General features: G+C 36.9%; 2 protein-coding genes and 3 non-coding genes across 5 annotated transcripts in view; 2 read left to right on the top strand and 3 right to left on the bottom strand.

The window, feature by feature from the left end:
• Positions 1 to 4,003, top strand: part of LOC140148117 (heme A synthase COX15-like) — a 12,378-nt gene extending 8,375 nt beyond the window's left edge. The window contains 2 exon segments of the mRNA XM_072169971.1: positions 286 to 399; positions 1,738 to 4,003. Of these exon segments, the coding sequence (XP_072026072.1) occupies positions 286 to 399; positions 1,738 to 1,869 (246 nt within the window). The 3' untranslated portion in view covers positions 1,870 to 4,003.
• Positions 4,004 to 13,999: 9,996 nt separating this feature from the next.
• Trnas-gcu (transfer RNA serine (anticodon GCU)) lies at positions 14,000 to 14,081 on the bottom strand. The gene has a single exon. It is a non-coding gene; the product is annotated as a tRNA-Ser (tRNA).
• A 2,297-nt stretch (positions 14,082 to 16,378) lies between these two features.
• On the bottom strand, positions 16,379 to 16,460 carry Trnas-gcu (transfer RNA serine (anticodon GCU)). Its single transcript has one exon. It is a non-coding gene; the product is annotated as a tRNA-Ser (tRNA).
• A 17,908-nt stretch (positions 16,461 to 34,368) lies between these two features.
• Trnas-gcu (transfer RNA serine (anticodon GCU)) lies at positions 34,369 to 34,450 on the bottom strand. Its single transcript has one exon. It is a non-coding gene; the product is annotated as a tRNA-Ser (tRNA).
• Positions 34,451 to 35,143: 693 nt separating this feature from the next.
• LOC140147091 (alpha-2,8-sialyltransferase 8F-like) lies at positions 35,144 to 68,362 on the top strand. The gene is made up of 8 exons (XM_072168863.1): positions 35,144 to 35,603; positions 52,305 to 52,470; positions 55,683 to 56,042; positions 56,940 to 57,081; positions 59,431 to 59,543; positions 61,422 to 61,511; positions 66,740 to 66,984; positions 68,352 to 68,362. The coding sequence occupies exons 1-8, from the start codon at positions 35,582 to 35,584 to the stop codon at positions 68,360 to 68,362; spliced, it is 1,149 nt and encodes a 382-aa protein (XP_072024964.1). The 5' UTR covers positions 35,144 to 35,581.
• Positions 68,363 to 72,089: the final 3,727 nt, after the last annotated feature.

The raw sequence follows: 72,089 nt of genomic DNA, 5'->3' as shown, positions 1-72,089 counted from the left end.
AAAAGAATATAAATCTTATGTAATTACTAGTACCGGTAATTACCCTTTTTGGCCAATTTTACTCCCAGCTGGCCAAACCCACCCTAATGATTAGCTACAGTTGATCAACCAACTGATAGAAAAATGTTTTCTTATAATTAATAGTAATAATAGTTATTATGGAGCCTATGTGCACACTTTTCACACCGTGTTGCCAGCTCTACCACCTTAACTCTGACAATGTTATGGTGTAATTTGTAGAAGTTTTGACTCTTAATTTCTGTATTCTGTGCATTCTGTCATCAGGGTATCAGCACAGCTTGTGCCGTGACAGCTCTGTATGTATTGGCACGTCGTGTACCACTCCCTGCAAGGGCTACATTAGCAGCCAATTGTATGCTTGCTATGGTTGGAGTACAGGTAAGAAAGAATTTCTTTATTAATAAACACAGCCAAATTAAAAAGTCACCACTAGTTCCATCCCCATTTAATCAGAGTCTGATGAGTTTATCGCAAAATAATTTATATAATAATTTTCTATACACTTTCCTTTCGAAGGTTGATACCAAATTTGATATCAAAAGTTTAATCATCATGAGCATAGGAATCGTTGTTTGGAAATTCTTGCAATTTTAAAAATGACAAATTACGAATTGACCATGCAAAAGCTAATGCATGGTATCAGCTTATTATGTGGCTGGATGCAACCCGTACAGGAATCATTGTACACTTGCCTGCGCACAATTAAAAGAGCTGGGTATTTGATTTGCATTTTGACATGCATGGGTAAACCTTTAATGTCAATGAAATTAGACCTCTCAGATGCGTGTAGATGTTGAGAAGAGGTGGTTTATAATCGATTAACCTGCTGGCCTATTCAGGTGACATAATTCTTGGCAATCACGCTAGCTCTGCCGCGTGATACAACTCCCTATGTCATTTTTGAAATTGCATAAATTTCCAAACAACGGTTCCTATGTTCACGATGATTAAACTTTTGATATCAAATTTGGTACCAACCTTCGAAGGAAAGTGTATAGAACATTATTATATAAATTATTTTGCCATAAACTCATCAGACTCTTGATTAAATGGAGATGGAACTAGTGACAACTTTTTAATTTGGCTGTGTTTACTTGATCAATCAATCAATCAGTCAATCAAAAACTCAGTCATTCAATCAAAGGATTGACAATCTCTCTCTCTCTCTGTGTCAGGTGGCGCTGTGTAGCGCTGCTGTGGTCTTCACAAGAGTACGCCATCTCACTCGATCTGATGCCAAGTGCGTTGCACCTTGCATTCCCTGGTTACAAACCAGCTTCACGTCATTAGTCCAAGATGTTGGTGGACGTTCTCTTCCTCGTTTGCCTTCCATAGCCCCTTGCAAAATCTGTTTTTCTACACCTCCATGTTTCCTGACAATATGGCCAAAGTACTTCAGCTTTCTCTCCATTATGCCGCTTCTGATGGTTAGACTTGTACCAATCTTGTCGAGGATCCAGGAATTTGTTCTCCTGTCTTTCCATGTCACTCGTAGAAGCCTCCTGTAACACCACATCTCAAAAGCATCTACTCTTTTCCTATCATTCTTGACAATAAGGCCCTAAAAATAGAAAATGGGCGTAACAAGACTCACCTTTAGGTAACAAAGAAGCTTTGTCGGTTTCTCAGCATAATATTTTTTGGATTCAATAAAATTTTACAATTCAAGCATATCAGTAATAAAATTCCTCTCATTTTATTTTGTTTTCACTCTAGGTTACACTCGGCATTTGTACTCTTCTGTACTATGTCCCTACCAAGCTGGCAGCATCTCACCAATCTGGATCCTTAGCGCTGCTTACACTGGCAATGTGGTTTATGCATGAAATACGCAAAATGCCAAAGTGAACACTGAGAACATTTAGAGGACGGCTTCGTTATGATATAAACTTAAAAGCAGCTTTTCCACTTTAAGCAACAAGGTTTCCATAGAGGTTGTGCATATGACGTATCATACCGTAAATATGGCGGAGTAATCAAATGCATTCAACAAAAGCATGCTTGCAATCTACCGTGACAGTTCGTCTGACACACATAACAAATGCACTACGATCAAATAGGTTGATGACAACGTTTGATTGAATGCACTGCACTGCGCCATGATTACGGTGATGGACACCGGTTCAAATCCTTTGTTTGGAGCCAATCAATAATTTCACGCATAACTCCTATTCATGGCCTCCAAAAAACTGATAGTGTGTGTTCACAAGACACAGTGGGTTTCACTCCAGGAGGGGGGTTTGGTAATGATCTGCTGTTGAGAATTTGGAAGTAGATCTATACATATACCAATTTTTCAAGACATTTGGACCATCGGTACACCAAAAGTCAAAATTTTTAGCCAAAATTAATGCAAATTGAAAAACAAAATTAGCATATTTTTAAAATGTTGGTTGTAGTGAGGCAAAGTCTGGCTTTTATTTGCAGAAACATCAGATTTTCTTTTTGAAAAACTGATCCATCCATGTACCAAAATTGGCCTAGAAATTGGGCTCATTAATATACCAAATGACAAAAAATGCGGCCCATGTTTGCAGCACATTTTTATGGTCACATTAATATTATATATAACATTTTAAAATGTTGCTATACTTTTTTTTTGATACAAAATGTTTTTAAAATGTTTTTTGCTGGAAAGTTTGTGATACTTGGCTTTCCTATAATTATATTATATATGAAAGGATGAGAATAAACATGTATCAGCCACTTTATACCTAAAGTGGTTTTATTTTACTTACAAAATAATATCAGCATCCAAGGTCAACCTAGATCCTCCAGTCCTCGAATACTTTTGCACAGCCATTCCACTGTGCTGTATTGAGAAAAGCAACATGAAGGATTGTGTGTAAAAACAAGGTACCATTAGAGGCCAGAAGGATTCAGGCTAAAACCTAGATTCATCATAGATATTTCCTTTTAGATACTGAATATTGACCGCTCAGTGCCAGAAGTGGGTTAGTGCAATAGTTGCCATGGGTGCAATATAATGTGCGTAAATTGCCATTCACAGGGCAGCTATTGCACTTACCCACTTCTGGCACAGAGCAGTCGATACACAGATGATGACGGATCCGCGAATGATCCTTGATTCCAAACTTATGCAATAGACTAAAAACACCTTAAGTTGCATTCAACGGAAAACCCCTATTGGTTGGGTTTAGAGGCACCCACAGTTGCAATTATTTGTGTTTACAAAAATTAAGCAAATAAAATGGTGTAAAATGCTTCATGAGTGCGGCGATCAAAAATCCAGGCACACAGTCCGCACTTGCATGCATGGTCCTCATTTGACTGCAAACATGTGGGTGTGTGTGTGTGAGGTAGGGGTGTGTGTTGGTTGTGTACAGTGTCCGAAATAAGGAAAAATTTGAGGTTGTCCTGAGGACAACCTAGGCATAGATTCTGCTTGTCCTTAAAACATTTCAGTTGTCCCCAAAATGTGTCATATATATTTTGGGTGCAAACATTTTTTTGGTGTTTTTTGCTCTTACAAATCCTGTGCTACCTTCAAAATTTACCATTCTGATCATGCAGATCTCAATCACTGGCACCATTAGTTAACTCAGTGAAATGGTTAATCACAAAAATGAAGAACTGAACATGCTGAACATACGTACGGTGTGATAGCGGTGGTCAGTAGAGCTTCATGATACAAATTAAAATTAAACATGACAAGTCATATCTTTTATGTCAAGTTATATTTATTTATAAATCATGATATTGGACATAAAATACAAGTGGTTATCCGTTGGACAAGTGCATAGCTCATCAAAGTTTTGATTTTTGGACAAGTGGACCAGAGGATAAGTACTTATTTCAAACATGTTTGTCTGTCTGTCCAAAGACAATCTGGTTCCTAGAACAACTAGTCAGTCTGCCAAGAGTTTTGGTAGTACATAGCTTTTGCAAAATAAGGAGCAATATTGAACAAAATATAAATTCTATTGATATTTGCTATAATAAAATAAAATAAAAAAGTGTATATGTTGTGTTGAATTACTGATACTCAAGGTAAAAATTGATAGAAGTTATTTGAAAGTTGACTCATCCATAATACCAGTATATTGGGGATGGGGGATAAATCCCCAATATTTTGCCAGGGTGGGATGGTCCATTCAATCATCCCCCCAATGTTGACGCCTGTATGTGGTTTTTTTACCAAATTAATCTCATAATTGGCCATTTTATCCCCCAAAGCCCAAATTTTTCACTTTTGCACACTATTTCATCAGTTTAGCTTCAAAATGGCAACATTTTTCGCACGCTTCGCGCACATTTGTACCATAGACTTACAGAGGTGCCAGACTTCAGGAAATTTCCTGATATCAGGAAATTTTGTTCAGGTGTTTTTGTGCAAAAGTATACACAAAAGTAAATTTTCAACCATTTCAGGACATTTTGTCATCAACCACTGGCATCTCTGGACTTATTCAGTCACCCAAAAGGTGCTAGATTCACTATATTTCAAGAAACTTTTTCCAACCCCATCCGCCCCAATGTCAAAAAGAAATCTACGCCACTGCCAGTCAGATATTTGGTAGACTATTTTATATGGGAAATATCCACCACTCGGATCAACCGGTAACAAAATGTAACTAGACTTAGCTGTGGTCTAAGACCACGAACACAGCCGTGTTGTGACCCCTTAATAACCTTTGACCCCAAAATATATGAAAACCCCATAGACATTGGCTAATGTCAATGCACATTTGCACGTGGCATCACTAGGCCATGTTATTTGTGGCAGAAGGGGCATTTTGAAGGTTTTTCGTCTCAGACCGAAGTGACCCCTTAATAACCTTTGACCCAAAATAAAAATACCACATATACACTGGGTTACCACAATTCATATATGAACATACCGTTACTGTCCTTTGTTTTTCTTAGCTAACAAAAATTTTTGAAGGTATTTCGTTTTATACCGGAAGTGACCCCTTAATAACCTTTGACACCAAATCTGTGTACACCCCATATACACTGGGTAACACCAATGCATGTGTGCAAGTGGCGTCACTGTCCTACGTAATTTGTGGAAGATGCATTTTATAAGTATATCTATTTATACCGGAAGTGACCCCTTAATGACCTTTGACCCCAAATTAAAAAAATACCACATATACACTGGGTAACGACAATTTATGTGTGCATATACCGTTACTGTTCTACGTTTTTCTTAGCTAATAAAAAATTTTGAAGATATTTTGTTTTATACCGGAAGTGACCCCTAATGACCTTTGACCCCAAATCTGTGTACACCCCATAGACACTAGGTAATTATAATACATGTGTGCAAGTGGCGTCACTGTCCTACGTAATTTGTGGGAGAAGATGCATTTTAAAGGTATTTCGTTTTTATACCGGAAGTGACCCCTTAATGACCTTTGACTCCATATAAAAAAATATCACATATACACTGGGTTACTACAACTCATATGTCAACATACCGTTACTGGCCTATGTTTTGTTTAGCTAATACAATTTTTGAAGGTATTTCATTTTATACCGGAAGTGACCCCTTAATGACCTTTGACCCCAAATCTGTGTACACCACATAGATACTGGGTGATATCAATGCATGTGTGCTAGTGGCGTCGCTGTCCTACGTAAGTTGTGGGAGAAGATGCATTTTTAGTTGAAATCACGTTTTTGACCCCTATGACCTCTGCGTGACCTTTGACCCCATGAGTTTCACGTAACTTGTAGGTGCACGGTGAATGATCATTGTGACTAAGTTAGGTCAAAATCGATGTAAGCATGTGAGTGCTAGAGCAATGTAAAGATTGACAGAAGAAGAAGAAAGAACCTGTAAGAAAAAAGACACAGCCGTGACTAACGTCACGGCTGTGTAATGAAACATTTTTCTGACACTATCATGTCTATCAATACGAAATCTATTTTACTATTTCAAGAGTGAAATTTGCTCATCATGTGAGGGGAATTTGTGATAAAAGGGGGTGAAATTCACCAAAAACATAAAAAGGAGTAAAATGGACAAATTTAGTTATTTATTGATAAAAAAACCCAGCTCTCTGGGAAACAAGAAGAGACCAGATGTAATCATACATATTATGTAATATTTATTTTGTCTATATCATTAATTAGGAGGAAATGAAGCAAAGAGTATTTGAAATTAATGTTTTACCCCTCTTTCCTTCGAAATAGCAACGTTTGAATATGGCATTAAAACTTTTATTCGCAGTATTAGTCGAAGTAAAGGATTTAGGATGGAGCTGTCTCATCTCAGCTCAAACGGGAAAATTTTGTTACAAAATGTAGTTCTGTATTTTTTAAGCAGTTATATAGATAAGTATTCAGTTCTGCTACCAAGCAAAAAAAAATTAAAGCAGTTATATAGTTATAGTATTCAGTTCTGCTAAAAAGCAAAGGCACGGAGGAGTGGGTCTGGTCTTGTCCAAGCATGTTCACAGATGTCTTAAGAGTGTTGAAGCTGTTTCCGAGAGGATACTATTTGTAACATTCCATGGCAACCCTCAGCTTAGCATCACTGTATATGCACCCACTGTGTGCTCAACATCTTCTGACAAGGAGGAATTCTATTCATCTCTATCTGATCACTTGGATGGTATGAAAAGGCACAACATCCATCTCATCCTCAGTGATTTTAATGCCAGAATAGGAACAGATAGTCATCTTTCCCATCCTTGGGTGATTGGTCCATACTGCTACCATGATTCAACCAATGACAATGGTGAGCGTCTGGTCAACATTTGCCAGGAGTACAACCTCAGACCGGCCCAAATGAGATTCCCCAACCCAGGAATCGTCTCTGGACTTGGACCCATCCAGCTGGATCAACCCATGCACAGTTAGACCACATTCTAATAAACAGCAAGTGGGTAAAATCTCTCCGCAACTGTCGAGCATACAATTCAGTAGAAGTGGTCTCCGATCATCGTATTGTGAGCGTCCGTCTAGCTGCCAGTTTGCGAACAAGCAAAGGAAAACATTGCAAGAGACCAAAATCCAATTGGAAGAAGTTGCAAGATCCTGATACAAAGGAGGAATTTCAGCTGGAACTATTAAACAGATTCCAGGTCTTGAGCATGGATGATGCTACACCCATCTCTGATAGGTATGAGAGCAGTTCGTGAAGTTGCTGAGGAAGTTATTGGAAAGCAAGAGCAATGCGGACTGCCAAGTTAATTGGGTATCAGACTTAAACTTGAAAGGGATGAGGCCAAAAAGTGGTACTCCATTTCAAAGTCTCGTCAATCTAGAGAAAGATGGGGGAACTTGAACACCAGCCTTAACAACTCCTATAAATCTGATGAGCTTGCTACCCTCAGTAAGCAGCTGGAAGACCTGAAGCTGGCCGATAAATGGGAAATTACACCACCACCTGGAAAATCATACACTCGCTTTCTGGGAAGAACTAGAAGGAAAGGGGTAAAAGTCAAAAAGAGAAATGGATCAGCCCCAACCAGTGACCATGAACTGCTTGAGGAATGGAAGGAATATTTTAGTTCACTCCTTAACAACGACAGTGGCACAGCAGCTTCAGAACTTCCTGCACCAGCTGTTGAAGATCTTCCTATTATCACTGAGCCCCCAACTCGTGAAGAAGTAGTCGAAGCAATAGCAGCCATGAAGACCAACAAGGCAGCAGCATTGGACTGTGCTATAACTGCTGAAGCACTTCAGAGAGGAGGGGATAGCATGATTGATATGATTCTCAAATTCTGTATGGAAGTATTCTCAACGCTGATACCGCCACGTCAATGGGTCACAAATGTCATCATATATACCTCTACCAAAGAAAGGCGACCTCTTTCTCATGATAAACTACCGTGGTATTTCGCTTATGTCCATTGCCGCAAAAGTGTACAACAAGATCCTTCTGAACAGGATTCGACCTCGCATTGATCCTTTACTGAGAAGCAACCAGGCTGGCTTTAGATCAGGTCGAAGCTGTGCTCAGCAAAGACACATTTTGAGGAGGATCATGGAAGGCTTTAAGGAGTACCAACTTCCATTGACAGTCACTTTTGTGGACTTCAAAAAGGCCTTCGACTCTATCAACAGGTCCGTCATGTTCTCAGTGCTGCAGCATTATGAAATACCAAAGGTTGTAGTCAATACCATCCAGGTGCTCTACAAGGAATCCAATAGTGCCGTTATGGTAGGTGGAAGTATCTCAGAGCCTCTCCTAGTAACAACTGGAGTGCTTCAGGGTGATGTGTTGGCACCATTCCTGTTCATTATCCTGGTAGACTACCTCCTGAAGAAATCAATTCTGTTGAATTTGTCTGATAAATTCTCTCGGTTCTTTATTCATAACATTGCAACAATCCGTGAAGAATTAGAAAGTGACTCCAACAAACCATTTACCACCAAGCTCCAGGAAACCTGTGCTCCACATTGTATGCCTCTCAATGAATTTAACAAAATGTCTGAAGATGAGGTGAAAAAGGTAATCACCAGATCTTCCAACGCATCGTGCTCTCTTGACGCGCACCCGACATAGTTTTTGAAAAATCATCTTGACAGTCACATACCAGCAATCACCAACATTGTGAACAAATCTCTCAGCTCTGGTGTCTTCCCGAATGCTGATCACCACACTATTGTCACGTCACCCCGTTGCTCAAGAAACCTTCCGCAAATAAAGATGAGTTGAAGAATATTATTATAGACCTGTAAGTAATCTGAGCTTTGTCGCCAAAGTCATCGAAAAGTGCGCTTCTGAGCAATTTGTTGAACATCTGAATAAGAATGACATGTGCGATCCTCTGCAATCTGCCTACCGTGCTCACCATTCTACTGAATCAGCTCTAATGAAAGTTCAGGATGACATAATGTGTGATATTGATTTCAAAAAAGCTGTTTTTGTCGTACTTCTTGATATGAGTGTGGCGTTTGATACTGTGGATCACGCCATACTGTTGAACCGTCTCGAGCAGAAATATGCTGTAACTGGGACAGCCCTAGAGTGGTTTGGCCCATATCTTAAAGGATAGTCATCACGTGTGAACATAAACGGCACCATGTCAGACCCAGTTACCACTGATTTTGGACTGCCACAAGGATCAGTCCTCGGACCTCTTTTGTTCACCACATATTCCAAGCCCATCGGTGAAATTGCGAGGAAACACGGCATCGATTACCATCAGTATGCTAATGACTCGCAATTGTATGTTGCTTTTAACCCGCGTAATCCTGACGACATCTTCAAGGCATTAAACAAGATATCATGCTGCATTGCTGACATAAAATCTTGCCTCACCGCCAACTATCTGAAACTCAACGACTCCAAGACTGAGTTTTTCATTGCAGCATCAAATCATAATCTCAAGCTCCTGGACATACAGAACATTCAACTCACCATCGCATCGGCGACTCCACTATCAATCTATCTTCTGTCATTCGCAACCTGGGTTGTCACTTTGATTCCAACATGTCTCTTACTGCTCATGTTAACATTCTCCGCAGAAATACGCTCTTCCAGATTAAGAACTTGTGGCGTATCCGGTGTTATATCAATCAAGAGACCTGCCATCATGCAGTAAGAGCACTGATGGTGTTCCCTCGCGAATCTTAAAAGATCTGAACGAAGAACTTGCACCCGTTATAACGCACATCTTCACACAGTCAATCCAAACAGGAACACTGCGTCGTGACTGGCTCACTGCGAATATCACTGCCATATTCAAGAAAGGCAACAAATGTGATCCCGCCAACTATAGACCGGTTTCGCTAACATCTGTTACAAGTAAATTAATTGAACACATATTATTCCGTCACATAATGGACCATCTTGAAAAACACAGCATTTTATCAAATTTTCAGCACAGTTTTCGCTCCCAACACTCCTGCGAATCTCAGCTCATAGTAACAGTAGAAGATCTGACTAGAAACCTGGACAGTGGGCTACAAACAGACACACTCATACTCGACTTTCAAAAAACGTTCGATACTGTCCCTCATCAACGACTGATCCGGAAATTGGAATGTTATGGTATAAAAGGACCCATCTTGGATTGGATAGAATGCTGGTTAACATCTAGAACCCAGCGGGTCGTCGTTGAGGGAAAACATCTGAACCAGTTCATGTAAAATCTGGAGTTCCCCAGGGAACAGTATTGGGGCCACTCATGTTTTTAATATAATATTAACGACATTGCCGACAGTATTCACAGTGAAACACAAATAAGACTATTTGCTGATGATTGCCTACTTTACCGAGTTATTAAGTCACCAATGGATACCGAGACTCTTCAGTCTGACCTAAATACCTTGGTGGAGTGGGCAAACATGTGCCAAATGTCTTTCAACACAAAGAAATGTAAAACTTTAAGAGTCACTACCAAGAAAAATCCGATTATGCATACCTACAAGATGGCATCTGATCAACTGGAATCCGTTTCACACCATCCGTATCTTGGAGTCGAATTGTCATACAATATGAAATGGTCTCATCACATAAATAATAACACAGCAAAAGCAAACCGAGCATTGTGGTTCCTCCGCAGAAATCTATGGAGATGTCCAGTAGCGGTAAAACAACAGATGTATTTTGCTCTGGTCAGACCCTTGCTTGAATACGCGTGCTCCGTTTGGGACCCCCATACAGCATCGGATAATCATAAAATCGAGACGGTCCAACGTAGAGCCGCAAGGTTTGTTACCAGAATTTACAAAAAATCACCAGGTACAATGACAAACATACTGCACCAACTTGAATGGCCCACACTTGAACAAAGAAGACTGGAATCACGATTAACCGTTATGTTTAAAATCAAACAAGGTCTCATTGCCATTCCCATACCGGATTATGTTCAGAATCAGACAGCATCCCAAACCCGCCAATATCATCCGGCCAAGTTCAGAGTCATGGGACCCAAAAGCAATGCTTACAAATTCAGTTTTTACCCACGCACCATTCTAGACTGGAATTCATTGCCAACTTCAATACTCAATATTCAAAATATCAATGGTTTCAAAAATGCACTTGTAGATCTAAGGGTGTAGAGTAAGGTAATTTAAGATTGTAGTTTTGTAGTGCAGTATTTGTTTTTCATCCAGTGCCATGTTATTTCTCAGCGTGATATTGCTTCGGCAACTTTACTGAGTATTTGTATAGAAATAGATACTCTCCAGGCTCGTCTATTGTAACGCACTCTTCCTCATGATGCAGTCATGTCTACAGTAGAATTCATCTCGACCTTTGCAGGACTTAACCCCATTAAAAGCTATTAAACCAAGATAACACTCATTGAAACAGCTCAACTGATTAAATCGGATCTTCTCTGGTTGTGCACAAGTGTCTGTTTTCATGTGCGATATCGCAATAAAGCTGGTATTATAGCTTCAGTTGGGTAACCGATTATAAAGGAAACGAAAGGAAACAATGGTATGTATGCCTTTGTTCACGAAATGAGACAATGGCGTGCTTTTTGTAAACCAGCATTCTTGAAAATGAGCAACATAATGATTGTTGACTTAACACGGTTTGGAAATAATTTCTTCATATTTTTGGTGTTATCTGTCGTTTACATGTCCTTCCTAAAACACAAAAGTACGACCCTCTCCAAACACCTAAATTAGCTAAAAACTATATTTTCTAGAACTTTAGAAGAGTACTTTTAATATTGGCCGGTTATTTTTCACACAGCGACGTTAACTAGTCATATCCCCATACTTTTAACGTAGGGCTATTTGTAGTGGTCACGCGTCAATGGGAAAGAGCACTGTGTATTGTGTATAGGAAAACGGACAGTAACTGCAGTATGTTCAGCTCTCTGCAAAAGACATAAGCCGTCTCCAAAGACTTCAGAACTCCGCCGCGCGTGTCATCTTTGCTGATGGTCGTCGAGTCGAAGCTCACCCATTAGTCTCATCTCTTCACTGGCTCAGCATTGATAAACGCATCAGTTTCAAAATTCTTCTGTATATCAACAAGTCTCTCAACAACCTTGCTCCGAAGTACATCTCCAACAAACGGACTCCACAAAGGACTCTCAGATCAAGTAATGACACCACGCGTCTCCTGGCTGATAGATCCATCAGTGTCGCCGGTGATCGTCGTTTCCCTGTAGCTGGTGTTAAGCGCTGGAACCCATTACCAAAAGAAATCAGACTTTCGCCATCGGTCACTCTTTTCAAACAGAGACTCAAAACTTATTTATTCTGAACTGTTTTTCTTTTTTCATCACTGGTTTTCTTCTGTATCTGTTTTTTATTGTAAGCGCAACGATGCTTTCTATGCGAATTGTGCCCTAAGAACTTTGTAGTAGTAGTAGTAGTAGTAGTAATTGATGCTGGAATTGTTATCTACCCACGTCGGTCAAGCAGGTATCCTGCTCGGATGCTGAATGACCTGGATTTTGCTGATGATATTGCCCTGTTGGAATCTTCTATAGCCAGGGCCCAGTCACAGCTTACTAGGACTGCAACAGCAGCAGCAGATCTAGGCCTTGTCATCAGCGCACCTAAGACAGAATATATGACTGCAAACGGTAACGCCCAGCCTGCACGTGAAGTCTATGGTAGTACCATCAACCATGTCACAGACTTCAAGTACTTGGGTTCCTAGATGGGCTCTAGTGTTGGAGACCTAAAAAGAAGAAAAGCACTAGCCTGGGCCGCTTTCTGGAAACTGGAACGCCTTTGGAGAAGCCCATCCCTGCCAATCGAAACACAAATCAAGCTGTTTGAGACAACTTGTGTCACTATGCTTCTTTACGGGTGCGAGTCATGGTTAATCACCAAGGACATGGAAAACAGCAACATCTTGCTACAGAGTCATGTTAAACATCAAGCGTGTGGATCGGACCCCAAATGAAACCATCTACAATCTGACCAACACCACTCCACTGGTTGCCCGAGCCTGTGAAAGAATATGCCCTTTATATTCCACCACATGGGAAGAGGAAACCGGGACGGCCGCGCACACTGTACACCTCCTGGGAGATACTGAAGGGATGCTGCAGCCAAACAAACATACTGCAGTTACTGTCCGTTTTCCTATACATAATACACAGTGCTCTTTCCCATTGACGCGTGACCTCTACAAATAGCCTACGTTAAAGGTATGGGGATATGCCTAGTTAACGTCGCTGTGTGAAAAATAACCGGCCAATATTAAAAGTACTCTTCTAAAGTTCTAGAAAATATAGTTTTGTAACATGTCCTAAATTTTTAGCTAATTTAGATGTTTGGAAATATTCGCACTTTGGTGTTTTAGTCAATGTTATAGGTAATAGTACATTGCCTAGTTAACGTCGCTGTGTGAAAAATAACCGGCCAATATTAAAAGTACTCTTCTAAAATTCTAGACAATATAGTTTTGTAACATGTCCTAAATTTTTAGCTAATTTAGATGTTTGGAAATATTCGCACTTTGGTGTTTTAGGAAGGATATGTAAACGACAGATAACACCAAAAATATGAAGAAACTATTTCCAAACCGTGTTAAGTCTGCAAACCACTATGTTTCTCATTTTCAAGAACGCTGGTTAACAATAAGCACGTATTGTCTCATTTCGTAAACAAAGACCACACACAATTGTTCTCTAGCGCTCGCTTTATAATCGTTCACCCAACTGAAAGTATAATCCCAGCGCATTGCTCCATTGTACGTGTAAAAGCAGAAACATATGATGTGTGTATTTAACCAGAGAAGATATGATTTAATCAGTTGAGCTGTTTTCAATGAGTGTTATCTTGGTTTAATAGCTTTTAATGGGGTTTAAGTCCTGCAAAGGTCGAATTGAATTCTACTGTAGACATGACTGCATCATGAATGGTTTCGCTTGCCCAAGATCGCAACGGGGAAAGCTTGTAGTCTCCGCAGATGATGATGATAGATAGGCCTAATTGAAAAAGCAAGTAAAAATAAAGTTCATGATTAAAAGAAACACTCAGAAATTAATGAATAAAATATCGTATAAATAAAATGAATAAAAATAGTGAAGGAATACATTACACATTTTCATAAAAAATAGTAAAAGTATATAAGCGACGAGGATGGGATTCGAACCCACGCGTGCAGAGCACAATGGATTAGCAGTCCATCGCCTTAACCACTCGGCCACCTCGTCCTGATTAGTACTTCTGGTAACGCTTGCGCAATAGAAAGAATCCAAACCTGTTTTGCAGTCATAATGCATATTGCATAACATTAACAGTATGATGGGTGAATGCCGCGCCGCGTGAATGATGGTGTAGGCCTACAACTTCTAGAAGGAAGTTACTAGGGTTACCGGTTGCGGGTCAGGTTAGGTTAGGATTTATAGGAAGTGCGGCCTTTCATAAATTTCCTTTGGGTTGAAATATTGTAAAATTGGGGAAAATTGTTTTTCTTCAAAAATTTGACGACAAAGAAATATAACAATAAATAATAATATTTTTTTTTTTTTGGGGGGCTGCCGGGGTTGGAGCTTCATTTGAGGGAGTTAGACAATTTTTTTGACCGTAGGGGCATGTGGGGGAATTTCCCCCAGTCAGAACTCTGTCCCCCAGATAACACCCCAAAATTACGAACATTTCCACATTTTGCAGCAATTTTGCGTAAAATTGCTTGATTTTGCCCCTAAAATTCACTTTCACCATGGCCACCCTGCCGCCACTGCTATTTCCCCCATAAATAATTAAAGACCACACCAGGGTTCGGGTAAAGATTGGAATTGAGACACTTCCATAAACGAATGTGGAAGGGGCGGTGAGGTGGCATCGGCATGGTGTGTGCGTGTTTTGTGAGTGCATTATTTTTGTGGGGACATCCAAAGACAGGAAAGAGCATGTTGCTGTGTGAATTGCTTATTGTCCCACGTGTATTTCTGTAACACGGGCTAGATCATTAAAAGAAGGTCATGGTTGATATAGGTAATCGTAGCATTATTAATGAGTACCCACATCCGTATTTATGCTGCTGCTGTTGTTGCATGCTTTTGGAACAAAATCATATCAATTTGTAAGCGCTCTTTAGCAAAGTCATAGTTCATTGAATTTACAATCGTATGACAAAACAGGTGAAAATAGTAACGTTTTGCACAAGATTTGCAATTTAATGGCTATTGCTCTTTCTAGTGACGCTAGTATAATGGACAATATAAGTGTGCTTTTTCATGACATAAAATTGGAAAAATATTGTAAGCGGTTTGAGGTTTTGACTTTTAAAATGTTGGTCAAAAATGTGCTTGGATAGGTATATAGTTTTTAACAGATTTTCCACATTCGCCTTGCTATAACATTGAATTGCGTTATCTGTTGACCTAGTGATGAAGTGTGTTTAGGGGGAAGTGTTAGCTTTCGTTTGATACAAAAAACAATTCTGATGAAGGGGACACTTAAGGTTTCGACAAAAAACAATCAAAGAGGCCCATTTGCAGCTAGAAGCTCCACAGCTCTTACATTGCTATGCACTCAACCGTGTAGTGTAATCAAAGACTGCGGAGACAGTTCACTGTTTGCTTGAGAGCTCTTGGACGAAAATGTGTGCTCAGGTGTATCGAGGTGGAAACTGTGCGCATGATAAGAGAATCGTTTTTGTATAGAAACCTTTCCATATGTCACATACTTGGCTAAGTCTAAGCATTTTAAGTAGAAGACTAGGCAAACGAGTTATTAAATTACCCCTCACAGTCTTTATTTAAAAGTAAAATATAGGTACATCTAATGGGGAAAAACACAAAATGTATAAACAAAGTTTATAATTAAACTTCGTTTATAATTAATGTAATATTGCTTAAAAACACAGAGGTTTCGAAAGATTAAAAAGTTTTTTGGGATAAAAAGACCAGTACGAGTTAGAGACCAGAATGTAATTATACAAATATGTTGTTCTTATTTCATTAATTAGAAGGAAATGAAGTAAAGAGTATTTGAAAAACATGTTTTTGCCCCCTTTTCCATTCGAAATATTATCGATTGAATATGGAATTCAACTTTTATTCCCAGTTAGGTCAAAGTAAAGGATTTAAGATTGAGCTCTCTCATCTCTTCTGAAAACTGAAAAATATTGTTTTAATTTAAAAAAAAAAAATCCAAATATTCCTGAAAAAAATTGGTGTCAGTTCAATCGGACACGGTTATTATTATTATTCAATTGCGTGAGATAACAAGCAGACTTTTAATGGAAATACATGTATTGCAGAATTTGTATTGAAGGGCTGGTTTTCATTCATTTCTTTTTATTTAATTTCTTATTAATTTTTTTTAACCTTACGGGTTTTCAACTGAAATGTTTATACTTTATCTGGAAATACTAGTAATTACAACATTAAATGAGTAACCCCTCAAAAAATTAAAATAATGAATAAAATATTGTATAAATAAAATGATTGAAAATAGTTAATGACAGATTTACATTTATTTATGTAAAGTAGTAAAAATAATGCGACGAGGATGGGATTCGAACCCACGCGTGCAGAGCACAATGGATTAGCAGTCCATCGCCTTAACCACTCGGCCACCTCGTCCTGATTAGCACTGCTGATAACGCTTGCGCAATAAAATAAACCAAACTTGTTTTGCAATAACAATGCATAACGGTATGATGGGGTACGTGTAATGCCCGTGAATGATGGTACATTACGGTTAGGAAGTGTGGCCTTTAATAAATTTCCTTAGGGTTGAAATATTGTCAAATTGGGGGAATATTTTTTGTTTTTCAAAAATTTGGAGACAAAGATAAAGATATTTTTGATGGGGAAGGGGGCATAGGGCCTGCACTTTGGCTCGTTTTATGCAGGTTTACATGGTCCAATAATCACAAGATGACTGACATGTGGTAACAAAGGAAGCAGTCACTGCAATTGGATTATGTCCCATATGATTGGCCATTCAAGACACCCATGTGAATATACTATAGCGGCCATTTCAAAATATAATACCTGTTTGCTTGATTGCATTGACAATACCCGGGAACAATAGGCCTACACACAGTATATGCATTGGACAAACTTTTTACAATAAGCATGATAAGTGATGATGTGACCTCCAGATTTATACATCGTTCGTCTCGCACACTGACAACATTTGATTGAATGGACTGTAGGCTACTGCGCCGTGATTACGGTGAAGGACACTTTTCAAATCCTTTGTTTGGAGCCAATCAATAAAAGCATGCAGGGCCTCTATACCCATGTACAGTTTATCCCTTACATAACCTATGTCTTGAATACGCTGGCAAAGTTATGTAATAATCGGATTAATACTATATATAGGCCTATAGCAGTAGGTAAAAACAAGTTTTGAATAATCCGCGCTACAAAGTCCCATTCAGTGATCCCAGCGAAAGTGAAAACAAAAATCAAATTGTTACGTTTATAAATTTTTTAATGAAAAACAAATGGCAAAAAAACAACAACAGGAAAACGACAGTATTGACGAAGTTGAAGCCCCATTCAAATACATGTAGCTAATTTATATACTGTCAGTACCGGTATATAAATTACAGACTCACGTAAATGCATTATTTTTGCCTTAGACACACGGCTTTCGGCTGAACCACTGCACTAGCAAGCTTTGTTAGCACATCTATGACAATGACGAAAGGTACAAAATCAGCCATATAAGGCCTTTAGATAGCAGAAGACCAGTGGCGTAACTTTGGTTCAGGGTGCCCGGGGGCGAATGTAGATCGGGTGCCCCTAACCAATGGTGTGCATGGTGCAAAGCCCCCCCCCACCCGGACAAAAAAATGAAAGAGAAAAGTGCTCTTCCGACAAAAATTGAAAGAGAAAATCAGGGAACGCAAAGGAAAAGAAAAGGGACAAGAAGCCCGTTTTCCACCAAAATTCATCCCGATCATGGGCCACAATAGTGCAAAATACAAAAGATTTGCGCGCTGCTCGCGCGCACAATGTCCCTATTATACTTTGATCAGCTCGTAATAGGCGGGACTTGTTAGGCTTTTACCACTACGCCAAAAGTAGACCCACGTTAAGGGATCTAAAATGAGCGTTTATTGCGTTTCGACAGTATTTTTGTGGGACATGAGAGCACCTCAGACCTATCGAATTGCATTCTGAATACGAAGCATGTCTTTCTGATATCAAATAATTTTCATTTTTGAAAAGCACAATATAATACAAATTTTATGACAAATTATAAAAATTTGATATTTTTCAAATTTTTGATATATAACAGTCCTCAAAGTAAATTATATAAATCTAATGACATATTCTTAAAGTGTATGTAGCAGGGAGGAAAAGCCGACGGTCAATTGAAAATTTTGACCTTTCATATTGAAGATATGGATTTTTTTTCCCAAAAAGACCTAATTTTTTTTTTTTGGTGTTTTGGGGAAAAATCCATATCTTCAATACGAAAGGTCAAAATTTTCAATTGATCATCGGCTTTCATCCCACCTACATACACTTTAAATATCAATCATCAGATTTATAAAGTTTACTTCAAGTACTGTTAAATATCAAAAATATCAATTTTAATGATTTGCCATAAAATGTGTATTAAATTGCGAATTTCAAAAATCAAAATTATTTGATATCAGAATGACATTCTTCGTATTCAGAATGCAATTCGATATGTCTGATGTGCTCTAATGTCCCACAATAAATACTGTCCAAACGTTCATACCCCAGCCCTTAAGAGAGCCATTATTTGACCTGTCCGGCCTATATTTTGTGTGTTAAAGAAAGTAGACAAAGTATAGGACTTGCATTAGTAATTTGTGATGCTTCTGGAGAGGTGTGACAAAACAATTCTCAAAGTAAAATATTTTGATATTAATCCGCGATGTTATAAGGCCCGCCGATTAGGAGCTGATCAAAGTATAAGCCCTTTCCACCCAGATCATGGGCCCAAATAGCGTAAAATACAAACATTTTGCTCGCTACGCCCGCACATTGTCTCAATAAAGCCTTTTTTGGAAGATCAAAGACTTAAATGTACATACTCTCTCTAAGAAAACCGGTATATGTATAATTCCCTCTGAAAATACCGGGTCAAAATTATGCAAGCGCAAAATTGCTTTCGTTTTGCCCTCAAATATTACCCCCCCCGACCAAGAAAGCTTGCTATGCCCTTGATTGAAAGCCATATATACCTACCGAATAAAAATAGTGTTTCCGATCAAATTAATTTCATCTTTCAATGAACTTCATGTTAACAAAAAATGTTTTCATCTTCTCCAATGGCTTTACTTTTCAAGATTTATCACTAGCTGCAGTGACGTAGCTAGAGGTGGTGGCGCCCGGGAGCAAGAGTACAAAATACCCCTTCTTCCTAAAACAATGTCAGGCTTAAATACCACTAATTTGGTATAATCAAGTTGAATTTCGGTCTTTCAAATGACAAGTTAAGGTGCACTGCGGGCGAAGCGCGCGAAAATTTTGTGTTGAGGGGGGCACCCAAATGAAGATTAATTCTCTCCATGGTAGGTAAAGGTGTCCACTTCGTTCCTATAACAAAGTATTATCGTGTCGAAATGCATGTGTATCCAGGCCTGGCCAGGGTGCCCCTTAGCCCGGGTGCCCGGGGGCGCGGCCCCCCAGAGCCCATAGGAGTTACGCCACTGCAGAAGACACCAAATGACCAAATTGGTGTTTTATGACCTTTGACATTCTTTTGTGGCGAGTGACATGGTCTTTCAATTCACGCCGAGTGTCCTTGACAGGTTTGACTATATGCTTCAGTGGTCATGAAAGATTTCAAAAGATAACCTCTGCCCCAATAATCCATACTGCAGTTACTGTCCGTTTTCCTATACACAATACACAGTGCTCTTTCCCATTGACGCGTGACCTTTACAAATAGCCCTACGTTAACAGTATGGGGATATGACTAGTTAACGTCGCTGTGTGAAAAATAACCGGCCAATATTAAAAGTACTCTTCTAAAGTTCTAGAAAATATAGTTTTTAACATGTCCTAAATTTTTAGCTAATTTAGATGTTTGGAAATATTCGTACTTTGGTGTTTTAGTTAATGTTATAGGTAATAGTACATTGCCTAGTTAACGTCGCTGTGTGAAAAATAACCGGCCAATATTAAAAGTACTCTTCTAAAATTCTAGACAATATAGTTTTGTAACATGTCCTAAATTTTTAGCTAATTTAGGTGTTTGGAGAGGGTCGTACTTTTGTGTTTTAGGAAGGACATGTAAACGACAGATAACACCAAAAATATGAAGAAATTATTTCCAAACCGTGTTAAGTCAAAAATCATTATGTTGCTCATTTTCAAGAATGCTGGTTTACAAAAGCACGCCATTGTCTGATTTCGTGAACAAAGCCACACATAACATTGTTTCCTTTCGTTTCCTTTATAATCGGTTACCCAACTGAAGCTATGAATACCAGCTTTATTGCGATATCGCACCTGAAAACAGTCACTTGTGCACAACCAGAGAAGATCCGATTTAATCAGTTGAGCTGTTTCAATGAGTGTTATCTTGGTTTAATAGCCTTTAATGGGGTTAAGTCCTGCAAAGGTCGAGATGAATTCTACTGTAGACATGACTGCATCATGCCCAAGCAATTGTCTGAAACTGCTCCTCGGATCATAAGAACTCAGTCCTCAAATGATAGTCATAGTAGGCCTAATGTCCAAAATATAAAAATTACTGACTATCATTGAAGACCGAGTTCCGCAGTCTAGTATCCAAAATCTGAATTTTGATGATTTTTACGATCGTCGGATAGAAAAAATCAAAAAATCACTGAATATTCCTTTAGTTCCCTCCTCTCCTTACCCTGGCAATATAAATCAAAGAAAAATAAATAAAACAAGAAAAGAAAAAAAAAGAAAAAGAAAATTAACCAAATTAAAGACTTAATGTACGATCATTATATACTCAAAATGCTGAAATAATACTAGTAATAATTATCGGGAATGGTTTCTGTTAATTTTGAGCTGAAATAATAAGGTAAAGTGAAAGAAACACTGCTTGTTATTTTGGCCGTTTAACACGCAGTTCTATGGGAGGACATTATGACTTTATGTCGAACTTTGCTCTATTTACCTACAAACACAAGCAATTTGGCTGATTCCATTTAGGTGCAAGTTGTAAACATTACAAATATGCTAAAAAATCAGGTTTGAAAAAATTAACCAAATTCATATTATAAGATCGTACATTATGACTTTAAGGGATCTGGAATGAGCGTTTTGAGCGTTTCGATAGTATTTTTTGTGGGACATGAGAGCACATCAGACATATCGAATTGCATTTTGAATACGAAGAATGTCTTTCTAATATCAAATAAATTTCATTGAAATTTATGATATAATACAAATGTTATGACAAATTATTAAAATTTGATATTTTTCACATTTTTGATATATAACAGTCCTCGAAGTAAATATCATAAATCTAATGATATATTCTTAAACAGTCCCTGGTATACCATACATGTATAGTCCTATGTATAGTAATTTTGCTTTATCTGTTTTGTGCTGTTTAAACAAATAGTTAAACATAATTTCCATAAAATGTAAGCTTTTACTGTCAGATATGTCCCTTTTAATTTTGAGCAGAACAAGTGAGGTAAAGCAAAGAAAATTGGAATTTACTACTACTACTACTAGCGCCAAAGAATGTTATACGATTGTAAAACGGTACGATCCTTTGGGTGTGTGTGTGTGTAGGTGTGCGTATGTGTGTCCTGCACGCGTATTTTTTCTGTAACTATAATGGGACGCAATACGATACCGGTATGTTATAAGAATCAAACTTACAAGAAAAATGGCTCTTGTCAAATCCTACAATTCTGTCAGAGAAAATATGCATAATTGATTAATTAATAAATATTTTATTTAATGATTTACCATAATTCCAAACATGTCAAACAATGTGTCAAATTAAAGCTAATGAAATGCTTTATAAATTGGTCAGATAGAGCACATTTTGCAGAATGCATTTAGTATTTTAGTTACATGACTCCAAACATTCTATTCCAATTTTAAAATCCGCGCCTAATCAATAATAATAGTCTTTCACTCCATTGTCAAACCTAGAGTGTGATGGTTTTGTAGCTGTAACGGTCATAATATTTCATGTTTTTGTCTTGTGTTGCCTTCTATACCCCATGTGTCTTTGTTTCCCATTTTGACCCTAACTGCTTCCCATACCTAACATTACATCACCATCCTTGACCACTAACCTTGACCATTTCCTGCCTATCCCCAAATTGTGCCACCCTTGCAAGTTTGACCTGGTAACCATGGTAATCCCATCCCATAATATGTTCTTTACCATGTGGACTAGACATGTGCTCCTCACTCCATCTATGACTTCCAACCAGTCAGCACCTCCACCTTTGCCTGTGTCATCATTGTACTAGGCCCTACATGTGATTATATTATCTCGTTTGTGAATAAAACCATTTAAAAAGGAACACTGTGATTCTGCTAGTGATACTTAATTCGTCTTTTCAGTTATTTGTTTTGCATCATCGTCATCAGTAGACACGTTTATAATATTATAGAACCCTTGCCCCTACGATTGATCGTCGACCCCATCTAAAATCATCCCTGTTACATTGGCGCACCAACGTGGGGCTTTTCTTCGACGATTGATCAGGGCAACTACCTGCAACCTGACGAGTGGACTTTAACGCTTTTATTTTTGTTCTTCGTGTTTGAAATATCTGTTGAGTATATATCTCCATTCATCATGCCTGACACTGATCTGTATACACGTTTGGAACATTTGGAATCTGAAATCATGTATCTTCGCAAGCAACAACTTCTATGTCGCCGTCTGCATAATTTACGTCATCGAACATTTACCAGAACACCCCAGCACTCACAAGTAATTGCGAACAAAGTTTGCGGCCATGTGAAGTGGTTCAATGTTGTACAAGGTTATGGTTTCATAACCCGGGATGATACTTTGGAAGATGTATTTGTGCACAAGAATGGTATCCTTAAGAACGATCCCTCAAAACTGAAACCCAGTGTGGGAGATGGATCACCTGTGGAATTTGATATTGTCTTTGTACCTGGACGGACCCCAGAAGCGGTCAATGTCACTGGCCCTTTTGGCAGCCATGTTCAGGGTAGTACTTTTGCCCCTGATAAACAGAACAGTACTGTACATGTACACCAACATCATGTTTTAAATATTGAACTTCAGCAAATGGAGGAAATACCATCATCACAGCATATTATTTCCACATGTGAATCTGATATCGATCATTCATCACACAATTCCACCATTGAGCATGTTAATGATTCAGTTTCTTCTGCTACCAAGTGCCACAATGATAATGAAGATTTATATTTCTACAACTCTGACGATTTCCCTGCCATATCTTGTAGTGATATGGATGAATCAATCATCAACTCTGAATCTGATAAACAGCCATTGGCATCGGCAGCTGAACCTCAAGCTGTTCCAGACAAAGATATAAATGTACATGTGAATACCCCAGAGGACATTGAAACTCATGAAACTGCAAACTCTGAACCTCCTATGGTCTCCTCTCCTCCCCCTTATTTTTCTGTGAAAGAAATTCCTAAATTGCACCATGCCTGGCAGGAACTAAATTTGTTTCATGCAAATTGTTGTCAGGAATTAAACAACAAGGTCCACACGTTTCTGTTACTAACTTCTATGGAACGCATTGGGAGCAGGTTGCCATCACTAGTTATTCTGGAGGTACTCCTATCTTTGAGTAGCAGTATTATTGAACTCGATCATCACCGTCATATTAGTCATAACATTGCCCCTTTCCAAGACTTAATTTTCAAATACAAAACGGTTCGTGTATCTAAGTGGTCGCAGTGTATTCCGGACGAAGTATTAGACGATGGGTTCACACCATTTTGTGACATTGAGCCACCACCGCATCTTATTACTGATGACATTGACACTGCTGATGCCAACGATACAACTGCAAGCAGCATGCTGCGCAATTTCGAATCATCATCAAATAATACCTCGGACTTATATCAATACGGACATTTACTAGATCAGATAGTCAAACTGTTTTATTGTTGTCGCGACAAGCGAAGCATGATTTGTACACTGTACAATTGTTATCGGCAATGGAACTGTTATTACAAACACATTCATGATGGACGATAGATATGTTAAACAATATTAAAAGAACAATATTTATTGCTTCTTACATTTTATACATGTTGCAAGATGACTTTGAAAACGTGTAGTGAACGTAATGTATGACATTCTTTTGGATTTTTACCTTCATGTAAATTTCAATATTAATTACGAGTGGATTTTGTGATCACATCGGAATTGTAACATTTGGCCGGCGAATTTTGCTTTTTCTTGTGCTGACACGCGTCGCTTGTTTCTCAATTCATGTCAAGTTGGTATTTGGCTCTACCGACACCTTTTGTTTCAAATTTTCTTACGTTCATATTTTATGATACAATGTAGGGCCTACTTTTGGACATAAACCAAAGGAAAGTTTGGTTCTAATTCAATTTGTTGTTTTTTTGTTTTGCTAAATCCCACCCATGAGATTTCACCAAGTTTGCATTTTGAGTAAATGATTGTTTTCTAAATTTTGTTTAACAAATTGTTTGGATGTCTTTTCAGGACATAATTCTTTCAGATCTGCTAAACTTGATCTGTCTTCTGCTCAGTTGTTCTTTAAATTGAAATGTCGTGGACAACATTTATTTTCAAACGGGAAGTGTGTATTAAACTGGTATAAGAACCCCGCCCATCATTATAAAAATGTATAGTCTCGAAAAAGTTCTGGGTGTTTGAAAAAGACAGTAACATTTTTGGCTCACCCACTTTTATTTGTAGTTATAGCTTATTTTTGTTTATGATGCATCAAATCAAACTATCCTAAGTCAGAGTAGATATTAAAGAGTGTCTTCATTTTGTGTTTATGATGTGATATGGTACGTACATTCAAAGTATATTTTACCTGTTTTAAGGTATTTGGTATCATAGAAAAATGGATACTTTATGTTTTATGTTTATTGTATTTGCCATGGATGTCGTAGGAAAAACGGGCATCCTGGTATTTGTATTTATGTATATGCATTGATATCGTAGGAAAAACGGATATCTTGCGCTTTTTGTATGTTTCAGCAGCATAGTAAACCTTAAGGCTTTGTTGTAGACATGGATCTGGTAGGAAAAACGCAGATCATGGTCGCGAAACATGTTCAGGCTTTTGTTATTGTTGAATAATTTGGAGATTGCACAAAACTGCAATCTCGTATCATGACAAATTTAGTTCTCAAAACATTCCTGAGCGAGATTGGTATTGTTTACCGAACTCATTGTATGTCATTGTTGTTTTGTTTTTGCATCGCATTTAGAAAGAAATTCTTTTACCAAGATTTTCAAAAAGTACTTTAATGAATGCTTGCAATTTGTGTTTTGTTTTATGCTCTAAAATTTGTGTGTACCATGTCACAAAATTGTTATATCATAGTAAATTCCGAGGACGTAATTTCTCAAAGCGGAGGTGAATGTAACGGTCATAATATTTCATGTTTTTGTCTTGTGTTGCCTTCTATACCCCATGTGTCTTTGTTTCCCATTTTGACCCTAACTGCTTCCCATACCTAACATTACATCACCATCCTTGACCACTAACCTTGACCATTTCCTGCCTATCCCCAAATTGTGCCACCCTTGCAAGTTTGACCTGGTAACCATGGTAATCCCATCCCATAATATGTTCTTTACCATGTGGACTAGATATGTGCTCCTCACTCCATCTATGACTTCCAACCAGTCAGCACCTCCACCTTTGCCTGTGTCATCATTGTACTAGGCCCTACATGTGATTATATTATCTCGTTTGTGAATAAAACCATTTAAAAAGGAACACTGTGATTCTGCTAGTGATACTTAATTCGTCTTTTCAGTTATTTGTTTTGCATCATCGTCATCAGTAGACACGTTTATAATATTATAGAACCCTTGCCCCTACGATTGATCGTCGACCCCATCTAAAATCATCCCTGTTACATAGCAGATGACAGTGCTCATTCAAGCCTGTCAAGGTCAGTTAGTAGTCACTTGCTGAATGGATGGCCATTATCAGCTATCAAAGAGATGCCTTGTGCAGCTGCCAATCACAGTAGAGGTTTGATAACATTTTGTTAAAAACCCAAATGTGATATAAGGACAAAGCTGTGCATGTTGGTACTTAATTGTTTGGATTCTTATGTTGAAATGCCCTTGTATTAGTATTTTTATGTGTAGTGTATATTGTTCATAAATTATATAGCTTTTAAACTTTTCATATTTGTTTTTCTTTTATTGTTTCTTCTCTTTGTCTTTTTTTTTTCTTGTTCTATTTATTTTTTCTTTATTTTTCTTTGATTCATATTGCCAAGGTAAGGAGAGGAGGGAACTAACGGCCCATTCAGTGATTTTTTCATCCGGACGATCGTAAAAATCATCAAAATTCAGATTTTGTACTGCGGAACTCAGTCTTCAATGATATGATATAGGCCTAGTAGTCAGTAATAATCTTTTGGTCATTATATGACTATCATCATTTGACGACTGAGTTCTTATGATACATCATCCGAAAAGCAGTTTCAGACAATTGCTTGGGATTGTTGGGGCAAAGGTTATCTTTTGAATTCTTTCATGACCACTGAAGCAGAGTCAAACCTGTCAAGGACACTCGGCGTGAATTGAACTGACCATGTCACTCGCCACAAAAGAATGTCAAAGGTCATACAACATCAATTTGGTGTCTTCTGCTAGTGGTTCAGCCAAAAGCCGTGTAGGCCTATTTAAGACAAAAATAATGCATTTACGTGAATCTGTAATTACAGACAGTATATAAATTAGCTACATGTAGGCCTATTTGAATGGGGCTTCAACTTCGTCGATACTGCCGTTTTCTTGGGTTTTTTGCCAATTTTTTTCATTAAAATTTTTTATAAAAGTAACGATTTGATTTTTTTTTTTTCACTTTCGCTGGGATCACTGAATTGGGCTTTGCAACGCGATAGGCCTATATTCAATACTTGTATTCACCTAATGTTATAGCATTAGTCCGATTATTACACAACTTCGCCAGCGTATATTCAAGACATCCAATGCAAATAATCACCTAGATTATGACGTAGCATACCGTAAATATGGCGGAGTACTCAAATTCATTCAACAAAAGCATGATTACAAGCTATTGCAATCTACCGCGACAGCTCGTCTCACACACATAACAAATGCACTATACGATCAAATAGGTTGACGACAACGTTTGATTGAATGCACTGCATTGCGCCATGATTACGGTGAAGGACACCGGTTCAAATCCTTTGTATGGAGCCAATCAATAATTTCACGCACATCCTCTATTATTGCCAAATTATTGCCCGGGATGATTGCACACTGTAAAAGAGCTATTGTTATAATGTTTGATGAAATCGTGTTTAACTATTTGCTTAAGAACGGCACAATACAGATAAAGCAGACAGAATTACTACATGTGGTACATGTATATACATAATAGGGAATGTGTGTGAGTCGAGTATTACCTAATTATAATAGGGGCGTATCCAAAAATGAATTCACGCCCCTTTCAAATGTCGAGCCAAAGTGCAGGCCCTATGGCCGGGGTTGCAGCTTCATTTGAGGGAGTTAGACAATTTTCTTTTGTCTAGTGGCGGCGCTAAGGGGGCATGGGGGACATTCCCCACAGTCAAAACTCTTCCCCCAGCTTCACTTCAGTAAGCACCCAAAATTACGATAATGTCCACTTTTTGCAGCAATTTTGGATATAATTGGTTGATTCCCCCTAAAATTCACTTTTCCCCATAACCCCATGCTCCGCCACTGCTGTTACCTGAGTCAAGAATTCTTGTCTCGGGCTGTGGCAACCCCTAAAATAATATACACTTTCATAAACGATCGTGGAAGGGGCTGTGAGGTGGCATCGACATGTACTAGTAGGCCTACATTTATGTATATGGATAAACTGACCTAAACTTCTTTTTCAAAAAATAAACTAGCATAAATTGAATTAGCTCATATTGTTCGCGTTATAAGAATGGTTGAACTAGCATTTTCCTGACACCCTGTGGTCTACAATACACGAAAAAAGCATTAATGGAAATATACCATTTGTTTTAGATTGATTCGTATTGCTATAGTGAAACTATCCTACTAAAAATAGTAGTGGTATTCGTTGGTAACACTGAGTTATGAACTTATGATGTCTCATTAACTATCATACGTCCTGGATTTATTTTTCAAGATTAGTAATGGCACTTTTGGTTCCTATAAGGCCAACATGCCTTCCATCAATGGGCAAAGGAAAAAATTGTGGAGGCATACCTATTTTGGACTTTGAAAAGGGCCTGTGTACACTTTTGGTTGGATTCGACCATATCTGTAACACCCCACGGGTACATGGGAGAAAATTTCCCCCAGTCAGAACTCTTCCCCCAGTAAACACCCAAAATTAAGAAAATTTCCACTTTTTGCAGCAAGTGTTACGCAAAATTGATTTTGCCCCCTGAAATTCACTTTCCCCATGTCCTCCCACGCGCCGCTACTGCTATTGCCCTCCCCCCATAAATAATTTAAGACCATACTAAGGTTCGGCTAAAGATTGGAATTGGGACACTTCCATAAACGAATGTGGAAGGGGCGGTGAGGTGGCATCGGCATATACATGGATATGTGCGCGTGTTTTGTAAGTGCATTATTTTTGTGGGGACATCCAAAGACAGGAAAGAGCACGTTGCTATGTGACTTGCCTATTGTCAGCCCCTACGCGTATTTCTGTAACACGAGCTAGATCATTAAAAGAAGGCCATGGTTGATATAATTAAATTGGTAATAGTACTACTAGAGTACCCACACAGCAGTAGCTTGCAATGTTAGATTATTTAGCTGTTGTAGCATGTTTTTAAAACAAAATTCACAGACTTGGCATAAGTCTAAGCAGTTTAAGTAGAAGACTAGGCAAATGAGTTATTAAAATATAGCCCTACTATTGATTGATTGATTGATTGATTTTATTTGGTACTATAAGAATAACATACAAATTACACTACATATACAGTATTATTATAACAAAATAAAATATATTGCACATCAAAATTGTATAACGAAATATATTACAAATCAACACAAGTACCAAGGATAGCCCAAAAAGCCTTGGGAAAAGCTTATTTCCATTGGGGTCCTTTACAAGCAAGAGAAATATAGGAACAAACTGCCATACAAAAACAAGAACATAGACAACGTGCACAAAGGACGCAAAAAGCAGAAATGTGAGACCAGCTCAAACTCTAAAAATCAAATGGACCCTTGATCAGCTAAAAACTGTTTGACAGATTGTTTGTACAATTTAAAATCATTGATGTTCTTGATTTCATTTGGCAGTGAGTTCCAATGATGAATTGCACTATTAAAGAAAGTGAGGCTATTTTGGCCCTTGGAGTGAGGAACCTGAAAGTTGAATGGACTACCCCTGGTACTGTAATTATGAAGAGATGATACTCTAGTAAAATGCATTTTCATATATTCAGGACAACAGTTATGGAAAATTTTAAAAACATGACTAAGTTTTAATTGAACTACTCTGTCTTGACTTGATAGCATACCCACCAAATCCAATTCTTTCTGCCCAATATGAGTACGTGGCCCCACATCCAAAATAAAACGAACGATCTTGTTTTGCATAATTTGTAATTTGTTTTTGTAGTTTTTAGATAACCTTGTATACCATGAAGAACATGCATAATCGAAATGACAAAGAATTAAAGCTGAACACAGTGTCTTGCGTGTTTTCATGCATAAAAAGTCTGCATGTCTGTACAAGAATTTGAGTCTCCAGTTTGCTTTTTTGATAATATGTGTACATCCATATCAAAACGATGCACTTGTCGGCTGCTACATGTGTCTCATTTCATATAATAGCTAGGAATAAATACCAGACTCATATCAAGTGTAGGTCACTTCAAATCATCCCAAGTCAAATTGTATAAGAAATATGTGACCGTACAGCACGAATGAGCCGTAAATGTCCTCAATTAAATTCTGAGTTACAGTGTAAAATGGGCATGAAGGTCGTATTCATAGGTACCTCAATTTGGTGCTACGTGTACCTCATTTAATGAGATACACGTAGCACCAAATTGAAATACCTATGAATATGACCTTCATGCCCATTTTACACTGTAACTCAGAATACAATTGAGGACATTTACGGCTCGTTCGTGCTGTACGGTCACATATTATCTGTATTCCTAAACAATGTGACTTGGGATAATTTGAAGTAACCTCCACTTCAGAGATGAGTTTGGCATTTATTCCTAGTTATTATGTGAAATGAGACACATGTAGCAGCCGACAAGTGCATCCTTTTGATATGGATGTACACATATTAGAAGCAATTGATTCACCGGAAAGAGTGTTATCGAGGGTGACCCCTAAATATTTCACAGACAGAGAGGTATTAATTAGCTCTCCATTGCAAGCAACAGTAAAACTATCAACTGAATTTAGCTTCCTTTTGGTACCAAATAAGATGGCCTCAGTTTTACCAAGATGAAGGAGAGCTTATTATCTATCATCCATTGCCTGCAAGAGTCTAATTCGAGACTCAGTTTATCAGCGATCTTTTGGGGATCTTTATCAGAAACAAGCAAGACACTGTCATCAGCGTATAAAAGTGATTTGCAGTCGACACTGGTGGGCATGTCATTCACATAGCAGAGAAAGAGGAGTGGACCAAGGATACTGCCTTGCGGAACTCCACAGGAAATATCAAGTGGGGCAGAATCAACCTGGTTGACATTGACGATTTGCCTCCTACCAGTTAAATAAGATTTAAACCACTCAACCGAGGACACTCCCAAGGCCTCTAATTTTTTTCAAAAGAATGATATGGTCAACAGTGTCGAAAGCCTTTTGCAGATCAATCAAAACCATACCAGTAAAATTGCCAGAAGCGGTCTGACTATGAATATAGTCAGTAAGGTGAGTCAAACATGTGTCCGTTGAGAAAAGCCCCCTAAATCCAGACTGGAAGCTGTAAAGGATGTTATTCTTTGTTAAGTAGTTCTCAAGCTGGACATAGACGGCCCTCTCAAGGATCTTGGAAGTGACACTAAGAATGCTCACAGGACGATAGTTACCTTCTGTTCTTACATTTTTCTTAAAAAGTGGTTTAACACGAGCCATTTTAAATTCGGTTGGAACTGAACTTGAACTGATAGATAAATTGATAATGTGCGTTAAATGATCTTTGATGACCAAGGCTCCATCCCTAAGAAATCTTGCTGGGATACCATCGAGCCCAGTACTTTTAGATGTGTTTAATGAACAGAGTTCTTTTAAAACAAAATCAGAAGTGATGGATGAGAGTCTAAAACTGTTTGGTTTCACATCCTTTTCTTTATAAATTTTTTTTTTTTTTTCAGACTCAGTCGAAAAAAGACCTTTCGATGGTGGGAGATCTTTCACTAGGTTGCCAGCAACAGTAGTGTAAAAATCATTAAAACAATTGGCGACTTTTTTAGAATTAAAACACTTCTCACCATTCACAGTTAAAACAATTTGCGAATGATCTTTACCTTTGGAGCTGTAGCCAAGAGATTTAAATTGTTTCCAAAGACCTTTAGGATTGTTTTTGTTTTCTTCAATTTTGTTAGAAAAATATGAAGCTTTTGCCTTCTTAATATCCCGTTGAATTTGATTTCTGATTTTACAGAACTTTGTGTAAACCTCAGGATTGTTATCATGTTTAAAATTGTGCAAAAGCTTATCTCTTGTACGGATGTTATCCAAGATGTCATTATTCATCCATGGTTCGGTTTTATTTTTTATTCGAACCTCTTTGACAGGAGCTATTTTGTCAATGACACTCAATAAGTTCATTTTAAATACATTCCAAGCAGAATCCACATCACTGCAATAAACATGTGACCAGTCAGTATCAGCCAGTGCAACCAGCAGATCATCTTTGCTGTAACATTCTTGATTAAGTTCATCAGGACTGTAGTATTCCATTAATTAGAGATTTCTTCTATGCAAGTCCAATTGAAACACTTACTGTATGGGACGTTTCAAGAGCTAAGGTCTGCTCTTTTCATCAGCCAGATGATGCACTGATCTGCTTGGGTTGCCAGTTGACTTCTTGTTGGTATTGATTGAAGTAACACTGTCATCACCAGATAGGATAGCGCCAGGGAGGATAGCGCAATTCTTACAACTGAAAATGACAAGTATACAAGATGGGTCAAGGAATCCATTTGGATTCGGAGGCGGGGCACCCAATCTATGAACAGAGTTGATGGCACATTCAAATTAAGCCACCTTTATGATGTATTGATTTCTGGTGATGACAGTGTTACTTCAATCAATACCAACAAGAAGTCAACTGGCAACCCAAGCAGATCAGCGCATCATCTGGCTGATGAAAAGAGCAGACCTTAGCTCTTGAAACGTCCCATACATACATACATACATAAACAACATTTAATAGGGCGCCTTTCCAACTTGATCAAAGCGCCGTAAAAACAAAGCAATAACAAAAACAGAGTCAATATGATGGATAAAATGAGACTTCAACACCTTCTTGAAACTAGGCAGTGTGCATGCCTCCCTGATGGTTCTTGGGAGGCTGTTCCAGAGTGTGGGTGCCGAAACATAAAATGATTTATCTCCAATGCGATTTTTCCCGACATGAGCGGTGAGAAGAGTAGTATCGGAAGAAGAACGTGTCATGGGTCCTGTAGCAGGTTTGAGTTTATGAGTGAGAAAGTTTGTGAGATAAACTGGTGCATTACCCTGAAGACATTTAAAAACATACATGCATATCTTGAATTTGATGCGCTCCCGTATGGGCAGCCAGTGTAGAGTGTCCAGGAGTAAATACAGTAAGTGTTTCAATTGGACTTGCATAGAAGAAATCTCTAATTAACATCTTTGCTGTAATTCTTAAGAGAACGCACGTTGACCACGTTGTGTTTATTGAACTTCACCTTCTTTGTCTTTCTAGTGCAATAAATAAGAAACTGGTGATCGCTAATGCCTACACCGACTGTACCTGATTGGGTGATATTGTCAAGGTTATTGCAGATGACATGGTCCAAAATAGAAAATCTTGTTTTACACACTCTAGTTGGGGAATCAATAACTTGTTTACAATCAAACATTTGCAACACATGTTTCATTTTTGACAAAAGATAGTCTTGTTTTAAGGCATAATCGACATTAAAATCACCAAGTATAATGAGTTCCAAATCAGATTGAATTCTAGACAAAGTGTCTTCAAATATGTCAAAAAAGTGAGAGTTAGTTTGAGGGCGGTAGCAAGCCCCAACAACAATTGGTTTTGTTTTGGGGAATTCAGCCCAAATCGATTCGATCTGATCATTGCAAAGGTCTAATCTTGCATTAAAGGCAATGCTATCTTTAATGTACAAACACACTCCCCCTCCATGTCTATTTCTGTCATTACGAAGAACATTAAAGCCTTCTATTTCAATTTCAGAGTCTGAATCATCAATCCATGTTTCGGATATTGCAATTATTGAAGCTCTAGTTTTGTTTACAATAATTTTCAATTCAGAAAGTTTAGGTAGCAGTGATTGAGTATTTATATGAATAAAATGTAGACCCCTTGATTTAAAACAGTATAGGGCCTTTTGACTGTGGTGATCCAAAACCATGCTATATATCATAAAACCTGGCTATGTCCAGAGAGCTGCTGCCAGTGACTGCTAATAGCGGTAAATAGTGGGTTGTGGTTTTTAGCAGTTCTCAGTATAAAAAAAGGCCCTGTGGTAAGGCTATTAAAATACCCCCTCTCTGCATTTATTTAAAAGTAAAATCAAGGTACATCTAATGGGGAATAACACAAAATGTATAAACAAAGTTTTAACTTCGTTTATAATAATTTAGGATAAAAAGACCAGCTCTCAGGAAGCAACAAGTACGAGTTTATAGAGACAAGAATGTAATCATACAAATATGTTGTCTTTATTTCATTAATTAGGAGGAAATGAAGCAACGAGTATTTGAAATACACGTTTTTACCTCCTTTTCCATTCGAAATATTATCGATCAATGGAATGTGAAATTAAAACTTTTATTCCCAATAAAATTCCATGATAAGGTCGAAGTAAAGGATTTAGGATTGAGCTGTCTCATATTCGCTCAAAACGGAAAAATATTATTTTAATATTGTTTTAATTAAAAAAAATATATAGTTCTATATTTTTGACATAAACGAAAGAAGTTGTATAGATAAGTGTGAAAAAAGTAAGTTAATAATAAAAATAATAGATGAAATAAACAAACAAACAACCCCCCTCCAACAACAACAACAATAACACTATTATAAATATGAATAAAATATTGTATAAATAAAATGAATGAATATCATGATCATGATGATATAGTAAATGAAGAGATTACATTTATTTATAAAAAGTAGTAAAAATAATGCGACGAGGATGGGATTCGAACCCACGCGTGCAGAGCACAATGGATTAGCAGTCCATCGCCTTAACCACTCGGCCACCTCGTCTCGATCTGTGGCCCATTAACGCTTACGCAATAAAAGAAACTAAACTGGTTTTGCAATAACAATTATGCATAACGGTATGGCGGGGTATCGTGAATGATGGTGTATTTTACTTCTAGGATGAGGTTTAGGTTTAGGGATACGGGTTAGTTTAGGTTAGGGTTAGGAAGTGTGGCCTTTAATAAATTTCCTTGGGGTTGAAATATTGTAAAATAAACTTTATCATGTTTATTGGGGGGATTTTGTTTTTCTTCAAAAATCTAGAACACAAAGAAATAGGCCTAGGCTACAAAGAAAGGCCCATATAGGCCTATATATATTTTTTTTTTGGGGGGGGTTAAGATTAGTTAGACAATTTTCTTTTGTCCAAAAAACGGGAAACTGTAAACATTGATGGATATTCACACGGGACACCATGATAGGCCTATCTCCCCGGAAAGAGTCATGATCAGACGATATCAAAATGCTGTATATTATTAATATCCCGATTAATACGGTATTAAAAACATCATTTTACCAAAATTACGTCACTGCACAAAAACAGCCTAAAACAGGTGCTACATGTATATTAAAAATAGTTCGCAAACCACGTTGACGCGCGACTTACAATTTTTATTTATAAGCTTTTATAACAAGTTAAATAGAGTGTGAAAGAGCGATTGAATGCATCATGAATTGATAAAAACGACCTTTGCCCGCACTAGTCAATAAAGCAGTACAGATGTCGGTTTTGTATACATGACGCATGCATTGTTGTGTCACATATATTTTACATCAACGCGGGATCCATTCCATTAGTGCCGTAGCATTTTAATAACCATGTTAAAATTGTCAGATGAAAAGATGTTTCGTGATGCTGGCACTGTATTGACTACTTAACATTTGTGATGCTTTATAAAAAACAACGGCCAAGCAAACACATGAGGATTGTGTGCAATCTCATTATAGTCGAACGGATTCGGGACGGAAACCCGGACGGAAAACACACCAGCAAGCCGAATGGAGGGGAAACCCCGTGTAAAATGACTGCATGTAGATGTAGTATAGCCTTTACCTTTCGGTGAATTAAAAATAATGGCGTGCTTGCATTGCTAACATATCAAATCATCATTGCTTTCAACTGGTCTCAATGACATGATGGCGTCTAAAAAACAAGGTAATGTATTAAATTTTGTATAGGCTTGCTTTAACCACAGATATAGTAATGTAATGTTGTTGTACCATTTTCTGCACTACCATCATGACCATGGACGCTCGATCATTATTTTAGGTCATGCAGAGCGAGCGTCGGATGCACAGCAGACCGGCGGTATAATTTTACTGATACTATTTATACACTGGAATCGGGAAATTTAATGCATCATTTCAGGGAAAAAATACCTGCTGAGATAATTTTACCTATGATACCTATTAAATATACACTATAATAACATTATTAAAAGTACATGGTTTTATCTGTGGCAAAAGGTACTAAGGTAGGCTATAGCCTTTCAGTAAATGTCCCTGCTAGAATGATAATGCTATGGGCCAAAGGGTATTAAAGGTGTCTATTTTATAAATTTAAAATATGCACGTTTCATAAACAACCAAGTGTCAAGAACCCCAAGCGATCGTAAATTTTAATCACGTTTTCAATAGGGCCAAATAAATTATATAATAATAATAATAATAATAATAATAATAATAAGGCCGTATAAAATTAATGTTTTGGTTCTCGTCCGAAGGATTTTCATGAATTGATGAGGGAGGGAGTTTTTTTTTTTTTTTTTTTTTCAATGTAAAATTAGCATTGTCAGTAGTTTTCGGTCTTCTCCAACAGTGCTCGAGGAAACGATGAGGCCCTTTTTTTTTTCAAATGCGAGATTCTGAGGATAAACCCCTAGAGTACCACAAAAAGACTTGGAAGTGATGCTTGTTCTCTAATAAACTTATTTATATGTATGAAGATTTCATAAATCATTCCAAAGTCTAAAAAATTGAAAAATCTAAAAAAAAAAAAAAAAATCTGACAAATCCCAGAAATTGAGGAGGGAGGGACGAGAACCAAAATATTAATTTTACACGGCCTAATAATAATAATAATAATAATAATAATAATAATAATAATAATAATAATAATAATAATAATAATAATAATAATAATAATAAATAATAATAATAACACTAATAATAATAATAATAATAATAACACTAATAATAATAATAATAATAATATAATAATTTTTTGCTAATGGTACTACTTTGAGTTTTTAAAAATACTATCGAAATATGTCGCAAGGTTTCGTGAAATTACCACGATATATTAATAACACATACCAGAGGTTGCTTACACTGAGTGACCCAAAGTGTCCTTTATATACGTTTATCGAATAGCGAGCAGATTGAAGTTATATGATAGTAATGTTTTCAGGTCCACATGATATAATTATGTATTTGAGAAAGAAATCCTAGGAAATTCGAAGGTTCAGACCGCATGGTTAAGGGGGTACTACACCCATTGATTTTTTTTTGCATTTTTTTGCATTTTGTGAAGAAATTACCAAAAAAATTGGACAAAGTGGTATGCAAAATGAAGGGCAAATCTTCTCGTTTTATTGGTGGCATCGGTATCAACGTAGCTTACATGCTTTTAAAAGTAGAAGCCAAAAGGTGGTACATCACTGATGATTTAAATTCACTTCATTTTGGAAAGCTTACTATCAACGGATTTCGTTAAAATTTTGGATATGTGTTGCTAACACATTAGGGAAATAAAGTTGATATGTAAAATGGGAATAAGTGGTTCCTGATTTCTTTTATGACTTCATGAACTTGGTGCTCCACAACTATCAAAAAAGGAACTGGTTAAAATGCTTCTATTTTCAATGTTGAGCTATATTTTGTATTTTTATCTTGCGACATTATTTCACTGAAACTTAATTAAGCCACAGGTAACAGGTTACCACAACCATACTACAGCAATGTTGAAAAAAATTGTATTTCTTGTCACCTATACCACCATATTGGGTAGTTTTTCGTAAGCTTAACTTTTCTGATTTTGGTAACTATTTTATATTTATTTGTGAAATCCATCTCAACTAGGCATTCTAAATTGTACTCACCATTTACACCCCAAGGTATATTAGTATATCCACCTTGCACTTCTCGATATATATCCAGTTAAAGACAGAATATCAAAATTATGCCTCATTATGATATCACATGAGTGAGACTCTCACATGTGTATTCAAAATTGATGCTTAAATTTGACCTGAACTAATTGACATATAACCTAACATACGGTGACCTAATAATAGCCTTTTCTTCTCCTAACAACACATATAGTATTAAATTGACTAATGACTATGCATCCATTGTGTAAGTGTTTATTTAATTTATTCAGTGTTATATATTTTGCATGCACCACTAGATTTTCTATAGAGAGTATAACAAAGGATTTAATGTATTCTATTCATGTACCCTACTTGAACATGTTGAATAGAATAAATTATGGTTTGTTATGAAACACGCATCTGAGTTACTATACAGTAAACAAAACATATATAGGGCTAAAATGACTTACTAAAATAGTTTAAAAGCACTTTGTATGTAGATATATTTTATAAGTTCAGGACATGAGATGATGAACATATTTATGTACTTCATAAATTTGCAAGAAAAAAAAGAAGAGGGGTACTGATGAAAATCAGGGTATTATTCCCCCTTAAGGACAACTCTTATGTTTTGTTAACCTTTCAAAAACTTTTTTAAAGCTTGCTTCAAAACAAAATTTTATTAAAGTTGTTATAGAGAATTAAACTTTCGCACATAACATTCTCTCAATTGTTCAGCGGAGCCGTATTTATTAAAAAGGAAGTCTCCGGCAATCACGACATTATTATCAAGCACGAATTACTTTTAATAAAAACAACCGTCTCTCAACACGCGATATTCAAAATTCCCGCGCCAAAATTGTCTAGGGCAATGACGTCATGGTTATTTGTGCTCAACTGTCGCCAGCCTTCATTGTGAGGGCGCACCACCAAATCACTCCACGATTTATGTACCAGTGAAATTCGGTTAAAATAGTCCACCGCTTATTTGAGCTTGATGCGGCTTTATTTTCTAAACGTATAGTCAAATCTTGCCCATTTTCAGCTCATTTGCTTCCGACAAGTGTATACATGACCAAATTTGAGAAAAATTCCCAAATTTTTTTTTCAAAATTTTTAATTTTGAACAACGTCCGGTTTCCAAAATTGAGTGATTTTTAGGGTTGAATTTGCACAATTTTTCTTTGCGGCAAAATAACAAAAAAAGTCGGTGGTTAGCAATATATTCCGTTAAAAGAATAATATTCTACATCGCGTGTTGAGACACATCTCTTTTTATTCATTGTTATGGTCAATATGAATTTGTTTAAAATAAAACTATGCGATTCGTGCTTGATAATAACATTCTTTACATGTAGGCTATACTAGTAAGGCATAATGTTGTGATTGCCGGAGACTTCCTTTAATAAATTTATCCTCGGCTATTTAATCATAGATTATATTGTGATTGCCGGAGACTTCCTTTAATAAATTTATCCTCGGCTATTTAATCATAGATTATCAATAATCTATGATTTAATATAGTGATCCGTCTGTGTAGAAGGCTATCGATGCATTTACTTAATTGTGCATACCCAGTGGGCACAAATAAACATATCAAAAAAGTACTAACCCCCCTAAATAATTGCCATAATTAAAAAACGGGCTATTGTATTACAAATCTGTAAAATGTGTTGGAAGCAGAATTTATTTCTGCGCATTTTGACACCTCATTTGATACGATAGCCCAGAAAACAGTAAAACACCGGTCAATTTAATGTAGTGAGGTGATTTGAAAGTTGCACTTACAACAATACAAAAACACACAGATATCATTACACAGATTTCCTTCCATTATACTGAATACAAATCAATAGAATTTGCTGCAACTTTCAAATCTTGGGTTACATTGATTTAAATGTAGCCTACGCTGTGGCGTCAATATTTAGTCACTAGAGAGCTTGCGAAATGACGTTACGTTAACTTTAACTTTAACGTCTAGAGGATTATGATTATGTATTCAAAACCACCTTGGTTTTGAATACATAATCCTCTATAATCCTCTAGAAGTTAAAGTTAAAGTTAACGTAACGTCATTTCGCAAGCTCTCTAATCACTACAAATCGCCCGTTTTGAATAATGACCATTATTTAAGGGGGGTTAGTTACTTTTTTTGAGATGTTTAGTTGAAATCAATAGGTCTATAACGTCATTTGCTAACGGACACAAACGTTATATTAACGTTCTCATAATGGTTACAAATGCAAATTAATTTAACGTGTGGATTTACGACGTTGTAACACCCAACCATTATCCAACGTTGATCCAACCATTGGCAAATAAGACCAATGAGCCAAAAAATCGTGAAAAACACAAAAATAGTATAGTTATCAGTGCATACTGTGCGTATGTAAAGTCCTATATTACCTGGCGCTCTTTTCGCGTCTGGTCCCGTCGCGTCTGGTCCCACGGGACCTGACGCTATATTAGTGTTGGAATTGTCTTAAACCGTGCCACATTTCTAGATTATATTTTATTGTTTAAAACTATTTTTTTTCATAGACTCTAGGAGGAATAGTCAATGTTACCTTGCATGCCTGTGTCATGCGTGTGGCGTGTTTGTTTGTTTGTTTGTTTGTTTGTTTGTTTTAAATGATCTTCCCGTAAGAACTCGACAACAACCCATAATAGGAAAGGGTTACAGCCCGCACTACCCCCATCCTCGGTCTACTGTGTCAGGCCAGGATCACTGACACCCACGGTACTGATCACGGTGATCATATTGTTGAATGTTGCTGACTTTAAAATAATATGGCCTACTACTAGTATATAAAGTAAATCCGAACTGTATCCCCCGGCTGTATCCCATGTGGTAGAATATAAAGGGCATATTCTTTCGCAGGCTCGTCGTCTTCAAGACGCAGTATATCATGGCCGAGAAATTTGAGTTGATGAATCTTGACTATGGCAACCAGTGGAGTGGTGTTGGTCAGATTGTAGATGGTTTCATTTGGAATCCGATCCACATGCTTAATGTTTAACTGGACTCTGTAGCAAGATGTTGCAAAGGCATTAATCTTGTTTTCTATGTCCTTGGTGATTATCCTGCATGACTCACACCCGTATACAGAAAGACAGTAACACAAGTTGTCTCAAACAGCTTGATTTTTGTTTCGATTGGCAGGGATGGGCTTCTCCAAGGTTTCCAGGTTTCCAGAAAGCTGCCCAGGCTAGTGCTTTTCTTCTTTCTAGGTCTCCTGCACTAGAGCCCATCTTGGAACCCAAGTACTTGAAGTCTGTGACCATGGTGACATGTTGATGGTACTACCATAGACTTCAAGTGCTGGTTGGGCGTTACAGTTTGCAGTCATATATTCTGTCTTAGGTGCGCTATGACAAGGCCTAGATCTGCTGCTGCAGTTGCAGTCCTAGTAAGCTGCGACTGGGCCCGGGCTGTGGAAGATTCCAACAGGGCAATATCATCCGACCAGCAAAATCCAGGTCATTCAGCATCCTAGCAGGATACCTGCTTGACCGACGTGGGTAGGTAACAATTCCGGCGTCAATTCCAGAAGTTGATTTCTTCAGAAGGTAATCTACCAGGATAATGAACAGGAATGGTGCTAACACATCACCCTGAGGCACTCCATGTTGTAACTTGGAAAGGCTCTGAGATATTTCCATCTACCATAACGGCACTATTGGAGTCCTTGTAGAGCACTTGGATGGCATTTACCACAACCTATGGTATTCCATAATGCCGCAGCACTGAAAACATGACGGACCTGTTGATGGAGTCGAAGGCTTTTTTGAAGTCCACAAAAGTGACTGTCAAGGGAAGTTAGTACTCCTAATTGAAGCCTTCCGTGATCCTCCTCAAAATGTGTATTTGCTGAGCACAGCTGCGACCTGATGTGAAGCCAGCATGGTTGCTTCTCAGTAAATGATCAATGTGAGGTCGGATCCTGTTCAAAAGGACCTTGTTATACACTTTTGCGGCAATGGACATACATGTAAGCGAAATACCACGGTAGTTTGTCATGAGTGAGAGGTCGCCTTTCTTTGGTAGAGGAATGATTACATTTGTGACCCATTGACGTGGTGGTGTCAGCGTTGAGAATACTTAAAAAAAAAATTCATTTTGCTTTAATATTAAACAGGACAAAATACAAATAACTTGAGAAAAAAAAAAGATAGAAAGAATAAAAAACAACACACACAACACAAATACAAAAGCATCTCTTACATGACTAGCATGACTAGAGCAATACAACAGTATGCATATTTTTAAATGTTTAAATTCGTTCAAATACTCTGTTTGTCCGTGGGCACATGAGAAAGACAATACTACGTTATAAACCTTCCCATTTCATACGAAAGATATTCAATTTATTTATTCTCTGAAAACAAGCTTTTTCTTCTTCAATTTTTTTTACTTAGAAAATGTGAAAATCTGGCGATGTATGGTTTCTCATTTGAAAACCTGTTCCTAAATAAATAATACTTAGCACTCAGAATAATATAGTTTAGCACTTTGAATCTTGAATGTCCTTCCAGTCCCAAAATTATATTTTTGTAACTTAGATGTATTCGAGTCTGTATCTTTCCATTTAACCATGTCTCTATCTCCTTCCAAAAAGAGTTTATTTGATGGCATTCCCAGAACATATGATCAATTGTTTCTTTATTTTGACATAAATGACACTTTGCGTTCTCTTTCCGATTAATAAGCTTTAAATAACTATTGCTTGGAATAATTCGATGAAGGATTTTATATTGAAAAATTCTCATTCTTTCTTCAGTGGTAATTTGAAAAGGTAATGCCCAAATGTATTCCCAATTTAGATTACCTACATGATCAAACAAGCGATCATAATAATTATGATTTACTGGTTTTGTTGATTGTGACATGTTAAATTGTTTAGAGACATCACGAGTTGTTAACTTCTTTACTTTTAACGAAATGTTTTTTTCAATACTTTTAAGTTTTGCAATATCTGTTTCAGAAAGTTTCTTTATTTCTAATTTCCATTCCCTTGGTAAACTATTTATAACGCCGTAATATGTTACAAAATCAATACATCGCCCATATTTTTCACAAAGCTTTTCGTATAAATAAAATGAACCTTTATCATCTAATATATCTTTAATCTTTGTCATCCTTAGTCTTGTTCGAGACTTGTTTACATCTTTTGAAAACAACTTGTTATAACTTAGTGGCATATGCAATACATCTTCCAAATTGATTGTTTCTTTGTTATTGCATTGTTTAAAACTTTGCCAGCTTAAAATGACCTCTTTGTAAAACTGGGGGAAATTGGCAGGAAAAACAGAAGCATCAACATTACATTGTAACAGGAACTCCATCCAGACCTCCCATTTCATTAAAGAAATAATTTGGGACATCTTTCCACGGTGCATAACCTTCACTCAAAAATCTTTTTAGGCACATTATCTTTAAAGCTTTGTCTGTATTGAATACATTTACCATCTCTATTCCTCCGCTTTCTTTTGGTGCAATTAAAACAGACCGTTTGATGTTTTTCTGGTTTTCCATTCCATAAGAAGTTATACAGTATCTTTTGAACATCAGATAACACATTTCCATTCACACAATCTGTGGACATTAAATAAGTCATTTGTGAAATACCAATACTTTTTACTAATAAGACCTTTCCTGTAAGTGTTAGATCTCTTTGTCTCTAAATATCTAATTTGTCTTTTAATTTTGTGAGTCTTGGTTGAATATTATACTCATTACATTTTTTACTATCATAACCAACAAATAAGCCCAATATTTTTACAGGTTCCTTAGTTGGTTTAATACCATAAACATAATCATTACAGTTTCTAAGACTTCCTATCTTCATCAATTCTGTTTTCTCCAAATTTATCTTCAAACCAGACAACTTTCCAAACTTATCTAGTTCTCTTACAAGATTCTCCACAGATTTTGAATCGGATAGAAAAAAGGTTGCATCATCTGCAAAAAAGGAGCACTTAAGCTCCACCCCACTTGGGAGTTCTATGCCATTAATATCCTTACATTTCAAAGTTATTAAAGCCAACATTTCTATCACACACACGAATAATGCTGTTGATAACGGGTCTGCTTTAAAGTACTACATAAAACGAACATGTTTTTTTGCCTGAGTAATGTAACTATGGAAACATAATTGTAAGCTTTATTTGGTTCACTGATTGATACCGGCGCTCTATCAAGTCAACATCATCATTGATTGTATATTCTAGGCGGTAAATCACTGACTGGCTGTAAATAAATGTGAATTCCATGAAAGGAATTTTACATCCTATATAAATATAATATCTTTCAGCGGATTCCAGAGAGCCGATTCTCTAGCGAGTGTTATCTTCAAGACCACTGCTTCCGGCAGCTACGGTTATCTATCCTTTTCTCGGGGAAATAATTCACATTCAACCTTCGTTTGTGTTCATTTTAGCGTCAATTTTCATTGCGACATTTAACGATACGCATGGGCGTGGTGAATATAACAACTGTCATTGTCCATGTTGTCAGCAGGTTATATGCATTACACTTGACATCATCATCCGTTCTTGCAGCTGCTCATTTCGATTATGTGTAATTATATCAAACCGGGTTTTTCCGGAATTTTGTTGTAGGTATAACCAAAGCTAGAATACTTTCGTATAACGCAGAATCGAGTGAATTAACCAGCATCATGGAAATAAATTATTAAGTGTACCACAGTTTCATCGCTCCGATATCTTCATGTCAGAAATCCTCATGATGGTAGGTCGAATCCACTAGTTCGCCAACAGTCACGGATGGCCATTTTGTTCCGACCTTTTTAATAGTTTTGAGACTATGGGGCGATGACTCCGACTCAGGCTATTGAAAATAGCCTCGCATGTTTCTTCCTCTCATCTCATCTGCTTGAAGGACTCATTTTTTTATGTTCTGCGCGTATAAAATCCGATTGTTTTGTCACTTTTTGATTTCAATATCCAGGCTGCAACCTTGGCGGAAATTCGTTGCCACACCTGCACGTTCTGGTGTTAAAAGCACGCAATCGGAGCCAAATATGTGATAGTTCCGTATTATTTTGTATAATAGTTGCAAATATACATGCAGCTTACACTCGCCCCTTCCCCACCCCCCATTTTTCAATGTTGGGAGACTGTAATGTAGAAATGATGACGATTTTGTCCAAATCAACATTGCAATAGGGGAGCGGGGAAGGATGTTGGCCAATTAACGCTCAGGTGTGGCAACCTTTTCCGCCAAGGTTGTCTGAGCCGAATGCAAAATATTTCATCTAAATTTCGTCTTTGTCTCATAACTCAAAAACGGAATGTCGTATGAGCTTCATATTGCACACGATTTGGGAGTAGATAATATTATTTTGATTCATAATAAAAATTTTGACAAAGAACTTGGTTTATTTAGGGAGTGGTCACTGAAATCACCCTTTATGCTAAATTACACACATTTCGTAATTAGGCCTCTAAACTGCATGATTTTCTGTTAAATATCAGTAACGGAAAATCGTATCAAGTTGCTGCTACACACAGGTTTTTAGTGGATCATGTCCGTTTTATCCATGTTACAATTAAGCGTAGATAACTTTTTTCATATCATTTTCACACGGATCGGCCTATGTATATTATTAATTATTAAGATGCCAAAATAATGCTAAATGTGTCAAAAAACCTCTCAATCGCCATTACATGCTGTCTACTGAAGATAGTACACCGAACATTTCATCATTTTTGAATGATGATGAAATAGCGTGAAGTTTAACTATTAGGCCAAAAATAATACGAAGGATTAAGAGAGGAAAAATATTAATTTTTAACAAAACTAGCAAAGGGATTCGAACCCGTAGCCTGTAGATTACAAATCGGCGCTGTTACCGCCGAGCCACGTAGAAGTGAATGAATTTTGTAGCCATATCTAATATATTAATATTAGTTTAAAACTATGCAATGCATATGGTAGAAAATTGACCTGAAACGTTCCAAATACACATAATTTCATCGATTTACAACGATTATATATGTTGGCAATGTATTTAGGGTATAAAATAAACTTGAAATTTGATTCACGCACTTTCCGCACGTTGGACAAATTTTAAATAAAGAAAATAATCTAAATTTCTTTTAATTTGTTTGTGTCGACCGTCGACCGTTAAACCATCAACCTCATCTCCATTGTGAAATGGAATATCGCTTTTTGGCCTCATCCCTTTTAATGGTTGAATCTGATACCCAACTTGGCAGTCCGCATGGCTCTTTAATATTTATTTATTTATTTATCATTTATTAATTTTTTTAAATACCTTTTCTAATCTACAGGTTGAAGTGGGGTCATAAATATTCAATATGAAGAAATATGATTTTGTGTGTGTGTGTCGAAGAGATGAACGACCCACTGAGTGCACTGTAAATTGCCATTCCAATTTGCAACAAGAAAAGTATTTTTTTTTTTTTTTCAAGACATGGATTAAAAAACGCATTTCGCGTTGACATTTTAGCCCTGCTTTAAAGTAATACATAAAACGAACATGTTTTTTTGCCTGAGTAATGTAACTATGGAAACATAATTGTAAGCGTTATTTGGTGCACTGATTGATACCGGCGCTCTATCAAGTCTACATCATTATTGATTGTATATTCTAGGCGGTAAATCACTGACTGGCTGTAAATAAATGTGAATTCCATGAAAGGATTTTTACATCCTATATAAATATAATATCTTTCAGCGGATTCCAGAGAGCCGATTCTCTAGCGAGTGTTATCTTCAAGACCACTGCTTCCGGCAGCTACGGTTATCTATCCTTTTCTTGGGGAAATAATTCACATTCAACCTTCGTTTGTGTTCATTTTAGCGTCAATTTTCATTGCGACATTTAACGATACGCATGGGCGTGGTGAATAACAACTGCCATTGTCCATGTTGTCAGCAGGTTATATGATTTACACTTGACATCGTCATCCGTTCTTGCAGCTGCTCATTTCGATGATGTGTAATTATATCAAACCGGGGTTTTCCGGAATTTTGTTGTAGGTATAACCAAAGCTAGAATACTTTTGTATAACGCAGAATCGAGTGAATTAACCAGCATCATGGAAATAAATTATTAAGTGTACCACAGTTTCATCGCTCCGATATCTTCATGTCAGAAATCCTCATGATGGTAGGTCGAATCTACTAGTTCGTCAACAGTCACGGATGGCCATTTTGTTCCGACCTTTTGAATAGTTTTGAGACTATGGGGCGATGACTCCGACTCAGGCTATTGAAAATAGCCTCGCATGTTTCTTCCTCTCATCTCATCTGCTTGAAGGACTCATTTTTTTTATGTTCTGCCCATATAAAATCCGATTGTTTTGTCAGTTTTTGATTTCAATATCCAGGCTGGGTTATCAATACGCAGACTGAAGCTTACCATATTCTTTCAACACATATATTCAAGTGCAAGCCTTACAATAGGTTTCATTTTTAAAAATAAAAATAAAAAATAACGGGAGATACTCATGATTTTGTACCTAGGTCCAGATGTAGACATTCAAAGATCGTATGAAATCTATAGCATTATGACACCACCGTACGATATGCACAACTCAGTTAGCCAATTCAGACCCATTGATAGCACAGCACGGCATTACATGTTTCTCCTCTTCCAATTATAGCTTGGAATAAAATTATCTCAAGTGGCGGTCATTTCAAACCATCTCATTGAAACTCATTTATAAGCTCTGTATGTATGCGCGTGTTTATAGTGAGCCAGATTATCTGGTATTTAGCGTACAAGTACAAACACTCTATATAACTGTGTGGTCTATAGGAATGTGCCTCTTATTGTTTGTTTGTTTGTTTAAACGGTCGCTCCGTGTGGAAACACGCTTGGGTCCTAATGGGACCATGCTCAAACAAAATGCTCAAGCCAGGCTAAAAAAGCCTATTAAAAGCATGCTGGCCTCTATATGGAAAGACAAGTGAGAAACAGATTTGAACATATAGTTACAGATAAGCCCTGTTTTCAGGAAGATAATAGTGAAGAAAAGGAGATATTTCCTGCATGTGCAGTGACATGGGCAATGAGTAAGAAGGCCTCGTTAGAAACAATTGAGGACAACCAAATTTATGTCTTAGGCTACAATTTGGAAGACACATTTGTGTCAAAGTTGAATGAGAAAGAAGAGAAACTAAAAATGACACAGCCTCTGAGCATGAACAAATTGGGGAAACCATAAAAGACCCATTAAGTCATGGCAAGCTAATTCTGGAGCAACAAAATGACCCAGAACTCAAAGAGATCAATCAGAGGGCATTGACCCTAGAAGAAGCAGAACAAAATTCTCTCTGTTTTTACAAGCAAGATGATGTGCTAATGAGAAAATGGCGCCCGCCTGATGCACCTGCCGATGAAGAGTGGAAGGTAGTGCACCAAATTGTGGTACCAAAAGTATACCACACTGAAGGTATTAACATAGCACATGATAGTCCCATGGCAGGGCATTTGGGTGTTAAGAAAACTCATGAAAGAATTCTGAGACATTTCTGGTGGCCCACTCTCAGACAAGATGTTTCTGAATATTGCAAAACATGTCACACATGCCAAGTAGTAGGGAAGCCAAATCAGAAAAATACCTCCTGCTCCATTGAAGCCAATTCCAGCCTTTGATGAACCATTTATTTAGTAGGCTTATTATTGATTGTGTAGGCCCCCTACCAAAGAGTAAGTCAGGTAATCAATACCTTCTGACAATTATGTGCGCGTCAACACGCTTTCCTGAAGCCATACCCTTGAGAAATATTAAAGCAGTGACTAGCCCAAGTCCATACAGTCAGATCAAGGATCAAACTTTACTTCTGGAGTATTCCCAGGCCATGTATCAATTAGGTATAGAACAGTATAAGTATACCTAGTACACCTCAAGTGCTCACACGGTTGTTTGATGTATATAACATTGGCTTCAATATTAACTAAATGCAAACTATAGATGGCGCTATTTAACCAAAATCATATTTCTTAATTTGCAAGGGGTAGGTGATCAATACTGCCTTTAAAACATATGGAATAGGTGAAACAAGCAGGAAAGAAATTTATAAATATATTTAATCAAAAAATAAAAGAAATTGTTTGTATTAAAAGCTTGAAAGAGTAACTTCAGTAGCGCCACCAATTTTGTCATATCCGAAAAGCTTTAAATTTTTTTTGTAAAAGTGAATAATGTTGAAAAAGAGGGGAAATTTAAAAGTGAAAATGACTCAAAAGCAATTGTATACATTAGCATGATATCGCTTTTAGCTGTTTAAGCCTAAAATTGGGTTGTACATGATGTTTTGTTTGAAAAACTAATAAATGATCACATCAAACAGAATCGCAAGGTGCACTAAAGGTTCCACCAAACATTGAAAAACATCAGGACATACTGTTTGGAATTTCAGAGGGACTGGGATCAGGGAGTACTCCTGTTGTTGTTTGATGCTAGGGAAGCTGTTCAGGAAACTTTAGGATTTAGTCCTTTTGAATTAGTGTTTGGACACACAGTACGCGAACCCTAAAAGTTGTTGAAAGAAAAGTGGTTCAATGAGAAATCAGATATCAATTTATTGGATTATGTTTCCAATTTTAAGCATAGGCTTAACAGAGCAACTGATATGGCCAAAGAAAACCTAAAACAGAGTCAGGACAAAATGAAACATAGGTATGATAAACCTGCCAGGGAAAGAGTGTTCTAACCAGGTGACAAAGTTCTAGTACTCTTTCCAATTCCAGGACACCCATTGCAAGCCAGATATCATGGCCCACGTGAGGTAGAGTCAAAAGTGGGTGAAGCAGATTATATTATCAAGACTTCTGGTAGACGCAAGAGCAGGCAGTTATGCCACATAAGTATGCTCAAAGAGTATGCTGAAAGAAGTGACAGTGGCATTTCAAAACCTGCGTGTACAGTGGTAAAACATCCTGATAATGTAGACAAACATGCCGATGTAGACAAAATCGCCAATGTAGACAAGAGTAAAGATGACAATTCTGATGTCACATTTGACCAGGAGTATAATGTAAAATTGAACAATTCTGATGTGCTCACTAATTTGGACTCAAAGCTCGGTCATCTCTCTCAAGATCAACAAAGTCAAATTGCAAATTTGATTCACAAGTTTGACAATATATTTCCTGATACGCCAAGTAGAACAAATGCTGCATTTCATGATGTAGATATTGGTGATACAAAACCAATCAAGCAGCATCCTTACAGAGTCAATCCATTGAAAACGGAACATCTCAAAAAAATGAGATCAATTACATTCTAGACAATGATATCATAGAACCAAGTAGTAGTGAATGGAGTTCACCATGTATTCTTGTTCCCAAGCCTGATGGTTCATACAGATTAGTAGCAGATATGAGAGCTGCAAATGTTCATCCAAAGACAGACTCCTACCATATTCCAAGAATTGATGATTGCATAGAAAAAGTTGGGAATGCAAAATATGTTTGATCTTTTGAAAGGGTACTGGCAGGTTCCACTCGCAGACCGTGCCAAAGAGATTTCTGCCTTTTGTACACCATTTGGTCTTTACCAATACAAAGTTATGCCATTCGGTTTGAAAAACGCGCCAGCCACTTTTCAGAGAATGTTGATCCAAATTGTGGCAGATATAGAGGGATGTGAAGCGTATGTAGATGATTTGATTGTTTACAGTCAAACTTGGGAACAACACATGGAACAACTCCATCAATTGAATATATGAATACAAAACCCACTCAAGTCCATACTGTGGCCAAATTGAGTTAAGCATGGGAATTTGTTGCTATGCATAGGCCTGTCATATGTATGAAAAAACAACTCAAATTCATCCACTGTGTCTATTGAGCATGTGAAAAATAGCATGTATGAAAGAACCACCCAAGTCCATGATTTGAGTCTTGTAACACATTGATTGAAATCCAGTATGTATAAAAGTCCGCTTGTAACACATTCATTGCTGGAGAGTGACTTTTGAAAAAAATGGGTTTAATAAAGGAAAGTGTGTGGTTTATATTACATGGCAGAATGCTTATCAACATTATACATACCTGTGTGCTTTATTTTGTATTACCTTACTAGTGGTAATCTTATTCAAACATTGTTGTCTTTGTATATGATTCAAAAAACCACCCAAGTCCAAAATTTAAAATGAACCCCACGAAGTCCCTGAAATGCTAATCGTCATACTTAATACAGTTTAACCCACTCATTTGCCCGTAAAACTTACCATATAGACCAGGTAAATATAACTGAAGGAATTAAAATGATACACAGGTTTTTCTCTCAAAATCACTTCCCATGGACTTGGGTGGGTTTTGTATTCATGTATTCAATTGTTTAAGAAGCTGTCTGAAGTACAATTGACAGTCAATTTGGTAAAAAGTGAGTTTTGTCATGCCACAGTCACATACTTAGGATATGTTGTAGGTCAAGATCAGGTGAAACCTATCAAAGCCAAAGTTGAAGTAATTGAGCAATACCCCACGCCTGTAAACAAGAAGGCACTCATGAGATTTCTAGGAATGGTTGGCTATCATAGAAAGTGCTGTCCAAACTTTTCAGAGATAGCATATGTCCTTTGACTGATTTGTTGAAGAAAGATGCAAAATTCATTTGGTCAGAACAGCGTGAAAATGCTTTTCACAAAGTCAAATCAATACTCATGAGTTCACCAGTACTAACTGCACCTGATTTTCAGAAGCAGTGCAAGTTGACTGTTGATGCCAGTGACATAGGTTGTGGAGGTGTTGTGATGCAAGAGGGTTAAGATCAAATAGATCACCCTATTTGTTACTCTTCAAGGAAATTCAACAAGCACCAGAGGAATTACTCCACAATTGAAATTGGATTGTGAAATGGATAAGATTTGGGAATCACCCACAGGAAGTGTTGTAATACAATGTATGACAGAATGGTCTATTAATAGATTTTGGGGTTTCTGGTGTATAAAAGCTGGAAGCTTGAGTTTGCATTTTACAGAATGTCATGAGGGATTGTAAACTCTACATGATTGTGTGGGTGGTCATTGTGCTTCAAAAAGAGGTACATTTTTAACCAGTTTACATAGCCAATAATTGAGCTATTTTTAATACAACAACAAAGAAGATATATGAGTACACAAATGTGCTCTTCCTCATCAAAGGATTAAAGTTCTTCTGTCAAATTGCTGGAGTCTGGTTTATAAAAACAACACATCTGTCAAATACAGTGGAGCAGTGTTAAAGAAGCCTGCTTCCTGGAGGAGTTAAGTGAGTGGAGATCTGCGCAAGGAGTTAAGGGTTAGGATAACGGCGCAAGGAGATAAGTGTTTGGAGAAAGCAACGCCATTTTTGTGTGAGGATTTTACTCGCAAGTGTACAATGGACTTCGCTGATTTTCGCAGGACAAGTGAATAAGGATATATACATCAGCCGTGGTGCATATAGCCATAGCGACGTTGAAAGCACAAGCCCTCTTCAAACAACCGCAACCGCAGTACAAGCTTCAATTCGTCAATAATAGGATTTTGACTCTGTCGTTACTAATCCTAACCCCAAAACCGCAACCTCTGACTCTAATTAACATACCGTGATTCGTGATGGTCTGTCAGACCATCTATCCGGATACTGATAATCTATTGCCTATTTTGAAATTGTTCTCGCCTGCTGATACCCTCCACATGCAGGTTCAGGCGTGGGAGGTTGTGAAGCTGAAATCGTGTTTTTGTGCAAAGTACGTAAGTCATGTTTAAATTGCTTTTTGTGGTTTTATTTTGTTTTCAGACGTATTGGTAGGCGACCCAGGCAATATTAATATTATGCCTCGGTGCGGATATAGGGCCATTCTCAAGATTGTGGTACTTTTACTCATGGTGCAACTCTTGTATACCGTAGTTTACAAACGGTTTGAGCATTATGGATCCGAGAAGCTGGTCAAACACGACAATTTGTAAGTTTTATACTACACGTATATGCCTATATTATTATATACCATATTTTATGGTGGTATATGTGCGAGAAAACCGCTACACTGAGCCTCGCTACAGCCTCATTTACACGCTAACATAAAGCCGTAAGACCAGCAGGTCTGAGGCCGCTGACTTCCTTAAGTAAAGACTTGCAACTAACGGAGTTTCAATATAGAAGAGCCCCGCAGGGCATGCAAGCAAGGGTAAATATACCAATTTGTGACGCCACAAAATATATCAATAAGTGAATTGTTATGTTAAAGTGTCCCGGGGTGTGGTTGGAGCCTGCTGGAAATTTATGCACACCAAAAAAACGCAATAGCCATCATTCTTGGCCCGGAGGGTGGAGCGAAGTTGTAGCGGGGCTGTAGTGGGGCTGTAGCGGGGTTGTACCGAGCTGTAGTGGGTTTTCTTCGACACATATACCACCATAACTACTTAATTATTATGCCCTCCTATTAAAAAACGCAGTATCGATATATAAATAATAGGCCTACATCGTGTTCAAGTGGAAAGTACAGAATTTTCATCAATCTGCTTCCGACGTAAAATTACAGTACCTGCAAATTTAAAATAAAATAGCAAATTTACATTTTTCTTAACACCATAGGCGGTGGGGGTCAGGCCCCCCTAAATTTTTAGGTGTGGGTCCGACCCCCCTAAAATTATAAGAGTGAATCGGCCATGGCGTCGCGCTTGCTCCACTAGAGAGAGATGAAAATGAAGGTCCAATTAAAGCCCTTTTGGTGCACCATGTTTTACAACATTAAAGCTTTAAACAAGTTTACGGGTGTCCAAACCAGAAACCAAAACGGTCACTTTGTTATAACCATAACACTAAAAGGCAATGTAGCCGACTTAATCCTAGACCCACGATCAACCCAGCTTTGAGGCGTTTGTAGGCAACGGCGGATCCAGGGGACCTCTAAAATGTTTCTTAAAAAAGACTTAGGCGAATTTTCACAAAATGTGGGCAAAAATTCTCTTCTCCAATTTTTCGTGATTGAGCTCCCGGCCCTTTCCTTTCAAAATCTTGATCTGCCCCTGATTATAACTGCCTATCTTGTCTACACTGCAAAAACAAGTGTTTATATTTAAACACCATATTGTGTTTATTAGAGCAACACTTAATAAACACATAATTCATGTTAATGGTCTAACACTAATGTTAATGGTTCTAACACTAATGTTTATAAATTAACACTTGGTGTTATATTACAAACACTAATGTTTGTAATATAACACCAAGTGTTAATTTATGAACATTAATGTTAGACCATTAACATGAATTATGTGTTTATTAAGTGTTGCTCTAATAAACACAATATGGTGTTTAAATATAAACACTTGTTTTTGCAGTGTAGTTCGTGGAAAGTGACGTCGAAGATGAGGAGCGCAAAAGAAAGTCAAAAGAAGGTAGGAGGAAAAGGGAAATAGAAGGTAAAGAGAAAGAAAAAAAAAAGAAAGAAGAAAGGGGGAGACTTGAAGTGGAGGGAGCAAATCTACTTAGAGGAAATTTACAAAATTTTGCCTACACTAAAAAACTAGTTATATGAAACGGCGATTATACAGCATTAAACACTTTGTACTTTTATACAAAGTATACTGCACAAACCTTTCATGCGTCAAGGCATTTTATGGTTTAAATGCAAATAATACAACATTATGCATTTTACGAGATAATCTAGTACCGGTACAGTATAACCGATAAATCGTGAACATATCATAAAATTTGTTGTTTTGACGTATTAAAATAACAACATTCATATTGAGATTTAGCTTCCATTTTTACATCATACGTAAATGCTTACGGACTTACATTTTGATCAAGGTCCTTCATTTTAAACCTTATAATGTTTTGGAACAAATAATTAAGATTATTATATATTTCATCATTTCATCTGAGAGAATAGATGAGATACATTTTCTCAGTTGACACGGCATTTCAAGAGCATGATTATGTTCACTTTAATTCATTTAATCACTCAATATATTGAGCAAGATAATTATTATAGTCGTCTATTACATTGGGCTTGTACTTTAGGGTCTTATCACTTTACATGATGTTTATTTAAAATAATAGGGTTTGTTGTTTGTTTAATTAACGGTCAAGAGCGGATAGGGGCAGACCCCTCCTCTATAAATAAGGGACTCCCATATTTGCAAAATTTTCTTTTACCCCCTCGGGCTCCCCCCGAGAATGGTATATAATACAGTCATAGTTACCGTAAAATTTGGGCGAGCGAAGCAAGCCGGGAAATATTCCAATAGTGGCTCACCAGGATCCGCCCCTTTACAGACATGTGCCTATTCACTTAGACCTACGTGCAATTTAACGTTTCTCTTCTCTTTTGTCCGCTTTTATCTTCTCCTTTCCCATTTTCACATCTTTGTCCTCCTTTTCTTTATCCCTTTCTTGGAGGGGGACACCCCCTATGCCAATGCCTGCTATAAGAAAAGGGATGCTGAAGTGCCGAAAATTTAACAACTTTACCTGAAAGTGGAGATAATTATAAATACATATTCTAAGCACGGATTTTGAATTGTCACTGCACGAGTTTTTAATCTCACTGCACGAACGTGCCAGAAGGCACGTTAAAATAGCCCCTGACCCTGTCACCTCAGAGTGACAGGGTCAAATGGTTATAAAGTAAAAATGTGAACTTTGACTAACAGCCATAACGTATCTATTATTGCTGCTCTATCATTATCTACCACACTTTATGTATAGAAGACAAGGTTGCTACGTCGCGACGCGCATAGTAGTAGTGATAAAAGTGGTTTTCCAAGTAAAGTGTTGGATGCGTGCCGTTAGTTTACTTGGAAAAGCACTTTTATCACACTTAATGTATACCGTTTGAATCTTATACATGTAACTTATACATTGGTATGTGGTGTTTTGTGATATGAACGGAGGAAATTCACTCAAAGAGTGTGCTGAAAGTGGAGGGAATATATCTGATATCATACCATCCACTCCAGTAATGAGAATCCTTGGGAGCACACGACAGGGAACACACAGAACTGTCAGACCACCTGTGAATATAACATCAATTACAGTGATAATGAGGGGGTACAAGTTGATATATGTTTGTAACCAATGTATAAGTGTGTTATCACACTCGTTGGGCTGCGCCCAACTCGTGTGATAACACACACTTATCATGTCTACATATGTTTTTTCTCTTCACAGACCTTCACATGCCCATTCTCTCGTTTATGCTGGTATCCAAAAGCTTCCGGCAGGTCCAGATGCTAATATATTTGCTTTAAACTCACACATATCTCTGGTATCGAACAAATCAATGTTGTTAAGACAAAGGATTACAACAACACGACCACTCAAGAAAATTTTGATAACACATCAAAGTGAGAGTTCTAATAACATCACCGATAAATTATTAAATGATGGCAATATTTCTATGTCTACCAAAGTGGCTACAACGATTTCACCGGCTGAAAAAATGTACCGTGATTGTATTGCAAATGTTACAGCAATGTTTGATTCACCCTGGTCGCGGAAACCTGACCAGGCATATATTGATGAATTCAGGTATGTGGAATTTAAATTAGTTTGAATGTAAGTTTCAGGAAACTCAGGAACTAACATGTGGACTTACTACCCAGGGTTTTAAACCAGGTTCTCTTCTCTTCTCGCTCGTTTTTGTTGTTTGCTAAAAAGCTCTAAAAGCCTAAAACTGATTGAAAACGGAAGTTATACACTGTTAGAACACTGGGTAAGAAACCGGTCGGGTAAGGTTTTTACCCAACATTGAGGTAAATTTTACCCAACATCGGGTTATTTTCAGTAATTTACTGTTTTTCCCAATATTGGGTAAAAAACCTTACCCAGCTCATGAGGGTTGTTCATACGGCACCCAGCGGTTGGGAAGTTGGATAAAATTACCATTTTACCCAACCGCTGGGTGCTGTATGAACAGCCCTCTTGTGTTGGGTATAATTTTACACAACATTGGTTAAATTAATGAAAATAACCCGATGTTGGGTAAAATTTAGCCTAATGTAGGGTACAAAACTTTACCCAATCGGTTTCCTACAACGTGTTCTAACAGTGCTATACTCTCATTGACCACTCTCTAATTCATACGGCATGCCATAAACATGATGGAAACAAATTAAAAAAACAAAAAAACCACACGAATTAAAAACGAGCTTTTCCTGTCATACAATTCTGCAAACAAAATAGAGGTATGTCATAAAACATATGTCTCAAGCGGAGAAGCCGTGAATTAAAATTTTTTCTTATAACAAGTTTCTCTATTATGTCATAATAATTAATAACGCAGACATTTTTCTCTGCACTAGTACCAGTCTACTAACCCTTATTCTTTTTGTCTGTTTGTGCCTTAACCATGATTTTAGTTTTCTTTCTTTTACATTGTTTTATAATCTCTTTCACGGTTTTTTTTTCCTTTATTTTGTTTTTTAGAAAAGAACTACTATTGGTAAACACACAGAGTATGTTCATCTTAAATCAGCTAAATGTAAAGGAGAAGGAGGCGCTTCACTTTTCTCACAACAGTGATAGGAATGTAGTGATCACCAATGACTTATTCCACTCCTTACCGAAGGTAAAATAAAGAATTTATAATAAAGCAAAATAATTTTCTTACGAGGTATTGTTGGTCGAAGCAACCTAAAAATCGATTTTCATTATCTAGATCAATATATTATTGAAAATTAACTCCTTGATATTTGCAAAAGTTCATTCTACAAATCGTATACTTTGCAAACTTGCTTAATTTATTGTTGTTAATGAATTATGTACGTTTTACAAAAGTGTTGTTGTTTCAGCCCTCTTTCCAACGTAACTCAAGAACCGCAGCACCTATTTTAATTCTTCTACACGCTCGCTATGAATTGAGCAATGCAGTTTTTGCCAAAGCTCACTACCATTCGTAAGATGTTGTGAACTACCAAATCACAACAGTTTAAAATAGTTAATAACCTTAAATGCAGCTTCTTATATTTTGGAAAAGATAATAATCTCCTCATATGGTGGCAAACAACTTGAATAAAAAGGCTATGGAACAAACATGCTTTGCAAGACGATAAAGATGATAAATAAATGAGTCTGAAATATTGAGCGTTTGCTTACAAGAGCGTATCCCCGGGGGGGGGGGCACTCAACACAAATGACCATACGGGTATGCTCCCCCGGAAAGACCCCCCTTTTTGGGTTTCGCAGCTCCGAAAGACCCCCTATATTTGACCAAAATAAAGCTCCAAAAGACCCTTGATTTTGATAATTTCAGCTCTAAAAGACCCAAAAATTGCTCATTCCTCATATTTCTTGTTCTTTCAGGCGATTTTCAACCAAAAAGCCAAGAAAGACCCTTGATTTTGACTTTTCGCAGGTCCAAAAGACCCAATTTTACTTGTTCACAGCCCGGTTCGCAGCTCCGAAAGACCCCCTTTTACCGGTACGCCGTCAGCTCCCAAAGACCCACCACCTCAAAATTCCGGGGGAGCATACCCACCAAAATTTTTTGATGTGCCCCCCCCCCGGGAGCGTATCCAGATATCGGCTAATTAAAAATTACGTAAATACAACACAAAAAGATACTCCGCACTTACCCGTCATCAATCTAAACCTTCTTATGTTGTGACATTTTGATTGACACAGTCGTGTGCAGCGTTTTTAATTTGATAGGCCCTACCACATTCCTGACATTTGCTACCAAAACCTCTAAATTGATTTGAAACTTTTGAAAATGCACCAAATTTTGTATAATGGTATAAATCTTGATTAAGAGTTTTTAGTATAGCAAATGCGGTATCAAATTAGAGCTATCTTGATGCTACACACGGCCGTGTCAATCAAATTGTTATAACATAATCAGGTTAGATCTATGGCGGGTTATAAAATCTGATATACATGATATAATTACTAGCGGCATGATAATGATCATATTGTAATTATGTATTTTATTATTGTAACTTAAAAGATAAAATCACAAAATGGGAATATCATAAATAATTACACCAGTGTTTTATTTTGACATTATAATACAGAAGCCAATTACAAACAAATTGGTTATGGTTTAATAGGTTGCATGCATATGCTGTAGCCATGGTAGCCCGGGGAAGGCCGGGACGTAGCATGCACTCAACGATAATTATTTGATTTGCCCAGGCTTTTGACAAATTAACTATGAACTGTATCAATATTTTTTAATTAACTATTTTTAAAATTAAAAATAAGCGTCTGGAAAGTATAGTAAAATTGAGTTGGACATTGTCACTGGCATGGTTATAATCGTATTATTATATATAAGGTTAAGGCCGTTCAGTATTTATACCCGGGATTTATACCAGAGAAAATGGGAGTGGGGACTTTTTTTTGTTGCAAAAAGAAGATGAAACAAGAAGGAATATTCGTGTGAGGAGGAGCGCGATATTTTCTACAACATTTTTGGATCCACCATATATTTTACGGCGTAAATATTCCTTATCAGAAGGCCCGAAAGAATCCTTGTTCGAGGAAAATGGTGATGTTATTCGCGGATTAGACTTTTTACGCAGAATTCTCTGCTAAGTGTCGCTCTGTTAAAAACAATTATTATAGTTAGGACAGTGGGACACGTGTAAACATTTCAAATATGCAATAACAGGTTTAAACATGTTAAAAGAAAACCTATCAGATCCATTCAAAAAGTATAAGGTCATACATTATCTGCTTTTAGTGTCGGATGATAGTATCAGTAGTAATTTTGAACACTGTGGTCCGATTTCTCGTAGCTTGGCTTTCTAAGCCAGCAGGCTAGCCCTTCCAAGTGGATCCATTTATTGATTTATCTTTCTAGGTGATGTACGATGTGAAATTGTAAGCACTGGTATATAGGACTAACGAATCCTATAACCACTAGACATGCTTTCAGAAACCGGCCCTAAATGTTTCCATGATTTCTATTGTGCAGAATAGCCCATTTGAAGGGAAGTCTTTCGAGAGATGTAGTGTTGTGGGTAGCGGAGGCATTCTTACCAATAGCAGATGTGGGACAGATGTTGACAAGGCTGAATATATTTTTAGGTAGGCCTCTAAGAAATAAAGGTTCTAAATAGAACCTTTTTTGTCCACTCAGGAGAACACTCCCTCTTGAACCTCTAAAAGAGTTCTTTAATTTTTAGAGAAGAACCGAAAACGGTTCTATATCACATTTTTGGGGCCATTTTCGACGGTTTTGGAACCATTTGTGGTTCTTTTTAGAACCTCTAAGAGTTCTCATGAGAGGACAACTTTAGAACCTTTTAGAACCTTTATTTCTTAGAGTGTATGCATGCATGCTGATAAGGATCTGTTATTGAGCTTCAGATTTTATCATAGTATTTTTAGTGTTTCCAGATATATTATAACACATAACCTATGGAAGGAGCTCTCCAAACGACCGTTGCATGTATAGATTACCGTCCGCAGTTGCTAGGTAAAATTTCATCTTAGGGATCAAATCAAAAGCCCCACACACATGTTGTCTTATTATGCATCAAAATACAGGGTGCACAACTTATAAGTTCCCCCTAATACTTTTTAAAATAAGTCAAAAAATATTGTACGAAATGTAAAAATGTAAAAAGATATGTATAGCCCTATTTGTTTTACCCCTATAGACCAATTTATAGCGTCACATATCATTGCGTTCAGTCACAATGGTTAATTATGTAAGAAAAAATGCCGTTTTAAAAGTTGCACCTGAGCTCACAGCAGCGAGGTTTCTTCAACAAACACATGAATTATAGGCCTGGCCTGCTGTATTGTTTGAGAGTTGACTCCTATGGACTCAGATGCAACTTTTAACACAGTTTAAAACGGTCTCTTTTTTACATAACGAACCATTTTGACTGAACGCATTGACGTGTGACGCTATAATTTGTTCCATAGGTGTAAAACAAATAAGGCTACACATGTCTTTTTACAATTTTTGCATTTCGTCAGATATTTTTCGATTTATTTTAAAAAAGTATTTAGGGGGGAACTTATAAGTTGTGCAACCTGTATAGTATAGAGTGAAAAGGTGAACTGAATAATATGATGAAGCATCCAAGCCGATCACGGTAAACAGTTAATGCATAGACACAACTCCGTGCTCTTTCCGGTCTTATAGGATTTCCCCAGAAAAAAATAATCAAGGTAAAACAAATAGAGCTGTATATATCTTTTTACATTTTTCCATTTCGTAGAATATTTTTCGACTTATTTAAAAAAGTATTAGGGGGGGAACTTATAAGTTATGGGCCTACATAAACGTATACTAGTATCACACATCCACCCTTACACAAAACCACACTGCAAAAAGCGTGTTTAGAAATTAAACACTTTTCTTGTACCACGTTTCTAAACATGCTTGATTCTTAAACCCCTAGTGGCAGCCAGCCCTGATATATAGCTACTAATTGCTTCATCCCGGGGTCGACTTGACAGGGGTGTGTGGACAGCGCACTACAAAAAAGAGTGTTTAGGAATTTAACACTTTTCTAAACTCTATCTTGCACCACGTTTTTAAACATGTTTAAATACTACACATGTTTAGGAATTTGATGGGCATGTGTTTAGGAATTTTACACATGATGTCTTGGAATTTGACATTGGTTTTTAGGAATTAAACACTTTTCTTGCACCACGTTTGCAACATGTTTGATTCCTTAACACCAATGTCAAATTTCATAAACACAGCCCATCAAATTCCTAAACATGTGTAGCATTTAAACATGTTTAAAAACGTGGGGCAAGATAGTGTTTAGAAAAGTGTTTAATTCCTAAACACCCTTTTTGCAGTGCATAGTTTATAATTTGTCGACATAAAGCATTTTCTTCATTGCACTGTCATCAACATTACTCGTTGCTTTATCTCTTCTTATAACTGTTCCAACAATGTAACACATTCTAAATTTTTTTGTCATTGTTTTCTAACAGATGTAATGCATCCCCTATCACGGGGTTTGAAGTCGATGCTGGCAGTAAGAATAACATGACAACTCTCAATCCATCAGCAGTATGGCAAAGGTAACAATTTACAGAAAGTGCAGGGGTTGACAGCCACATCCCCCACTTAACAAATCGGCATTGGAAGTTTGCAATGCATTGTGGGACAGTTTTTGTAGGTTTGGGACACTTTGACCTATTGGGAAAATTCAGAAAAATTGGTTTTTGTAAATACAAAATATAATCTAAAATGTTTTACAAGAATGAAAACAAACCCAAAAACATTTTTTATTGAATTAATTAATTATTTAAATATATTTAATGATAACATTATGACAATAATAAATTAATTATAATAATTACCGCAATTTCCCCGATATGTCAGAGGTCAAAGTGTCCCAAAACTGCTCTCAAAACTGGAAGTTACAATAGCGATTGGGCTTATAGTTTCGTTTAGATGGTGTGAAAAAAGCATTAATTTTTGTAAGGTATCGTCCCGGGGTATCGTATGTTACTTTATTGAAGTACACGATCGTCGACACTGACAATCGTGTAAAGATAAGAATTATCAAGAAATGTCTTTAAAAAGACAATGCCACGGCTGAAGATCAAGTTTCATAATTTAGCATTGCTGTTAATTTGTTTTGTGTGTAAATTAATTAACCGGATGGGACATATGGGTATTTATTGGTAAATACCACCAAGGATATACTAAGAAATATAAATACAAATTTACTCTTAAAATGTGTGCTAAATATATTTAAATCAGAATCTTACTATAAATAGGGAAATGTTGTATTGAATTTTGGTTGAAAACGGTCATGAATTGGCCTAAAAATCAATGAAAATGTAGTCCGTTGCATACAACAATCAATTCAGTTGACCTCAGATAACCTTGAAAATTTTCCCCGCTGAAAGATGATGACACCCACCAAATTTCATTACCGTCAACAATCCAACAGCAGACCTCAGATGACCTTGATATGACCTTGAATATGTTTGGCGCCTAATTGTGATCACATCCACCACATTTCATGGAAATGCTCAATTGACCACATTATGACCTTGATATTGTAACGCGGCTGGGCCGCGGGGTGAATACTGAGAATCCGGAACCTGGAACGACTGGACAAAAAGACAAACTGTACGAAATGCCATCTAAAATGGTGAACTATTCTTATTGAGCAAATTTCACTGGTTCTTAAAAATATTACTCATGGCGGGAGCTTTCGACTGATGCCAGCTTGTCTATCAGTTTGGCAATTGAGCAATTTAGGCCAATCAGAAGTCAAAATATCTTTGTGGTATAAAAATCAATAAATAAATCCAAAAATAATAGGCAAGTTCAGCCTATTTGATTAATTTTGAAGTCACTGGCAGATTTTCCACTTACTTTCCTCGATTCTGAAGTATAGAACTGCACAATTGATAGAATAAACAGGAAGTTCCTTTTTATTCATAACGACGAGTGTGCCTTTAATCCATAACACCTAAATTCAGAGCCACCATCTGCATGGTATGCATGCACATCATAATGCAAAAATTATGCAAGGCTAAGCTTAGCCTTTCTTGAAGACTAGGAACTTCCCCTTTATTATTCTATCGTAATTAAATTAAGATGATTAAACCATTGTTTAACAGTCACGATGAACCAAGATGTCCAAGAGAAGCAGAAGGCCCAAGAGCCTAAGTAAGCTTAAACTTTCCAGGCCACCTACAGGCGCTAAAAGTCGCAAGGCAGCAGCCTAGGCCACCTAAGCTTACCGATTTATGACGATTTGTGACTGTAAAGATGCTAAAAATGGTGCAGTTCTATAGGCCTATCTTCGAGGGAGACAATTAAGCATTCATGGGAACCAAAAATTATTAAACTACGAAGTGGAGAAAGCTAGGCTAGCCTTGAATTTTGAAAAAGGCTCGAAGATGACAACCCACTTTACACTGCTGACATGGCTGCATGTCGTCTGCTACATTGTGACCATCATTTTTGGCTGAAAGTTCCCATAAATTGCATTAAATGTCTTCCACATCGAAGCTGAAATTTAGTGAACCAATGTCAAGGACAGCGAGGCTACGGCAGTGAGTGGCAATCACTTCCAATGCCCGATGAGTCTCATTTCAAATCTGCTGTGACGGAGCTGACCAGGGGCGTGACTGCCCCTGGCAGCGTCAAACCAAAAAGTGAGCAATTTTGGCGAGCAGCCGCTTTTATAGTGAGCAATTTATCGCGAAATCACGCACAAAACGAGAGTTGAGTGAGCAGAAAAATTACTTTCCTTGCTCGCGAGCAATTTATCGTCTTTTCTCGTGAGCAAGAAAACAGCACATTTTGCTCACGAGAACTCACTCACCGAAAAGGTTTCTGATTGACTGAAAAACATGAAAAACAAACGCGGCGCAAACCCAGACAAGCGAGAATCCGACCATAGACATCCCCAGACGGGGTCGATCTCCAGAATGAAAAGCGAGTTGCCAGGGCCGCAAATTTGACAGAATCTTTACTAGATTCAGAGAATTACACCCAAAATCGACAAAGAACTGGCAACTAGTAAACAAATCAAAACTTTCCCAGATCGAAAATATGCACGAAACACATCATTTTAAATCAATTAATTTGAGCTTAAATTCATTTCAGATTTCAATAAAAGTAATTTAGGTAGTATTTCCACCTGTGCTTTGCTATAAACTTTCATTAATTTGCACAATAAAATAATTAGATCATGAAAATCTGGCGACAAAATCAGTGACTGGTGAGTAATACAATACTCTTCATTCAGTAAGCTTATAAAAATGCATGACCAGAACATCGAAATCGAGGACTCATCAAAATTGATCAAATTTGGTTATAAAAATCATGATAACTAGTCCAACAGAGATAGGTACGTGTAACAATACAAAAATAAGACCATAAGCCTCACACGAGCTCAAATAACCAATTTTTAGAGAATGAGCGAAAATCCATTTTCGTTACAATATGCCTTTAAATTGTGGGCGCTTAATTGTGATCACATCAAGCAAAGTTTCACGACGATCTTTATTGCGCTTACATCTACCATGTTTCATGACAATCCAAAAGACCACCAATAATGGGAAATGCACCCTTTAACAACAAACCAAACATTAACTCCTGTCCTAAAATTTTCTGTAAATTCTCTAATTTATAACTCCAAAATTTTCTGTCCTCGCAAAATGGCTCGCATTAGATCAATTTAGGGGTCTTTTAGAGCTGAAATTAAGGGTCTTTCAGTGCGCTGTTTTGTGCTAATGTTTTCTAATCAGAAACGAGTCTCCGAGTATTTCTAATTTTTACTGGTGCCCGAGCACTGATGAAGACCTCAGCATCGCTGGATTTAGATGTTTTTGCTGACTTCGAACTTTTGCCATGTTCAAAGACTTTTGTCTGACACGGCGTTTATTTTATAGGCCTATTGGTCTAACGGCTTGCATCCAAACACTTTACTTGGAAAACTACTTTTATCATATACTATGCGTGCCGACGTAGCAACCTTGTCTTCTTATGACAAAAGAGTGTTAGACCTAATATAAACCATAGACCATTCAACAAGCTTGTCAGATACATGCCTAGGCCTACATGTGATTAAGCTATATTTATATACAATACAAGTCCTAGAAAAAATAGGAAAAACTTTATTTCAAACCCGGTTTTTATGTTTCATTGAAAAGACAAAATTAATTTTAAAAATATTATTTAGTTCAATTTATAACCTTTTGAACTACTTTTAACTAGCCGAATAACATGAAAGTCCTGAGATGTTTCGCTGAAATCTTGTTGAACCAAGGTCATTTATGTATAATAAATAAATAAATAATTAAATTAATCAAATAATACAATAGTTTATTTATTTACCTACATATTTTAAGTACTTATCAAATGGGGTACATTTGTTCAATATTATAGGCTACGTGTATAAAAACTTGGGATTTTTCCTGTTGAAAAAACGAAACTGATGTTTATTATTTTAGTATCCACAAATATAAAATAAACAGCATTTATATCAAATGCATCAGCACGTTTCACATGAAATCATCATTGTCCCGGTCCATCCCCTTTTAAAGGGATTTTTATTATCCATAAAACGATTTATAAGGATAGGATATTAATTCTACATGTATAGGTCTATAGATACATTAGATCTGTTTATCAACCCGGGTTATCAACATGATCAAACATATCATGCTGTGCTAACTGTCAGTGGTCTTGCATGTCTCCAAACAAGGTGATAGGAGGAGAAAATAACAAACATTACTTCAAAGAAAGGATATCATATTTTTCTCAAAATGTTAACAACTTGAACGTGTTTGGTGTCAATCTGGACTGAAATTGAGTCATGCACCAGATTTCTTTGATTATAGCAAAATTCACCCACAGACAATAAACATATCCAGCACATATCATATCTGCCTAAATTCTTCTAGTTAAATAAACAAAGTCATCGCCACTAGTATAAGGCCTACTCTAATCTTGAATTGTTTATTTCTCATGGTCATCAGCTGCATGCATTCTAGTAGCCTAGTCAGTGAATTCCATGGCTTGGAGTGCATGAATGTAGTTGAATAGAACTCAGGACGAAGCATAGTAGGCCTACACTGACATATGAGCTAAGTTTTGGTCTAACCCAACTTCATGCATACCAATCTGGCAACACATAGCAGTATGAGCCCAAATTAAAGATGTTATTAGACATAAATTCCGCCAACATTGGGTGTAATAAATAAAGTTATTAAAAGATAAGATACCCACATAGCACCCGAATGGGCTATTTTTTAAGTGCAAATTCCATATTATAGCCACTGCCGTGGCAAAAAAAAAACATGGATGGCGTCCTCCACAGCAAATCTTATACGTAACAGAACTTAGCTAATGGGGGTGAGACACCCATTTGCAGGTTTACTTGTTCGTATATAACTATATGTATCGATGATTTGCTCAAAACCCTTTACCATGTTTACACTTTCGTGAATGGGGCTCTTCATGTTTGCATGGGCTCTTCATGTTTGCATGTTTTAAAAGCGCTCGATAGTAAGCACATGTGCTAACTATCGAGTTTTTACGGTATTTGTAAAAGTTATTTTTCTGCAATCGAGAGTAATTCACAGCCTCTAGTATTAACCTGCATGCTGAAGTTGTAATTTTCATAATTATGCCTGATTAATTATGCTTATCCAAGTTCATGATTTGTTGGTTAACATTAATGAATAATGATGAAATAAAAGTGGTGGAGTAGAGATTTAGAGAATGATATCCTTGCCAAGACTGACCGATCATTATCGTACATATTATATACCAGGTACCACAGTTTACGGTCAACATCGGAAAAGACCAAATTTTTGAAGTCAATGCAAGCTCAGCAAGCAGACATTCTGATACCGTTGTTTGGGGTCAAGTCGGGCTATTCTACTGGACGACACATCACCAGAATGATGAAATTGGCTAAAAACCCACCGCTAAGATCACTCGTAATTCATCCCAAACATTTCACATCAATGCAAAATTTTTGGAAGAAAAGGGGGTTTCAAAACAGAATGAGCACAGGTAAGAAGTCATATCTCTTCCCAAAAATTTAACTGTTTTATTGCTCACTATGTTTTGTTATTATTGTGTTTAAGCTTTGGATTTGTTTATGCGCTGTGGTCTTGATGTAACGGCGCTTTATAAAAGAATTGTGTGTGTAAGATAGGTGGGTGTGTGGGGTGCGTGTGGAGAGAATGCCGTTGCGTGAACATATGCCCGCATGTGAGATATGAATTATTTTTGTGGAGGAATCCTAAGACTGTAAAGAGCAAGTATGACTTGTCATTGAACTAGTAGGTTTCTCAGGATATGTAATAAAACACATCTTGATAATTCAAACATTTTTGCTTGACAAATCCATTAAATGTGAGTACTAACGACTTTAGCTTTCGTTATCAGGGCTGATGGCTTAATTGATTACAAGTGACTTGTATGATCTCGTGAATGGTTTTCCCGCGAAACGTCTTGTTGAAATTTCCCGGAAGTCAACAAGAAGTTTTCGCTGGAAACACATGGAAAGGTTTCTATACAAAAACGATTCTCTTATAAACCATCATGCGCACAGTTTCCACCTCGATACAGCTGAGCACACATTTTCGTCCCAAGAGCTTCCAAGCAGAGAACAACAAGCAGTGAATGTCTCCACCACAATCTTTGATTACACTACACGGTTGAGTGCATAGCAATGTAAGACCTGTGGAGCTTCTAGCTGAATAATTTGCCACTTTGATTGTTTTTGTCGAAACCTCAAGTGTTCCCTTCATCCAATCAGAATTTTTTTAATATCAAACGAAAGCTAATACTTCCCCCTAAAAATACTTTTCGTCACTAGGTCAACAGATAACGCAATTTAATGTTATAGCAAGGCGAATGTGGAAAATCTGTTGAAAACTACCTATCCAAGCACATTTGTTGACCAAAATGTAGCTTTTAAAAGTCAAAACCTCAAGTGTTCCTTATAATATTTGTCAAATGTCATGCCATTAAATGAAAAAGCACACTTATATTGTCCATATACTAGAGTCACTAGAATGAGCAATGGTGAATTCTCTTTAAATTGCAAATCTTGTGCAAGAAGTTACAATTTTCGCCAGTTTTGTCATACGGTTGTAAATTCAATGAACTACGTGTATGACTTTTAAATCACTGATGGCCAAATGTAAAGTCGTGAGTATACCCAGATTTAATGGATGTTTTAAGCAAAAATGTTTGAATTATATCCACAATCTCGTAACACCAATAGCTGCTATAGGTGTTATATGTACAATATATGATATATTACATTGTACATATTTAACACATAGCAGCTATTGGAGTTACGAGATTTTGCCAGAACAACGACGAAATACATCTATTTACTGAACACATCTTTATTTCTTACCTTACAGGTTTTACCTAACATCTGTCGCCATTTCACTATGTAAACAAGTATATTTGTATGGTTTCTGGCCTTTTCCTACCGACGTGAATGGCAATGAGGTACCGTACCATTACTACGACTCACAAAAATTAACGGGTACCGCCCATAACTTTCTGATTGAATTCAGGACTATAATTCAACTTCATCGAGATGGAATTATTAATCTACAAATACATCCATGTGAATCAAGCGACGGGTGAGGCTGATTGGATCTGGGTTTTTGCATTATAATATACATTTTTAGCGTAATCATGATTATCATAGTCTTGTCTTGCCAGAAATTTATACTTTTATGTGATGTGCAACCAGTCGGCGGCTGGCTGGTGGTGTTTTGCAGCCGTGCCTTAATGTTACATAGACTATACCATGTATAGGCCTACGGTAAACAATTTTATGTGGACGACGTGTTGTCACGTTACTGGTGCTTCGGTTTGATACATTGAACATTCCATATCTATATCCTGTCTGTCAGTATAAAACAATAATGTAGCTTTTGTCAGGATTGTTAGCTCTGACTTCTAAAAACGATCTTATCATTTTGAATAAAAACTTGTCAAATTTGATAAGGGAAACTATTCAGATGGGAATATAATAGATTTCTCTTCAAAATGAATCGGATATTCTCATCAAAATGACAAGGAACTCATCAAATTTGATAAGATTACCTTGTCATTTAAAAAAAATGAATAGGTCCTTGTTCAAAATGAATAGGTTCTTATCAAAAATGACGTAAAAATGAAATTTGAATAGTTTGTCTTGTCAGAGGGGCACTTAAAAGAATCATTTCAAAATTAAATGGGTAATCTTATCAAATCATGAGTTGGACATCTTATAAATTTGAAAAGTTACTTGTTAAAATAAAACGGAAACTATTTATTTTGATAAGAGTGCCGGTTCAAAGTGATAATATACTAATCAAAATGAACAGTATATCTCATCAAAACGAATAGTGCCTCTATTTCAGGCATGAGAATTTTCAGGTTTAAACTTTTTTTAGTTTCCAATTAAATTTACCATTTTTATTTATTTTCACGCCGTTTTTATGGTGGATGTTTGATTGCGCACGCTTGTTCGGCTTTTTCTATCAGTTTCAAATTTATCTGTGAATACTCATTCTCATGCCTATTATACTTAGGCCTATATGATGAAAAAGAGTTGTTTGTAAATAGGTAATTTCAATTCAAGGAAATTGACAAAGGAACGGGCAAGTTTACCGAAAGACTAAATTTAAATATGCAAAAGTGTTTATCTTTGAAGCTTCGTATATGCAAACATTTTTGTTTTTATATGTTGTTTTCAACTTAAAATATGCTATCACTCTTAGACAAAGGGTTCTACAAGGGTTCTTCGACTGGTCTTCAAAGAGGTACTCCAAATAGTCATTAGAACCCATATATTGGTTCTATAAGGAACATCTGTTAGTTTTTGAACATACAAAGAATAGTGGCGTAGCCAGGGGGAGGGGGAAGGTGTCCCCTGTGAGAAGTCTTACCTCCCCTGTGATGTGCTTGCCGCCCTACGTAAGACATTTAGACCTATTTTGTGCTCTTTAGCTCATTTAAAAAAAATCGTCAAATTTTTCCGCTTTAAAAGTTGCTGTGCCTCCTCTCTGGGTACACCACTGACGAAGAACCCTTAGAGAACCCGTTTTTGCTGGGGTGCTCCATGTAGACCTTTTCTAAGCGTGTATAAATCGTAGGTTATATTTTGGGACACGTCATTGGTTTTAACGTGTGTGCTGATAGGGTAAAGAAAATGATTCCTTTTATAAAAGAGTACGGATCGGACTGCACAGTTAATAGTTTTCAGACTAGGATTAGGTTTTACATTATACAGGGTGTCTCAAAATGGTCATACTTTGGTTTACCTCAATTTCGGTAGTGACGTAGGCCTATAGATACAATGTAGGCCTACGTATTTCGAAGGGCGGTTTGTTGGATGGCACGCTTGCAGTGCAACCGTGAAAAAGCATTGATGTCACTACGGAATTGAGGTGAACCAAAATATAGTACCCGTCAGTCGTGTATTGTCTATAAGCCAAATCAGCATTGTGGGACAGTTTTTGCAGTTTTGGGACACTTTGCCCTCTGATCTGTTGGGAAAATTCAGAAAAATTGTTTTTTGTGCATACAAAATATAATCTAAAATGTTTTACAAGAATGAAAACAAACCCCAAAAAACATTATTATTGAATAAATTAATTATTCAAATAATTTTTAATGATTATATTATGACAATAATGACAATAATAATAAACTAATTAATAATAATTACAACAATTCCCCGAATATGTCAGAGGTCAAAGTGTCCCAAAACTGCTCTCAAAAATCGGAAGTTACAATGGCGATTGGGCTTATTTGGGATGAGAAGATAGTTTATGAGGCTGCGCTGAAAGCGGACTTCAATAAATACAGTTTGTCCCATATTAGGATAACAACTTCCCAGCAAATACAAAAATGTTCTTAAAACATTTATTCAAAACGTTTTAATAACATTTAAATGTTGGGTTATATAAAGGTCATGAAAACGTTTTTTAAACGTTCTTGTAATACATTTTGGGCAAACATTTTTGAAAAATATTTTGTCAACACTTAAGTAACATTTTGTTTAGAATGTTTTGCAGCAAGTTTTCAAAAATGTTTTTGAATGTTATTAAAACGTTTTTATATCCTTTATATAAACCCAACTTTTAAACGTTTACTGTAAAATGTTTTGTGTTTGCCTGGTTTTAATATTGGTGGTAAAATGGCAAAAAAGTGGCATGAAGTCGTTCAGAAAGACCTATACACTCTTAGAAAAAAAAGTACCGGGTTCTAGGGGTTTTATACTACATATAGAAGATTATAGGACGGCTCAAGGGAAAAGGGTTCGGAAAGAAAAGAAGATATTTTAAAAATTTCGGTCGGTATTCATTTGTACAGGAAAAATTTGTTTCCAATTCTTGTAAAATCTGGGTCGGTCAGGCCCGTAGAACAGGGTTTTATTTTTTTGTCGCCTTACATAATTATTTTTATTTCAATAATGAATCATTTTGGCCTTTTATAGAACTCTTTTAGTTCTTCATATAACTATTCTAGGTTCTACATACAGAACAGCTTCATACAGAACCTTTTTAGGTTCCAATTGGAACCCTTTATTTCTAAGAGTGTAAATGTCCATAATTTCCTGCTTTCTAATTAGGTAATTAAATATCAATGAGTGTCATTAAAAAGGGTGTTTGAAATTCTAGTCTTTGAAAATCACAAAAAGGGGGTTGTTTTTGTCAAATTTTGTCTTCGATTTTGCATGATAAAGGGGGTAAATTTGATGAAAGGGGGTCTTTGAAAGATTTGGTAACTCGCATGATTACCAACTTTTGTGTATTTGTTTGTGTGTGTGGGGGGGGGGGCGGAAGGGCAAAGAAATCTTCTCAGCATGTCATATGATTATAGCATGGGCCTAATGTCGAATGATTATAAGGCCGTGTAAAATTAATATTTTGGTTCTCGTCCCTCCCTCCTCAGTTTCTGGGATTTGTCAGATTTTTTTTAAAAATAGATTTTTCAATTTTTTTTAGACTTTGGAATGATTTATGAAATCTTCATACATATAAATAAGTTTATTAGAGAACAAGCATCATTTCCAAGTCTTTTTGTGGTACTCTAGGGGGTTTATCCCTCAGAATCTCACATTTGAAAAAAAAAGAAAAAAAGGCCTCATCGTTTCC

Source organism: Amphiura filiformis, chromosome 3 (assembly GCF_039555335.1).
Source record: "Amphiura filiformis chromosome 3, Afil_fr2py, whole genome shotgun sequence".
In the NCBI taxonomy this organism is placed as follows: domain Eukaryota; kingdom Metazoa; phylum Echinodermata; class Ophiuroidea; order Amphilepidida; family Amphiuridae; genus Amphiura; species Amphiura filiformis.
The sequence above is the reverse complement of the archived record's forward strand: the minus strand, read 5'-3'. Positions and strand labels throughout refer to the sequence as shown.

Coding starts and splice junctions, on each gene's coding strand:
- LOC140147091 (XM_072168863.1), top strand. CDS start 35,582: ATGATGGCGTCTAAAAAACAAG. Junction 35,604..52,304: donor GATGGCGTCTAAAAAACAAG/GTAATGTATTAA, acceptor TTTTGTTTTCAG/ACGTATTGGTAGGCGACCCA. Junction 57,082..59,430: donor TATTCCACTCCTTACCGAAG/GTAAAATAAAGA, acceptor TCTATTGTGCAG/AATAGCCCATTTGAAGGGAA.